The following is a 72,089-nucleotide window of genomic DNA, read 5'->3' as shown; positions in this document are numbered from 1 at the left end:
AATTAATTGTCTTAAACACGTGATAGTCAACCAAGTCAACCATTTTAGTAGCTATGTTTGCCAAGTGTACTAATAAATTGTGTATTATGTTAAGTTAAACAGGAAACCACAACCTAACCCTTGACTTATTTCTTTTAGTCACGTCTGTTATTATTTGGTATTTTTTTGTTGAGCTACGAAATAGATAGGAGATTTTACTATTGTCATTTTTAATGTAGTCATCTTAATCCAAATCGTCTTAAGTCCGCTAAATGTCTCATACATGAAACGGAAATAATACCATTGTTTTCTTGGTATCAAAAGAGTTAATCTTTTCTTCCATGTCACAATATTGCGGTGCTTCATTAAAAACGGACTCCAGCTATAAGACAATGACAGTAGGCAATGCCAAGCACTCGGGGCCTCACCCTGTCACTATGAGACGACTGTCGATGCCGCAGCGTTCACCGTCTGCTGGAGCGCCCTGCAGCTTGCCGCTTGTCGCTGCGCCCACCGTCTCGCCATCCTCACCGTCGCAGACATGTTCCACGACGCCTACTGTGACACACGTGGTATCGACATCTACCTCGACGCCCGCCGCCCCGACGTCTGCCGTGGCACCCGATATGTCAACGCCTGTAGTGTCACTCTCCCCACATTATTCGATTCTGGACACCTCTTCTACGTCTACCCTACAGCCTGAGCTACCCACTATAGAGAATCTGGTAAAGGAAAACACCATTCTTCAGGAAAAGATTGCTGAACTGAAAGAACAACTACGTCATGTCATAGACCATACAATAGAAAACGATAAGCGACTGTTGCAGTACACAGACGAAATATTTGTTGTAAACTCGCCACAGTCTGTCATGACACCTCGTGCGTCGGTGGCTGACTTCGGGACGCAGTGTGATTTGCCAGCTATATGTATGGAAGAGCAGTGTGTAAATGGCCGTGCTGATATCAACAACCTGAGGACCACGGTGGAAGTGCTTGAGGCCGAGCTGCGGACTCTGAGGGGGACAAGGTGTGGCAAGTGTGGAGGGGAGGATGGTGGATCCGAGTGGACGGTGCAGCGTGGTAAAGGAAGACCACTCCAAATAAACAACAGGTTTGCTGCTCTAAAGACTGATATCCAGGAAAGCGGAAACAAAAATAAAAATTATAAAGGACCGAAACTCGAGCGGCGACCGAATACAGCTCCGAGGAAGAAGGCTCAGCAACCCGTTTTTTAAACAAAAGCATCACTGCCTTTCCATACGGTTTGGATCAACGGTGATAGCCATAGCCGAAATATTGCCGAAGTAGTTCAGAGCATGGTGACCAGGGATACTACATGGTGGAGGGATCCTGCAGGCCGGGAGCAAAGCTGCAGACCGTGAATTCTGATGCTACCCCTCCACCTGGCAGTTGCTATGTTCTCATAGCGGGAACCAACGATCTTGCAGCTGGGCAGCAGTACAATATTTATAGGCATTTGGAGCTCTGCATCACTGCCAAGCTGAAAACTGCTAAGGTGATTGTCTTAACTCTGCCCCACCGACACGACCTGCCAACTGACCATCCAATAAATAAGGAGACGAAACTAGTCAACGCCTATATTGAAGAACTGTGCGCTAGGCATAGTAGGGCAGTGGTGTTAGACTTCAACCTTATTAGAAGGGGGGCATTTACAAGACATGGGATGCATTTAAAAACCAAAAGTAAGCAACTCTTGGCAAGGCACCTGATACAATGTATGCAGGAGCTGGTTCACATTCCTGGTGCAGCGCAGTCTTCGCCTCCTACAGACACCCGAAGACAATCCTCTGCTGGCCGGAAGTCTTCGTCGGCTGGCGTAACCGAACCTCGCATGCTGCCATACGAGACTTTTGCTGACGCGGTCAAGACGACAAAGAATAGTGTGAAAAAAAACAAAAAACTTTCCACCTCTAATGACTATGACAGTAACCTAGGGATATCAGCACTGGATACTCAAAAACATTTTTCAAATTCCAAATCAAAATTTAACAACAAAAATCAAAATTCTTTACAAACACTTTCAGTGTTGCATCAAGATGCACAGATTGCATCCAACAAAATTGAAGAGCTATCGCTCATGGCAGATGAACTGCAACCTGATATTTTCATTATCTCTGAGCATGGTTTCACACCTGAAAATGCTGCTCTGTTCAGAATTGACAATTATCAATTGGCAACGATATTTAATCGAACGCAATACAAAGGGGGAGGTGTGGCAATTTTTGTCAAATCGAAACTGGTATTCCAACCCTTCAGAGTTGCTCGCACTAGTGAGTTGGACTTTGAAGCGGAAGGTATACAAATCAGTCTAAATTTGTCTGGAAAACTTGTAATAATTGGCGTATATAGATCCCCGAACGGATGCTTCATAACATTTTTTGAACAATTCGAGTCCCTTCTAAATTTGTTACGTTCCAAGGCATTGAAATTCATAATTACTGGTGATTTCAACATTGATGTATTAGACCACACCAACCCTCAAACCCAGCGGTTTCGCGATGTTCTCACTTCTTTTGACTTAGTCTGGTCCGTGAACACACCAACTCGAGTGACTGCCAGGTCGAGTACGGCCATCGACAACGTCATCACAAACTTTCCGGGCGTCTCTGTTACTGTTCTCGACGCGGCCATCTCTGACCATTTCGCACAGGAGACTGTAATCAAACAATTCAATCCTAAATACGAACCCTCTTCAGCAAAATTTAAAAGAGATTTAAAAATGAAAACATTAAAATTCTCAACAGATTCCTCCAAAGAGAATCTTGGTCATTTGTGGATGCTTTTGAAAACGTAGAGGAAGCATTCACTGCTTTCAATGACTGCCTTAATTATTACCTAAATATTACTTGCCCATATAGAATGATAAAGGAGCGATCTCATAGGAAGAGTAATGCCTGGATTACTCAGGATATTCTCTACTTGAGAGAAAGGCTCAAATTTTACCATTCAATTTATTTAAAATCAAATAACGAAAACTTCAAAAAATTTTTATAGAACATTTAAACAAAATTATCGCAAGGAAATAAAAACCGCTAAAGCACGAGATATTGAACAAAAATTGGAGAACGCAGAAAATTTTTCAAAAAGTGCGTGGGAAGTAATAAAAAGCGTTACATCACAAACAAATAACTCGAAACAATCAAATCCGAAACTAAAAATTAACGGTAAATTAACAGACGACCCACTTTTAGTGGCTAGCGAGTTTAATAATTTTTTTTTCGACTGTGGCTGTACCAAGCACATCTTTCAGTTGTGACAATCTTGTAGAAAATGTAGTAGTGAGACCGGTCTCTTCCATGGTTCTGTTTCCTGTGGGGGAGGTGGAGATGGCAGTCGTCTTGAGAGACCTCAAGCCGAAGAAGTCCAGCGACATCAACGGAATGTCCGTGTGGCTGATCAAGCGTTGCTTCAAGCACATTTTGACATTACTTACTAAATTGATAAATCTGTCCTTCGGCCAAGGCGTTTTCCCTTCAGCTTTGAAGACAGCAAGAGTGGTTCCGATCTTTAAAAAGGATGATCCTTGCATCGCAAGTAATTACCGTCCTGTATCCATTCTTCCTGTCATGAGCAAAATTTTCGAAAAGGTTTTCATTAGAAGGCTTGAAGGTTTTCTTGAACAGTTTGAAATTCTTAACCCTGAGCAGTACGGATTCAGGAAAAACAAATCGACGATTGATGCTGTAACAAAACTCATTGACTGTGTTGTTGAGGGCTTGGAGAGGCGAGAACAAGTGCTCAGCATATTTCTCGACCTTTCAAAGGCCTTTGACTGTGTGCATCATGGGACATTGTTGCATCAGTTATGGACATGTGGTGTTCGGGGTCAGCCGCATAAATGGCTTTCGTCATACCTCAGTGGCAGAGAGCAGTGTGTGCAGATCGCGAACACCCTGTCAGGCAAAGTAAAAATACAGTAGGGTGTTCCCCAGGGTTCAATTTTGGGGCCCATACTTTTTCTCATTTACGTCAACAGATTGAATTCATCAATTCAAAATGGAGAGGTGATTCAATATGCGGAAGATACGACTCTCTGCATCAGATCAAGTACGAAACAAGATCTTGAGATCAAAGCCTTTATTGAACTAAACGCATGCATCGAGCACTTTTCAAAGATAAATCTAAAAACTAACTATGCCAAAACTAACGTAATAAAATTTTGTCTCCGTCAACAAGAAGACGAATACAGACCAATTGTGATGGCGGATGAAGCTATCTTAGATGAAGCCGAATCCACTAAGTTTCTGGGGATGTACCTGGACAGGGGACTGACCTGGAGCGATCACATTGACAGAGTTTGCTCAAAGGTTGCCTCAGGCACTTATGTCTTACGCAATCTAGCAAAATTCTGCTCGTTTGATGTACTGAAAACTGCCTACTTTGGCATAGTACATCCACATTTGACCTACGGTTTGAGACTATGGGACAGCTGTTCTAAATACAAATTTGACAGAGTATTTAGAACACAAAAGAAAGCTGTTCGAATAATTTTGAAATTAAAACCCAGAGAGTCGTGTAAAATTGCCTTCAGGGAGCTTGGATTTCTAACCTTAACCAGCCTCTATATTCTCGACGTTGCCCTGTACTGCCGATTCAAATGTGAACTGGTTCAGGGCAGGGACGTCCATCAGTACGAGACCAGAGGCAGGAACAATTTCAGGACAGAACAGCATAGAACGGCTATGTTCGAACACTTGCCATCTCAAATGGGTGTCAAGTTAATCAATAAGCTCCCTGGAGATCTCAAACGAATAAATGAACACAAACAATTCAAATCTCGATTAAGACACTTTTTGTTGTCAAAGGCATTTTACTCCGTTGATGAGTTTACGATGGGCCGCTGGGATGAAAATTAATATTTTATTATTATTATTCTATTTATCCTTTTCTGATATTCAAAACATGCAAAATACAATATATTGTTAGGTTCGCACATGAGTATGTGGAATTAACTGTTCCTATGATAAGATAGGTTTTAGTTTATAGATTTTTAAATCAAAATGTTGAAATGACGCTTGCAATGCAATTTTGTTAATTGTTTTACTGCAATAAAGAATTATTATTATTATTATTGAAAACTTAATAAATAATATTAATTGTATAATGTTACATATTGATTATAGTAATGAACATGAAGTGAATGTCATTAAATTTAAATTAACACAAACAACAATTTTATTAAAGTTACATGCAATTATTTTATTACACTCTATTATTGTTTTTAAGAAATATTTTCAGGTAAAAAACAAGTCTCTGTAAAAAATAAAATACTGATAAAATATAAAAAGAGTAATAATTCTTTTAACTTCCTAATTTATAGTTTAAATACTAAATAAAAGTACACGAAATGAGGGCCAACACGTATTTGGGCAGATTAAATAGAGGTAATGAAGAGTTGTTGTTGTGTCTCTTGTCTGCATGATTAGTCGCTACAACACCGGGCTAAGTCCATTGTTAGTAATATACAGTAATATAATAGGTGCGCTTTCTTACTTTATCATCAAAATGTAGCAGATTTAACAGAGGTAATGAAGAGTTGTTGTTGTGTCCCTTGTCTGCATGACTAGTCGTTAGGTAATGTGTCTCTTGTCTGCATGATTAGTTGCTACAGCACCGGGCTAAGTCCATTGCCAGTAATATACAAGGTTTCTTTCATTCTCGAAAATCACATTTCATTCTTTATTCGCCGAACATGAGCTCATCAGGTTTAACAGAGGTAATGAAGAGTTGTTGTTGTGTCCCTTGTCTGCATGATTAGTTGCTACAAACACCACTTGGGTATTCTAGCAAGATAAAACAGCTAATCTATTCATTGTGGTGCTGTACGCAGCAAACTACCAGATCTGTACGCAGCAAACACCAGTTGGGTGTTCTAGCAAGATAACGCAGCTAATATATTCATTGCGGTGCTGTACTCAGAAAACTACCAGATCTGTACGCAGCAAACACCAGTTGAGTGTTCTAGCAAGATAACGCAGCTAATCTATTCATTGTGGTGCTGTACGCAGCAAACTACCAGATCTGTACGCAGCAAACACCACTTGGGTATTCTAGCAAGATAAAACAGCTAATCTATTCATTGTGGTGCTGTACGCAGCAAACTACCAGATCTGTACGCAGCAAACACCAGTTGGGTGTTCTAGCAAGATAACGCAGCTAATATATTCATTGCGGTGCTGTACTCAACAAACTACCAGATCTGTACGCAGCAAACAGCAATTGGGTATTCTAGCAAGATAACGCAGCTAATATATTCATTGCGGTGCTGTACTCAGCAAACTACCAGATCTGTACGCAGCAAACAGCAATTGGGTATTCTAGCAAGATAACGCAGCTAATATATTCATTGCGGTGCTGTACTCAGCAAACTACCAGATCTGTACGCAGCAAACACCAGTTGGGTGTTCTAGCAAGATAACGCAGCTAATATATTCATTGTGGTGCTGTACGCAGCAAACTACCAGATCTGTACGCAGCAAACACCAGTTGGGTGTTCTAGCAAGATAACGCAGCTAATATATTCATTGCGGTGCTGTACTCAGCAAACTACCAGATCTGTACGCAGCAAACTGCAGTTGTGTGTTCTAGCAAGATAACGCAGCTAATATATTCATTGTGGTGCTGTACGCAGCAAACTACCAGATCTGTACGCAGCAAACACCAGTTGGGTGTTCTAGCAAGATAACGCAGCTAATCTATTCATTGTGGTGCTGTACGCAGCAAACTACCAGATCTGTACGCAGCAAACACCAGTTGGGTGTTCTAGCAAGATAACGCAGCTAATATATTCATTGCGGTGCTGTACTCAGAAAACTACCAGATATGTACGCAGCAAACTGCAGTTGTGTGTTCTAGCAAGATAACGCAGCTAATATATTCATTGCGGTGCTGTACTCAGAAAACTACCAGATATGTACGCAGCAAACTGCAGTTGTGTGTTCTAGCAAGATAACGCAGCTAATATATTCATTGTGGTGCTGTACTCAGAAAACTACCAGATATGTACGCAGCAAACTGCAGTTGTGTGTTCTAGCAAGATAACGCAGCTAATATATATTCATTGTGGTGCTGTACGCATGTACGCAGCTGCAAGATAACGCAGCTAATATATTCAACTCAGAAAACTACCAGATATGTACGCAGCAAACTGCAGTTGTGTTTCTAGCAAGATAACGCAGCTAATCTATTCATTGTGGTATTCTGTACGCAGCAGATTCTAGCAAGATAAAACAGCTAATCTATTCATTGTGGTGCTGTACGCAGCAAACTACCAGATCTGTACGCAGCAAACACCAGTTGGGTGTTCTAGCAAGATAACGCAGCTAATATATTCATTGCGGTGCTGTACTCAGCAAACTACCAGATCTGTACGCAGCAAACAGCAATTGGGTATTCTAGCAAGATAACGCAGCTAATATATTCATTGCGGTGCTGTACTCAGCAAACTACCAGATCTGTACGCAGCAAACTGCAGTTGTGTGTTCTAGCAAGATAACGCAGCTAATATATTCATTGTGGTGCTGTACTCAGAAAACTACCAGATATGTACGCAGCAAACTGCAGTTGTGTGTTCTAGCAAGATAACGCAGCTAATATATTCATTGCGGTGCTGTACTCAGAAAACTACCAGATATGTACGCAGCAAACTGTAGTTGTGTGTTCTAGCAAGATAACGCAGCTAATATATTCATTGTGGTGCTGTACTCAGAAAACTACCAGATATGTACGCAGCAAACTGCAGTTGTGTGTTCTAGCAAGATAACGCAGCTAATATATTCATTGCGGTGCTGTACTCAGAAAACTACCAGATATGTACGCAGCAAACTGCAGTTGTGTGTTCTAGCAAGATAACGCAGCTAATCTATTCATTGTGGTGCTGTACGCAGCAAACTACCAGATCTGTACGTAGCAAACACCACTTGGGTATTCTAGCAAGATAAAACAGCTAATCTATTCATTGTGGTGCTGTACGCAGCAAACTACCAGATCTGTACGCAGCAAACACCAGTTGGGTGTTCTAGCAAGATAACGCAGCTAATATATTCATTGCGGTGCTGTACTCAGAAAACTTACCAGAATATGTACGCAGAAAACTGCAGTTAGTGTGTTCTAGCAAGATAACGCAGCTAATATAGTTCCTTTGTGGTGCTTCAGTACGCAGCAAACTACCAGATCTGTACGCAGCAAACACCAGTTGGGTTCTAGCAAGATAACGCAGCTAATATATTCATTGCGTCTGTACTCAGAAACTACCAGATATGTACGCCAGCAAACTGCAGTTGTGTGGTTCTAGCAAGTAACGCAGCTAATATATCATTGTGGTGCTGTACGCAGCAAACTACCAGATCCTGTACGCAGCAAAACACCAGTTGGGTGTTCTAGCAAGATAACGCAAGCTAATCTATTCATTGTTGGTGCTGTACGCAGCAAACAAACCAGATCTGTACGCAGCAAACACCAGATGGGTGTTCTAGCAAGATAACGCAGCGTAATATAATCATTGCGGTGCTGTACTCAGAAAACTACCAGATATGTACGCAGCAAACTGCAGTTTGACGTGGTTTCTATTAAATAACGCAGCTAATATTATTCATTGCGGTGCTGTACTCCAGAAAACAACCAGATATGTACGCATCAAACTGCAGTTGTGTGTTCTAGCAAGATTAAACCAGCTAATATATTCATTGTGGTGCTGTACTCAGAAAACTAACCAGATATTTACTGCAGCAAACTTGCATTTGTGTGTTCAGCAAGATAACGCAGCTAATAAATTCATTGCGGTGCTGTACACAGAAAACTACCAGCTATGTACGCAGACAAACTGTAGTTGTGTGTTCTAGCAAGATACGCCAGCTAATATAGTCATTGTGGTGCTGTACTCAGAAAACTACCAGAATGTACGCAGCGAAACTGCAGTTGTGTGTTCTAGCAAGATAACGCAGCTAAATATTCACATGCGTGCTGTACTCAAGAAAACCTACCAGATATGTACGCAGCCAAACTGCAGTGTGAGTTCTAGCAAGATAACGCATCTAATATATTCATTGGCGGTGCTGTACGCAAGCAAACAACCAGATCTGTACGCAGCAAACACCAGTTGGGTGTTCAACGCAAGATAACGCAGCTAAGTATATTGCATTGCGGTGCGTGTAACCAGAAACTACCAGATATGTACGCTGCAAACTGCAGTGTGTGTTTCTAGCAAGATAACCGCAGCTAATATATTCACGGCGGTGCTGTACTCAGAAAACTACCAGATATGTACGCAGCAAACTGCAGTTGTGTGTTCTATCAAGATAACGCAGCTAATATATTTCATTGTGGTGGCTGTACTCAGAAAAACTACAGAATATATTACGCAGGCAAACTGCGGTTGTGTGGTTCTAGCAAGATAACGCAGCTAATATATTCCATTGCCGGTGCTGTACTCAGAAAACTACCAATATTGTACGCAGCAACTGCATTTGTGTTGTTCTACGCAAGATAACGCAGGCAAATCTATTCATTGTGGTTGCTGTACGCAGCAAACTTACCAGATCTTACGTAGCAAACACCACCTTGGGTATTCTACAAGATAAAACAGCTAATCTATCCATTGTGGTGCTGTACGCAGCAAACTTCAGATTCTGTACGCAGCAAACACGCGAGTTTGGGTGTTCTAGCAAGATAACGCAGCTTATATATTCCATTGCGGTGAGTCTGTACTCAAGCAACTACCAGATCTGTAACGCAGCAAACACCAGTTGTGTGTTCTAGGCAAGATAACGCAGTCTAATATATTCATTGCGTGTGCTGTACTCAGCAAACTACCAATCTGTAACGCATCAAACAGCAATTGGGTATTCTAGGCAATATTAACGCAGCCCTAATATATTCATTGCGGTGCTGTACTCAGAAAACTACCAGATATGTACGCACAAACTGCAGTTTGTGGTGTGTTCTAGCAAGAATAACGCAGGCTAATGTTATTCTTGCAAGATAGCGCAGCTAATATCTTCATTGCGGTGCCTGTACTCGCAGACAAACTACCAGATACTGTACGCAGCAAACACCACTTGGGGGTATTCTAGCTAATGATAAAACGCAGCTAATCTAATTTCATTGTGGTGCTGTAAACGCAGAAAACTACCATAGTCTGTACGCAGCAAACACCAGTTGGGTGTTCTAAGTCAAGATAACGCAGCTAATAATATTCATTGCGGTGCTGTACTCAGAAAACTACCAGAAATGTAACGCAGCAAAACTGCCAAGTTGTGTGTTTCTAGCAAGATAACTCAGCTAATATAGTTCATTGTGGAGTTCTGTACGCAGCCAAAACTACCAGATCTGTACGCAGCAAATCAAACTGCAGTTGGGTGGTTCTAAGCAAGATAACGCAGTTTTTTCCGTCTAATATATGCATTGCGGTGCTGTACTCACAAACACTAGACCAGATATGTACGTAGCAAACTGCAAGTTTGTGTGTTCTAGCAAGATAACGCAGCTAATATATTCAATTGTGGTGCTGTACGCAGCAAAACTACCAGATCTGTACGCAGCAAACACCAGTTTTGGGTGTTCTAGCAAGATAACGCAGCTAATCTATTCATTTGTGGTGCTGTACGCAGCAAAGTCTAACCAGAATCTGTACGCCAGCAAACCACCAGTTTGGTGTTCCTAGCAAGAAAACGCAGCTAATATATTCATTGCGGTGCTGTACTACTCCCCCAAGACAACTACCCAGGAATAGGTACGCCAGTCAAACAGCAGTTTGTGTGTGTTCTTAAGCAAGATAACTCAGCTAATATATTCATTTGCGGTTGCTTGTACACAGCAAAAACTACCAGATAGTTACGTCATCAACACTCAGTTGGGTGTGTCTAACAAGATAACGCAGCTAATATTATTCATTGTGGTGCTGTAACTCAGGAAAACTACCAAGATAATGTACGCAGCAATCTGCAGTTTGTGTGTTTTCTAGCAAGGATAAAACGCAGCTAATATAATTCATTGCGGTGCTGTACTCAGAAAACACTAACCAGATATGTACGCATGCAGAAATGTAGTTTTGTGTGTTCTACGCAAGATAACGCAGCTAAATATATTGCATTGTGGTGCTGTAACTCAAGAAAACTACCAGATATGTACGCAGCCAAACTGCAGGTTGTGAGTTCTTCTAGCAAGATAACGCAGCTAATATTATTCATTGCGGTGCTGTACTCAGAAAACTACCAGATATGTACGCAGCAAACTGCAGTTGTGTGTTCTAGCAAGATAACGCAGCTAATATATTCATTGTGGTGCTGTACTCAGAAAACTACCAGATATGTACGCAGCAAACTGCAGTTGTGTGTTCTAGCAAGATAACGCAGCTAATATATTCATTGTGCTGTACTCAGTATGTACGCATAACTGCAGCTAATCTATTCATTGTTGTGGTGCTGTACTCAGCTACTCAGCAAACTGCAGTTGTGTGTTCTAGCAAGATAACGCAGCTAATATATTCATTGTGGTGCTGTACTCAGAAAACTACCAGATATGTACGCAGCAAACTGCAGTTGTGTGTTCTAGCAAGATAACGCAGCTAATATATTCATTGCGGTGCTGTACTCAGAAAACTACCAGATATGTACGCAGCAAACTGCAGTTGTGTGTTCTAGCAAGATAACGCAGCTAATATATTCATTGTGGTGCTGTACTCAGAAAACTACCAGATATGTACGCAGCAAACTGCAGTTGTGTGTTCTAGCAAGATAACGCAGCTAATATATTCATTGCGGTGCTGTACTCAGAAAACTACCAGATATGTACGCAGCAAACTGCAGTTGTTTGTTCTAGCAAGATAACGCAGCTAATATATTCATTGTGGTGCTGTACTCAGAAAACTACCAGATATGTACGCAGCAAACTGCAGTTGTGTGTTCTAGCAAGATAACGCAGCTAATATATTCATTGCGGTGCTGTACTCAGAAAACTACCAGATATGTACGCAGCAAACTGCAGTTGTGTGTTCTAGCAAGATAACGCAGCTAATATATTCATTGCGGTGCTGTACTCAGAAAACTACCAGATATGTACGCAGCAAACTGCAGTTGTGTGTTCTAGCAAGATAACGCAGCTAATATATTCATTGTGGTGCTGTACTCAGAAAACTACCAGATATGTACGCAGCAAACTGCAGTTGTGTGTTCTAGCAAGATAACGCAGCTAATATATTCATTGCGGTGCTGTACTCAGAAAACTACCAGATATGTACGCAGCAAACTGTAGTTGTGTGTTCTAGCAAGATAACGCAGCTAATATATTCATTGTGGTGCTGTACTCAGAAAACTACCAGATATGTACGCAGCAAACTGCAGTTGTGTGTTCTAGCAAGATAACGCAGCTAATATATTCATTGCGGTGCTGTACTCAGAAAACTACCAGATATGTACGCAGCAAACTGCAGTTGTGTGTTCTAGCAAGATAACGCAGCTAATATATTCATTGTGGTGCTGTACTCAGAAAACTACCAGATATGTACGCAGCAAACTGCAGTTGTGTGTTCTAGCAAGATAACGCAGCTAATCTATTCATTGTGGTGCTGTACGCAGCAAACTACCAGATCTGTACGCAGCAAACACCACTTGGGTATTCTAGCAAGATAAAACAGCTAATCTATTCATTGTGGTGCTGTACGCAGCAAACTACCAGATCTGTACGCAGCAAACACCAGTTGGGTGTTCTAGCAAGATAACGCAGCTAATATATTCATTGCGGTGCTGTACTCAGCAAACTACCAGATCTGTACGCAGCAAACAGCAATTGGGTATTCTAGCAAGATAACGCAGCTAATATATTCATTGCGGTGCTGTACTCAGCAAACTACCAAATCTGTACGCAGCAAACAGCAATTGGGTATTCTTGCAAGATAACGCAGCTAATATATTCATTGCGGTGCTGTACTCAGCAAACTACCAGATCTGTACGCAGCAAACACCACTTGGGAATTCTAGCAAGATAAAACAGCTAATCTATTCATTGTGGTGCTGTACGCAGCAAACTACCAGATCTGTACGCAGCAAACACCAGTTGGGTGTTCTAGCAAGATAACGCAGCTAATATATTCATTGCGGTGCTGTACTCAGAAAACTACCAGATATGTACGCAGCAAACTGCAGTTGTGTGTTCTAGCAAGATAACGCAGCTAATATATTCATTGTGGTGCTGTACGCAGCAAACTACCAGATCTGTACGCAGCAAACACCAGTAGGGTGTTCTAGCAAGATAACGCAGCTAATATATTCATTGCGGTGCTGTACTCAGAAAACTACCAGATATGTACGCAGCAAACTGCAGTTGTGTGTTCTAGCAAGATAACGCAGCTAATATATTCATTGTGGTGCTGTACGCAGCAAACTACCAGATCTGTACGCAGCAAACACCAGTTGGGTGTTCTAGCAAGATAACGCAGCTAATCTATTCATTGTGGTGCTGTACGCAGCAAACTACCAGATCTGTACGCAGCAAACACCAGTTGGGTGTTCTAGCAAGATAACGCAGCTAATATATTCATTGCGGTGCTGTACTCAGAAAACTACCAGATATGTACGCAGCAAACTGCAGTTGTGTGTTCTAGCAAGATAACGCAGCTAATATATTCATTGCGGTGCTGTACTCAGAAAACTACCAGATATGTACGCAGCAAACTGCAGTTGTGTGTTCTAGCAAGATAACGCAGCTAATATATTCATTGTGGTGCTGTACTCAGAAAACTACCAGATATGTACGCAGCAAACTGCAGTTGTGTGTTCTAGCAAGATAACGCAGCTAATATATTCATTGCGGTGCTGTACTCAGAAAACTACCAGATATGTACGCAGCAAACTGCAGTTGTGTGTTCTAGCAAGATAACGCAGCTAATATATTCATTGCGGTGCTGTACTCAGAAAACTACCAGATATGTATATTATTTCTGTACTGCACTCAGAAAACTACCAGATATGTACGCAGCAAACTGCAGTTGTGTGTTCTAGCAAGATAACGCAGCTAATATATTCATTGTGGTGCTGTACTCAGAAAACTACCAGATATGTACGCAGCAAACACCAGTTGTGTGTTCTAGCAAGATAACGCAGCTAATATATTCATTGCGGTGCTGTACTCAGAAAACTACCAGATATGTACGCAGCAAACTGCAGTTGTGTGTTCTAACAAGATAACGCAGCTAATATATTCATTGCGGTGCTGTACTCAGAAAACTACCAGATATGTACGCAGCAAACTGCAGTTGTGTGTTCTAGCAAGATAACGCAGCTAATATATTCATTGCGGTGCTGTACTCAGAAAACTACCAGATATGTACGCAGCAAACTGCAGTTGTGTGTTCTAGCAAGATAACGCAGCTAATATATTTATTGTGGTGCTGTACTCAGAAAACTACCAGATATGTACGCAGCAAACTGCAGTTGTGTGTTCTAGCAAGATAACGCAGCTAATCTATTCATTGTGGTGCTGTACGCAGCAAACTACCAGATCTGTACGCAGCAAACCCCACTTGGGTATTCTAGCAAGATAAAACAGCTAATCTATTCATTGTGGTGCTGTACGCAGCAAACTACCAGATCTGTACGCAGCAAACACCAGTTGGGTGTTCTAGCAAGATAACGCAGCTAATATATTCATTGCGGTGCTGTACTCAGCAAACTACCAGATCTGTACGCAGCAAACAGCAATTGGGTATTCTAGCAAGATAACGCAGCTAATATATTCATTGCGGTGCTGTACTCAGCAAACTACCAGATCTGTACGCAGCAAACAGCAATTGGGTATTCTAGCAAGATAACGCAGCTAATATATTCATTGCGGTGCTGTACTCAGCAAACTACCAGATCTGTACGCAGCAAACACCACTTGGGAATTCTAGCAAGATAAAACAGCTAATCTATTCATTGTGGTGCTGTACGCAGCAAACTACCAGATCTGTACGCAGCAAACACCAGTTGGGTGTTCTAGCAAGATAACGCAGCTAATATATTCATTGCGGTGCTGTACTCAGAAAACTACCAGATATGTACGCAGCAAACTGCAGTTGTGTGTTCTAGCAAGATAACGCAGCTAATATATTCATTGTGGTGCTGTACGCAGCAAACTACCAGATCTGTACGCAGCAAACACCAGTTGGGTGTTCTAGCAAGATAACGCAGCTAATCTATTCATTGTGGTGCTGTACGCAGCAAACTACCAGATCTGTACGCAGCAAACACCAGTTGGGTGTTCTAGCAAGATAACGCAGCTAATATATTCATTGCGGTGCTGTACTCAGAAAACTACCAGATATGTACGCAGCAAACTGCAGTTGTGTGTTCTAGCAAGATAACGCAGCTAATATATTCATTGCGGTGCTGTACTCAGAAAACTACCAGATATGTACGCAGCAAACTGCAGTTGTGTGTTCTAGCAAGATAACGCAGCTAATATATTCATTGTGGTGCTGTACTCAGAAAACTACCAGATATGTACGCAGCAAACTGCAGTTGTGTGTTCTAGCAAGATAACGCAGCTAATATATTCATTGCGGTGCTGTACTCAGAAAACTACCAGATATGTACGCAGCAAACTGCAGTTGTGTGTTCTAGCAAGATAACGCAGCTAATATATTCATTGTGGTGCTGTACTCAGAAAACTATTAGATATGTACGCAGCAAACTGCAGTTGTGTGTTCTAGCAAGATAACGCAGCTAATATATTCATTGCGGTGCTGTACTCAGAAAACTACCAGATATGTACGCAGTAAACTGCAGTTGTTTGTTCTAGCAAGATAACGCAGCTAATATATTCATTGCGGTGCTGTACTCAGAAAAATACCAGATATGTACGCAGCAAACTGCAGTTGTGTGTTCTAGCAAGATAACGCAGCTAATATATTCATTGTGGTGATGTACTCAGAAAACTACCAGATATGTACGCAGCAAACACCAGTTGTGTGTTCTAGCAAGATAACGCAGCTAATATATTCATTGTGGTGCTGTACTCAGAAAACTACCAGATATGTACGCAGCAAACTGCAGTTGTGTGTTCTAGCAAGATAACGCAGCTAATATATTCATTGCGGTGCTGTACTCAGAAAACTACCAGATATGTACTCAGCAAACTGCAGTTGTGTGTTCTAGCAAGATAACGCAGCTAATATATTCATTGTGGTGCTGTACTCAGAAAACTACCAGATATGTACGCAGCAAACTGCAGTTGTGTGTTCTAGCAAGATAACGCAGCTAATATATTCATTGCGGTGCTGTACTCAGAAAACTACCAGATATGTACGCAGCAAACTGCAGTTGTGTGTTCTAGCAAGATAACGCAGCTAATATATTCATTGTGGTGCTGTACTCAGAAAACTACCAGATATGTACGCAGCAAACTGCAGTTGTGTGTTCTAGCAAGATAACGCAGCTAATATATTCATTGCGGTGCTGTACTCAGAAAACTACCAGATATGTACGCAGCAAACTGCAGTTGTGTGTTCTAGCAAGATAACGCAGCTAATATATTCATTGTGGTGCTGTACTCAGAAAACTACCAGATATGTACGCAGCAAACTGCAGTTGTGTGTTCTAGCAAGATAACGCAGCTAATATATTCATTGCGGTGCTGTACTCAGAAAACTACCAGATCTGTACGCAGCAAACACCAGTTGGGTGTTCTAGCAAGATAACGCAGCTAATATATTAAATTCTTCTTATCTGATCTAGAATTTGTTAGGCAAACATATGCCAAGGTTCGACAGGGTCACTACTTCCCCGAAATAGATCCGTTAAACTTTGGGTTGATTCTGAAACTGAAAATGTGTCTGAGAGTAACCCGATTTGAATTAATAAAAGACATTCCGTATGGCTCATATAACATTGTTCCAAAAGACACGTTACAGATATATTTCCAATAGTTATATCGGTGGGTGCGTGCACTAACTGCAGACCTGGCAAATAGTCTATTTTTTCTAGAAAAGGCTTAATGCTTTTTGGACATTGTGACAAGAAAGCGTGTCAGGGCGGAGCTTGTTTATTATGTATTGAAATTTAACTCACTCACCAAGGTATTCTATATTATTTCTTATGTTATTCCTATCGGTTAATTTTTATTTCCTCCCCACAGGCCAAATAATGTCCCATAAATATATCACAGGCAACAGCAATTTCAAACAGGTCTATATTTCTACTAACGTTGTAGTTTTAATTTTTAAATATGGAGTTATGAAGTCACGGTTTGATGAAGTATTGAACATTAAATTTTTGTTACTGGAATACAAGTTACATGAAGGTAGTGTGGTTGGTAATGAGAGAGGATTATGGGTTTGCTTAAATTGATTGGTTATTAGCTTATTTCAAGCTAACAGTTTTACTTATATTTAGCCATTTTAATAAAAAAATAAATCTATGGTATACGCATGTTTTATTCATTTTCCTCATATTTTATTGTAAGGTTTAAACTTTATAACAATATCCTATATTTTATTGTTCACATTTAACCTGTAAATTGTGTAGTGCTTACAGTCATTTCTCATATGATTTCAACACAAAATATAATCAATTTCCTTACAGTTATTTTAAATTCTGCTCGTATTTCACAAATAATACTATAAAATAAAAATGTATTAGAACCAGAAGATGAGAGCTGTTCCAGCTACGTAATGTTCAGCAGCTGCTCCGTCACTTCTCAATATCTGCACTGCTGACTCACAATCCGCTTCGCAGTTCTACTTATTTGCTGTTCCACTTACGTGGTATTGGTATGGTTTATAAAAGAAGACACGTGAATTATCACAGTTGAATAATTGAACATTCATAAGATGAGGTTTAGAACTAACTCTTTTCATAGATTATTATACTACCGATAAACAAAAATAAATACATCTAACACTAAGGTATTGAATGTTTTCATATATCTACTTGTAATTTTGAATCAATATGCTTATAAAAATCTCGTTCGCTTATTATGAAAAAATTCAAATGTCGTGGTAGCGACAAATAAATAATATGAGTATTTAGAATACTGAGAAGTAAAATATAATGTAGATGCCGAACACTATCTCATTAAAAGATTGTTTGGTAAAAATTACTACAACTATTACCAGATAGTTGTCATCTGCTCCTAGCCGCAATTTAAATGTAAAGTAATGTAGTCTTATTTTACCAGGCATTTTTTAAGTAATGTTATATTTAAAGTTGCACGATATCCTAAAGTACAGTAAAAATCATTTTCAAAAATCAAAACTTAACCTATTAACCTATATCCTAATTATAGGAAACACCTGTTTTGGAATTTCATTGCAGGATTGTTGAAGAATTGTGTGTGTGTGTGTGTGTGTGTGTGTGTGTGTGTTTTAAACAAAAATAATTTTGGAAATTTACTTTTTTTCAAAATTATTTTGTCGTTTTACTTTGTATTAGTTCCCTAATTTGCTTATAATCACGTGTTTCTGAGAACGGATTGTGTAAAGACACCTGCTCCTAATCCTATAGTGACGTATTGCTTATGTGATCGTCCACACAAACCCAGTTTTAATATTCCTATACATTCTTGTTTCTTTGGTTACTAACAATTTAAATGTTCATCTTAAAATTGATAAATGGATATTGTATAAGTACATAATAATTAAAAACATTATTTGAAAATATTATAAAAGTTCTAATAGATTGAAAGAGCCATTTTGTGGCGTGGCGTTTACCGAGGACACTTAGAAAACATAGGTTTTGATCATTACTAACTTTATAGAAATTAAGAAATTGAAACATGTTAATGTCATAAAAATAGTATAGAAAGATATTTATGTTTGAATACGGTGCTACCTACAAAAGAGTTTAGTCTATTAAGAACTCACAGGGTTGAATTTTGCATGGTAATGCCAATATGGGGCGATGATAAGAAATATAAAGAGCATTTAGGTATTTAAAAAGTCTGATTCTAAATAAAAGCACCATTTTTTGTTATTATAATACCAAATTTGTTATTTATTCATTTAACTTAGTTTCGCGGTTCTCCTTGGATCTCCGTGCTTATACATGGTAGAGTTCAAAATTAATTTTCTTGAAGTTATAACTAAAGGATGAGCAATATTTTTACAAGTTTTAAGTTTAATAATCAAAATGGTTCAAGTTATTTAACAGATATTTCAATAAGGTTTGTGTTTACAAAATATACGATATCGAAAGTCATAGGAGAAAATCAAGCGACTTAACAACATTTCATGAAGAACATTTCACCAGTATTGAGGTACCAAAGATAGAGTGTTCAAGCAGTTCTCAGCAATATCTGCTGCTGACCTCATTTCGGTTCTGACACCAGCTGAATATGTATCAGGGCTGCTGACCCACCCATACAACTGACGTGTGTTTCAGGTGGACATGTTATAGAGAATGTGATAAATAATACGTAACCGACTTGATAGATAAAACTTATTTCAAGTTTAATGTGTAGTAATATGTATTAAGCCGTTTTTGAAAAGGCAAAAAATAAACTACGAAGGTTTATTTATAAAAATTAAAATAGTTGGCATATATATGGTGTGAAAACTATAATTAATGGAACTTTCCGTTTGTATTAGTTATGATTCTAATCTGATTACGTTTAGCACAATAGTTTTTCGCCTTTTCGAAAATGCTTTCTCAAAATACTTCATCAAATCGTGAACCGAACAAACGTTACTCCACATTTCCTAACTAAATAGAAGGAAGTCGGAAGGCCGTTAAGATTACAATATGTTAGCACAGATACTCATGTTTATTACATTTCATGTGCAATAGTTGCCACATTGAAATTCGTAACCCGTTAAAAAGTCGCTACTCTCTTGATCTTTTAAATTTAACCTATTAGGAGATACCAGTAAAACATGGCTGCCCTCACAAAATCATTGGCCTAGACATTATGTAAAATCACTTTATTCTAGAGTAAATATTTTACAGATAACAGTTTCAAAATGCATTTATATTACCAATCTAGAGCATTTGGGATTGTATTTATTGGTCCCTGTAGTTTTTTCTTTCTTGAGCTAATGAAAAGATTGCCCTTGTATTTTGAACAACTTACATCTTGAAGCATTGTTACTATTTATCTAGGGTTTTGGTTGAGAATTCAAACCCCCTGGACCTTTTATCTACGCCACTGGGTAAACTAATTTATTTTTAAACACGATAAGGCTCATGAGAAATTGTAATTACTAAAAGATATTCTTACTCGAATTTTCTTGCAAAATTTCAAGATATTTCATCGAATAGCTGAAAAGATTTCAGTAGGACTATCGTAGGCCAGAGGGAGAAATCACAAGATAGAAAACTGTTTCTTAAAAATAGTAGGCTAGTCCTTACAGTTTATATTAAAATATGGAGTTCTACGATCATTTTGAAAAGAATTAGGTATATTTAAGGAAAATATTATTTCTGCGTTTATGCGAAATTTTAACACATCATTACACAGTAGTTTTTGTGAATAAGATAAATCCATAAACCAAATATCTGCTTATTTCGCGGGTCATTTAATCGCTGTGCTCGTTTATATCCTCGTTCTTCATTCTTGCTGAATGTAAAGGAAATATCTGTAAACCTGTACAGTACAATTTCTTGCTATCTCTGTTCACCTCCCTATTTCCTTAATATTCAGTCTAGAAACAATATAAACTTGTCAGTGTCGTATCCCTCATCCATCGGAATCACTCCCACTTCTCCCTCGATGTTTTTCATCCCATATATGATAATTGATAATCTCCAGAACGGACTAAATAGGTTTCACTTTATCACTGGTGCGATGCATATTAAACACGTTATAGTCACAGATGGCTCATTAGGTTTCGCTATTGTTTGTGCCTTTTATATTGTTATATTATTGTTTGTTGGGAACCTCGTATTGAGAATATAACGTACACATATAATGTTAACCATATATGATAATTGATAGTCTCCAGAATGGACTAAATAAGTTTGACTTTGTCACTGGTGCGATATATTAAACAAGTTATAGTCACAGATGGCTCATTAGGTTTCGCTATTGTTTGTGCCTTTTATATTGTTATATTATTGTTTGTTGGGAACCTCGTATTGAGAATATAACGTACACATATAATGTTAACCATATATGATAATTGATAGTCTCCAGAATGGACTAAATAAGTTTGACTTTGTCACTGGTGCGATATATTAAACAAGTTATAGTCACAGATGGCTCATTAGGTTTCGTTACTGTTTGTGCCTTTTATATTGTTATATTATTGTTTGTTGGGAACCTCGTATTGAGAATATAACGTACACATATAATGTTAACCATATACGATAATTGATAGTCTCCAGAATGGACTAAATAAGTTTGACTTTGTCACTGGTGCGATATATTAAACAAGTTATAGTCACGGAGAGAATTGCTCATTTAGTTTCGTTATTGTTTGTTCATTTTATATTGTTATATTATTGTTTGTTGGGAACCTCGTATTGAGAATATAACGTACACATATAATGTTAACATATACAATAGTTTTATAGTCTCCAGAATTGACTAAATAGGTTTTATTTAGGCACTGATGCGATATATATAAAACAAGTTACATAATATCATTGCTGTTTGCAGGAAAGTCCCATTCTGCAAATGCTACAAATATCTCGTTTCATATGGATATCTGCGGTATATACAGTACATATCAAGTTGATATTCATATTTTAAGCCTTTCTTTTGTTTTCATTCCTTATTTTGTAGTAAACTATTTAGAAAATATTGGTAATGTAATCGTGTGAAAAGCACAGTTTCAGAGCTGTCGTTGCCTTGATTCCGCTATGTATTCATGTGGAAAAATATTGGAATCGGTTTGTAAAGAACAGCTGATCACATCTTCTATTAATAACATGTGTTGCAGTAATACATTTCTTATGAGGAAGTTTCGCAACTTTAGAGGCCAGTGGGGTGGAGCCCTTAAAACCTGAGACAAAAATTGTTCCTTTGTGTGTCTTCTAAGACACAAGATAATCCTCTGTACGAAATGTCATACCTTTATATATTATTGTTTTGCCGAGCGTTGATAATTCAATCAGGACATATCATTGTATCATATGATGCCCTGTGATTGTTTTCAGTTTGTTTACAAATGTATTTACTTGTTCCCTATTTTCCCGTTGTCCTCATGATTACCTATGAGATCAATATACAAATACATTTTACCAGCTTCTTCTTTTTGGAAACCAAATGCTTAATTTATGAACAAACACTCCAATAATTGAGAAATTTTTAATTTTTGTAAAGCCTTTCGTGTTTAACGAACACATCATCAGACCCACACAACTGAAATAAAAGTAAAGTAATAATGTACTTTACTTTTATTTCAAATGTTTGCTAACAGACATTCAAACAAAGATGCTATTGTTCTAACTCCAACAATAAGCGATAAGCTTTGCTAACGCTCAGCTAATTATATGCTAAACCATGTGTTAGACAAGGTTAATATTTAATTTAATTGACCTAAGATTCTCGAAATATGATTGTGCATGTTACTCTGTACGACTTGACTGAGCGCTAGTGAACATTTTTACATTAATCCTATGTAAAACTATGATTGGATCGGAAAAATTACAAAATAAATAAAACTGTGAACTAACTGATTAAGGCTGTCAGATGTGATTTTAACATGTGACAGTAACACATATTGTAATAAATAATATGTGCAATAACTGATCCTTAAGGATTTGTATTTATACACAGATAAGAATGAGCTCTGTGATAGTTTATTTCTTCCATGTGATTTGGCTGAGCGTCATTGAAGCTTGTTATACAGTATCTGGCACAAAAACTCTTTTATCTGGTGGGGAAATGTAAAAAATTGTTTTCTGCGCCATATCCTGTCTGTCTGTCCGTAATTTTGGTTTCCAAGCGGTACAACCATTGACGCCAGATTCAGCAGAGCGCAGCACATTCAGCTCTGATAGTGATGTGTTATAAAGCTTGTTTCATTATTTATATTAGCCCATTGTTGTTAACAAGCCAACACTGGTTCGGAGTTAATCCAAAATTTGCCCTATACTACGAGTATATTATTAATATCAGAAGATATGAATCGTATTCCAAAATTATGCACGCACAATGCATTTATATTTGAAATATATATAAAACTAGGTACTTTTTGTTCCACAACAGGTGTTATTTGGCTTTTTTTAATTTGTAGGAATCGATAAAATATACGTGCGAATACGAGAAATATACCGCTGTACAATTATTCAAAACACAAAACAGTAAAGTTATAAATTAATTTTGATGATTGTAATATACATAGCAGCCATATATTTTAGAAATGTGAGTTACCTCTGGAGATTAGCTTATTCTTTGAAGAAACCATTCTGTATGATACAAGGGAGCAATCGAATTCCTCATCTTAATAATACGGGATTATTATTTTTAGTCCTTGTGATGTCTTTATGTCTGATATTGCTATTGACTAATTACTTAAAACTTGAACGTGCTTACTGCGTCATATGCAGTGAGCCACGGGGGTTTTAGGTCACAAGTTCGATAGACGAGGCGCCAGGTATGGCATTGGAGGTCTCCCAAACAAACCAATAAATTATTGTTGGCTATTTAGGTTGGCAAGATATGTGATCGAAGAGAGGAGGGGAGTTATTGCCATAGCAACGCTTCGTAACCAGGCTTCACGTCCATCACTAATTTGTCGTTGTTTTCCATGTACTACTAGTTTTTGTACATTTAAACCTGTTACCGGACTGATAACGGTTTGAGTTTTATTATAAGTAAGCATGAAATAAGATTCAGTAGCCATAACACATTGAAAGGGCTATTTATAAGAAGGAGAATGGTCTAGAAAATATGCTTTATTCGGTCCTAAAGAGGAAAGGAAACTTCTCTAGAGTGCATAAATCTTTCTTATGTGAATATTCTCTCGTGCCTATGCTGAACAAAATGAGGGGCCTGCAGTTATCATATGTCTCATATGCGGTTGCACTTTGCATTGCTAATTAGACAACAAAGTCTGTCTAGGTTGTCTTTTATACCTCACCTATTATACCGCCCTTCTTGTCAGAAGGGCCCAGCCTAATTACTGCCTCACTGTTGAGGTAGCAGAATAAAAGTTTAATTTATACTCTTTGTATTTTAGTTAATCAGCTGATAGTTGTTAACGGGTACAGATATGGTCCTTAAAGGAGAAAATTAGGAACTAAAATCTAATTAAGTAGTTAAACAAGTGAATTAAATAATATTGGAATATAGGATTATTATAGCAAGTAATATACATATCTTAAACTCAAACAACAGAACAGATACATGTACTCTTTAAATTTGGAATATTCCGGACATGATTTGGGTACAGCATAGTTCCCAACAAAATGTAAAATCTCTTTATAGCATCTATACGGTATAGTAGGTACTGTAGTTGCGTACGTAAGTTATAAATGCTATTACATATAAATAATATTTCAAAATACTAACAACAATTATTATTTTTACTTTAAGCATTTTGAATTGATTAGCCAAACTATAGTGTGTTAGTTGCGTATTTCATGTATGCAGCAGAACTTGGATGAAGGTCTAAGAAAGGCATGAATTTTTCCAAATATTTTTTGAGCAATAGTTCAAATTACTTTACAGTGTCAGTGATTACAATTAGATATCACGTACATATTATAATTTTTACTTTTGAATCCTAATATACGTAATAGTTCCTTTTATGTTCAAAGAAAGAGAATACATTATCTGATACAGTGATAAAACTGTTCGTATTAATGTATAAATTTGATGTTTTAATATTTCTCTGCATCTCTAACAGTTTTTAAATAGAGGAAAATATAGCCAACGTTCGGTTTGACAAGTTAAATATTGTTCTGTACACTCCTATTACGTTTTACATTCCTCTATGTAATAAAATTCGATTACTGCTATGTTGTAGCAACTCGTTACATGTAATATGATTGTAATACAGGAAAGATCAGCCAGACGTACCAGTATGTAAATTTGGCAGTAAACACTATTGGGGTCCGATTACCTTTTACATGGCGAGCTATCGGTTTCCAATACGGGTTAAGCTTGACGTATCGCCCTTCCCTGTCCGCCGCCCCGTGCTGTACGTGGCATCCTGCTGTACCAGCACAATCATTCTTGGGCGCATGCTGTACGAGATTTCTTATTTACATATCTCAGTTCTACCGGTCAGAACTCATATCTATTATTTCATACATAACTTCCCGTAATACATCTGATCAAGTTATTTTCCACATCCGCACGTTAAAAAGTGCATTTAAAATTTAATTACTTACTGCCATAAAACTTATCAAACCTTTGCTTATTTATAATGTTTGTATTTTTGCATTATTTCACTGGCATTATTTCAGGGCATTGTCCTCGTTTGAGCCTAGTAGTTAAATAAGCCTATTTATCTTTACTGCATTGAAATTGCAATGATTTTGGTGCACTCATGCATGTTTGGTTTAAATACGTATTTGTAAGTAAGTAAGATATACTTCTTTAGAATAGTTTTTAAAATTTTAAGTACACTCTTATTTGAACTCGCATTAGCTCGACAATGTTGCAAACTGTTATGATTTTTCACGAATAAAGAATAAGTTGTCCACTAGTTGTTTTGATGGTAAGAGGTCCAATGATCGAGAACTATGTTAGCAAATTTGTTGAATAAGTAACTATAGTTTTATTTAAATTTACTTATTCTTAAGATAACATTTCTTAGAATAGAAAGTTTAACACTTGAAAACATTATTGAAGAGTAAGCAAATTTTTGTTTGTTTTATTTTCTTAGGATAAGAAGCTTAGAAATTGCACCATTTTGCAATTGTCCTAAAAGGACCTTTGCGCTGCTTCCGGATTGACAGGATATTCTAGATGGGTAAGGTTCGAGGTAGGGGCTACCTCTTGTCAAGGTCCATGAGAAAGGATTTAAGGCATTAATCTCAGTCATATCCCCTCGGAAGAAGGGGAAGCCAGTTTTGAACCAGCCTGTTCAGTCAAAGTAGGCAGGGGGCGGCACGCTCTTGTGCCCTTAAGTCTAGACTAGCAACAGCCCTTAATACTTGGGGAGCCCCACCAACTCCAACAGTCATCTCCCGTAGTAGGCTGGACCTATTGTTCTACCCTTGCACCCCACTATCTCGACATTTTCGGTTAGAGATGTGCCGTTACTGGACATCCATATTGTTGTCCAAGTTCAAATGAAACATCGGATTTTGATATACCCAGTGTAGTGCCTTAAACTGGAAGGCATAAACCAGCCATAAGTGAAACCTCCTAGGGTTAGAGTAAGCAATAATATACAAACAAATAAGTTAGTACGTGCTATATTTTATTTGTAAATTTATGTGGTATATTTACATTAAACTGTATAAATGGCAATAGCCTTATTTAATTTCAATAAACATTGAATCACAAAAAGTACTTGCTCCGCCGGGAGTCGAACCCGGATCTCTACTTGCATATAGCATATACCATATAGCACTCTCTTATGTGGTATATTTTGTAGATTTGTGAATAAATTGTCCAAATATTGTAATAGGTACATATAACCCATATACTCATTTTTTGTACCTTCAACTATAAAATTATGAAGATAGATTAATAATGAGCAGTACACTGAATAATTTACTGTAAATCTGATATGTTGCTGCATACAAAGATTCCCTGCCTTCCAGGCACAATGATTGCTATCGTACGTGCATATTGGTGTGTTCATTCGTGCGTGAAATTAAGATCTATCTTCGACATTCGTATTGTGATACAAAATATATTCCAGATGTGTTTACTTCAATACAGTTGAAGTATATTGCGCTTATCCATACCCTACGAGATTTTGTTTCATATCTAATAAAAAATCTCGAAACTAAATTATAATTCAATTGTTAAATTATAGTCAATTTAATATTTAAATGAAATTAAAGTATAATAAAATCCTAATTTTTATTCTAATCAGGATATGAATTATTATTACAAAGGATTAATATTTACATTTAAAAATACATTAAAAAATATGGCAGAATAAAAGGAACATCAAATTTAGTCAGTGATGCACAAAATCACTTCAGCGGGGTTTATAATTAGAGGAAGAGTTTAACTAAAAACATTCGATTCCCGGCACTAGCATTTAGGACAAGTTACGGGTCAACCAAAAATCACAATGCAGTCACAAAAGTTAACCTCTCCATTGAAATACTTTTACTAAAAATAACCAAACCACATAAAAAATAATACTATTTATTTCTTGCGTTTTCTACCAAATTAATAAATAACAGCAATTTACGACTGCTATACCCTCCTTATACTGAAATATCTCTTAAAAATTACCCATTGAAATATTTTTGCTAAAAATAATCAAACCACATAAAAAATAATACTATTTATTTCTTGCGTTTTCTACCAAATTAATAAATAACAGCAGTTTACGACTGCTATACCCTCTTATAATGATATATCTCTTAAAAATTACCCTTCCCCTCTTTTAATCCCTCCAACAAAACTCCGACAATCGGTCGTGGGATTAGAACTCTGTATTATATTTATCAGATTGTGAGTTTCAGTCATTGTTAAAGCTTTTTAACTTTATTATTATTACTCTCGTATGTTGTTATATGGATCACTGCTTTATCTGGATTTATTATTCAACACGAGTTACGTACGTTTGGTATATCTTTCAACATGTTTAAGTTATATACTACACGTATCGTGTATTATACTTTTGAGATTGTAGGTGCTATTGATTGCGAGTCGAGATTGCAGCTTCACGTTTAGTAATTTATTATGTTTTTAGTACTTTATTGTTAAATATACATTATAGAAAGTGATGTTTTCAGAATTTTTTCTTCATATGTTTTAAGAGCCTGCAAGATCTATTGCTTATATTGAATACTAGCAGTTACCCGAGGCTTCGCACGCAATTTCGTAGGGCTTTCACCTGTATGAGCACTTCTGGTTTGAGTGAAATGGTAGTCGTACACATTACAGTTATAAAAGTATGAAACATATTTTCTAATCTTACCATTTCTTATTTCTATTAGATAAAGTTTTCTTGATAAAATATTTTCTTGGGTGATGTGTTTGCCTCATTTGTCTATTTTTCTTAAATTTCGTTTCTTTGATAATTTGGAACACTGTTTCACTGAACAGGTACAGTTTTCTGTTCTTAAGAATTGTTAGAGATTGTACAATACAGGAGGTATTATAAGTAATATGTACATGATCTAGAGTATTGTCAACCTACCCTAGAAATTTGAGCCTACAACGTTTTATTTAAGAACATGTTTTATAAATTTATTGTTTTGTAAACTTCTGTTTATTTATTAGGGGTTAATTGTACGAAAATATGTGGGGAAATAAATAGGCTACAAAATTTAAATTTCATTAAATGAATATAACAAGCAATTTTACAATCCAACAGTTTATCGTCATGTATTAAATTGAATAATAAACAACAATAGAACGAAATTGCTTTGTGCTGAACAAACAAGTATTTTGTGAGGATCGGTCGCGCGCAGGCAAACCTCACCTGATGCCGGCGAGATAGCGGGGACACAATACATTCGTCCGCCAACATTCCCAACTGCAAGGCCATGTTGTATACGACAGAGATTATTTTCAATTTAGCCAATGCAGTTTATCATGGATAGGAAAATGTAGGCCACCGTAATCCTGTATTTGAACGGTTAATACTCCGCCCAAAAATCCTAAATGTCGAGGATTGCTTTAAAATATAATTTAATGGCTATTTATGTTAGGCCAGCCAGACTAAAATATGTGGTATTATCTTGTGGCTTGTATGCTGCACAGCTTCGTCCTGACTATGATTCCGATTGCGATATGCAATAACTTTACTGTTTAGCCATCGTGGGCTGTGATCAACTAACTGGCACAAATAAAAAATGTACATCATTCACCACCAGGCAAGTCTGAGGAATATTTTCTTTCAATTATTGATCTATTTGGCTACCACGCTCTTTAGAGATCGTTGGAGCCGAATATTGATAGCTTGGAAGACAAAGATTTTGAGGAGATTTAATAGCACAAATGTTAAGTGCTCATAAATAAGTGATACATTTTTTTAGTAACCTGTAATTTGTAACTGGCTTGTTCCTGTATAGCAAAATGTTAAATGGAAATTAGAACAAGCACGTGAGCTGTAGAAGAGGTATTTGAGGTTAGGCGACACTAGTGCCAGAAAGCTACCCGTGGTTCATCGTCAGTGATATAATAAATAATACTTAGTGATGGATTTATTGTTCTAGAAGCTATAGCTCCTGCGCCTCGACCGTGCACCGACAGAGCGGTTTCTCCGGTAGCGCTACCACCGGTACCGACGCCCTCTCAATTACCCTCATCTCCAACGCCTTTTCTGACACCTTTGGTTTCAGCGTCTTCTTCGCTGCCTTCAACTCTAGCGTCTTCACCATCGTCTCCACCAACATTCTCTCCTCTCAATTTGTCACATAACACCTTTGCTGAAGCTGTCGCTGGGTCACCTAAACTCAATCCAATTGCAGCGATATCAAGGGATATTGACAAGTTGAACATAATGTACCCAAGCTTGGGGCCCCTAATTTTGAATGTGTATCGCTTACGGTTTACACAGAACTGTCACCAAACACGTTAGGAACATATCTCTAAGGTAAAACATACTCCAACACTTAATTAAATGAAGGATATTAGTTAAAACCCACATACCGATTTATGAAAGCAGCTAAATGAAAAAGAATTATTGAAATAAAATATGACCAAACGATGCGAAACTGAAGTATGGAAGATAATTTTATTCACTAAGACAAGTAAGTGACATTACATAGATTTGACATATATGTATGGTCAAGAAGAAGGTTGATTCTATCTGATTTCCGGGATGACGGAGTATTCAGGATGGGTGTGGAAGGGGGACCAAAAATTGCCATAAAGTCGGTACAGCTTCATTCTAATTTTAATACATAAAATATTGTATTAAATTCCAATCATTTTGTGATTTAGTAATGTGATGCATAGAAATGACAGCAGTATTATCTAACCCTGCTCTAAATAAAGGAAGTTCCTTATGCGTTTTAATACATAAAATATTGTATTAAATTCCAATCATTTTGTGATTTAGTAATGTGATGCATAGAAATGACAGCAGTATTATCTAACCCTGCTCTAAATAAAGGAAGTTCCTTATGCGTTTTTAATACATAAAATATTGTATTAAATTCCAATCATTTTGTGATTTAGTAATGTGATGCATAGAAATGACAGCAGTATTATCTAACCCTGCTCTAAATAAAGGAAGTTCCTTATGCGTTTTAATTCATAAAGTAAATAATTTTAAACTATAACTTCCATTTCGTATGTAACACGTTCAAGTGTAATGTTTTTGAGTATGAATCGGTTATTCTGTCCTTCATCATGGGTCACTGGCCTGTGCGAGGATACTATCAAACAGCGGAAGAAACAGAGTCGATACAGTAAAAGTACTGATAGATTGAAAGTGCAACGACGACAGGCAGGGTTTGAACTCGGATTCCAAGTCCGACATCCTAAACCACGTGGCATCGAGTTCTCCTGTACATACCCGTAAGTAAAGCACAGGATTACCAGGTTAGGGCGAGTGCGAGCAATCACAAACATTCCTAGCTATTGTCTACACTATTGGCTATTGGATATTGTCTGCTGCTATGTTTGAAATGAGTACTAAATTGTGGATGTTAGCTTTATCCCATTTCACGTGACAGTTTTACACAACCATTTTGCATTATCTTAATTTTAGAAATCCTGAAGAAGATCGTAGATTCCAGTACTTGAAACGTCGTTTCCTTTTTATTTCCTTTTTAATAGTAACTGTTCACAAACCAGTTATACTTCCAACATATTCAACATAAAACAACCAATATAAAAATATAACAACTGAGTTGTTTAAATAATTATTTAAGTAAGGGTTGCCGATGTATTAACTCCAAATATAATGAATAACTCCAATATTAAACTCCTGCCCTAAATATCTAGCTATAATGGATTCCTCTCGATGATGATATATGTGCCAACGCTGCGGAGAATTACAGTAACAAAAATTGATGACTGACGCAATACATCCAGTCAGACATATCCAATGATATTGTATAGAGCGAAGTAGGGGTTGCCGATGTAATGGAATAACTCCAATAATTAAACTGCTGCCCTAAATATCTAGCTATAATGGATTCCTCTCGATGATGATATATGTGCCAACGCTGCGGAGAATTACAGTAACAAAAATTGAATGACTGACGCAATACATCCAGTCAGACATATCCAATGATATTGTATAGAGCGAAGTAGGGGTTGCCGATGTAATGGAGTGACTCCAATATTAAACTCCTGCCCTAAATATCTAGCTATAAAGTTTTCCTCTCGACGATGATGTATGTGCCAGCGCTGCGGAGAATTACAGTAACAAGAATTGATGACTGACGCAATACATCCTGTCAGACGTATCCAATGATACTGTATAGAGCGAGGTAAGGGTTGCCGATGTAATGGAGTAACTCCAATATTAAACTCCTGCCCTAAATATCTAGCTATAATGGTTTCCTCTCGACGATGATGTATGTGCCAGCGCTGCGGAGAATTACAGTAACAAGAATTGATGACTGACGCAATACATCCAGTCAGACATCAACAATGATATTGTGTAGAACGTGCAACTGAGATATACCCCTTCATTGATCTTCCCTCATTTTACAATACATTTTATATAAATCTAAGACTTAGAGCACTTTATAACTTGCCGGAAACTTAAACGCACATTAATTATATATATATATATATATATATATATATATATATATATATATATATATATATATATATATATATATATATATATACTCTTTGAAGTACTTTAAGGTGTACACAAAAACAGAAACGAAAATTCAGTGCTCATGTTTAATTTTCGAGTTGACACAACCCTTCATCAGAACACACTGAATTAAAACATATAAACAGAACTCAAACCAAAACCAAAAGACATAACCAAAATAAAATTTTAACAAATAAATACCATAAACAACAAGATCCCAATCAGCTGTGTGTAGAATATTTGTAAATGTTTACATAGAACTAAAAATGTTTTTTGTTATAAAAAGGAAAAGAGAATCATCATAGGTTCAACCCATCTGGTTGCCTTGATTTTTAAATTAATTGATGTGCGATTTCAACATTTCTTAAATTTATCAGATTGGTATTTTGATTGGGGTTTGGCTCTAAATGGTAAATTCCTTTTAGGCTGAAGCAATTTTCTAATTTATTTTGATTGTGTTGAATCGCATGAGCAGATAATGGTCTCTCATAATTTTGATGAACAACATCAAATCGATGATTGGTCATTCTCACTCTTAATGGAGTGATGGTTTTTCCAATATAGTCTTTGGAACAGAATTTACAGGTTAGTTGATAAATTATGTTTTTTGTAGTGCAATCAATGTTACCTTTAATAGGATATTCTTTTTCAGTTGTGCTACTTTTAAACGATTTAGAATTTATTAACATCTTACAAATGCCGCATCTTGGCTTGTTACAAGGATTGCACACGTTACATTTGATGTTATTACTTTTTGTATTGCCTTCATACTTTAATTTCGGTCTAGAGAGAATGTTTTGTAAATTTGGAGGTTTTAAAAAAATTACTTTGGGGGGCTTAGAAAATAAATTTCTAGTTTCAGGGGAAGATTCCAAAATAGGAAAAGAAACCTTTAGAATTTTGTTGATTTTATGAAGGCCAGGAAAATATTGGGTGATAAATTTAGGATCATTAGGATTAATAGCACTGGAAATATTTTTAGGTGCTCTGATTTGTCTATCAACAAGATTTTTTGGATACCCCCTTTCAAAAAGTACATGGGACAGTCTGTTTATGAAGTTATGGAAGTCAGATTGATTGCTACAAAGATTTTTTGCTCTTATTGATAAACTCTTGGGTATAGATTTTTTAATGTGAACTGGATGGCAGCTGGTGAAATGCAAATATTGCATTTTGTTACTGTCCTTGACATGAATTTTTGTTTTCAAATTGTGATTTTCAATAAATACATCAGTATCCATGAATGTTACTGAATCTGGTGAGATAGACCATGTAAATTTTAAAATGCTAAATTTATTGAGGTTAAAAAAAAGTCCTTAAGTTCTTTGATACCATGCTGCCATATTATAAAAATATCATCTATGTACCTGAACCAAATTAGAGGTTTATAATTTTGACTGGTTAAAAAATTCTTTTCCAATAGTCCCATAAAAAGATTGGCATAAGAAGGAGCCATCCGTATGCCCATAGCAGTTCCTTTTGTTTGAAGGTAATTTTGGTCTTGAAATTTAAAATTATTTAAGGTTAAAATCATGGTCATAAGTTTGATTATATATATATATATATATATATATATATATATATATATATATAAAATACCTAACTATATCCGACAAATTTATTATATAGTTAAGTGGCTGAATCCAAAAACAAAAACCATGTTTTAAATATAGTTGAAAATATGCAAAATTTATAACTAAGTATCGTCCTGGATTACAAAAAATAAATGCATTTATGAAGACCGCCTACAAAATTTTGGATTTATCTCCAAAAATAAAGGAATTTTTAAATAGACATCTTAGAATTATTTTTAAAGCCAACTATATTTCAAAATTTATTTAGTTTTTTTTAGTTCATCCTAATTATAATTTAAAAATAACTACAACAATCAAAATTTTTAATCATATATGCCATCCATGCAATAAATAAACCACGCCGTTGCATATTCTACATGTACAATCCAAAAACTGTTACAAAAGCTGTACTACCAAGAAATATTATTCTATTTCACAGCATATAACTTGTATCTGCGATAGAGTAGTTAATAATTTATGTTGTCAATGGAGAAACATAATTTTCAATAGGGCCTTCTTCATCGCTTATGAGTTTTTTTATTTCTGTTCATGTATAGTTTCCCAATCAGTTAAGTTCATTGGTTTTACATCTTTTATTAATTACAAATTTAATGAATAGGAAGAGTGGTTTTGATAGGTAGCCTATTTGGTCTTCCGTCAAATTTTAGTATAGTTATTTAAACACATGTGTGACAGAAACTGCCACAAACAAAATAAATTAAGTTTTAAATATAGAGAGCTTTTTGGTGTAGTGGCAGTAACATGCTTGCCCATCCGAGTTTAAGTACCGGCGGAACAAGTACTTTTTATTACTCGATCTTGTTTGATATTATGTACTTCATTTATATCACATGCGTTCATATGTCTTAGATTGAGTTGTTATTTAAATTATGCCCAAAAGGTATCGTACAAGTATAACGTAGTTTCCAGAATCGAAATTAAATAATATTTGTAAGAATGACAGGCATCAGGATATTAGCGCAGTGTTTGGGGCTCAGGCCAGAACTATCTGATGTGGTATCACCATGTATTCATGAAGATATCCATAAAACATATAAAAAATAAATAGAACATATGATGTAGTCAGTTATTTATGAAGTATTACAAACATTTACACAAAAACATTCGTTCACATGTCGGAGATTGGTTCCACATCGAGTTTCCCAACCACATTTTGTATCCATTTGGAAACAGGAGCGATGGTAACCACCATAACCGGAACGTCGGAGAAGGAGCATGTTCCTGAGCCAGCAGCGAGCATGCCATGGAACTCGTAATCCTTCACTACAGAGTCGCCCCACTCTCCCTAGACATCAAACAACATTTAATGTCACATGTATAAGTAGAAGTTTAACGAATTTATTGTGGTAAATAGGAGTAATTATATGACGTATTTTATTGAATATAGTGTTGGCATTACTTAATTTAATTGTGAGAGCATTATCCCGCTGTCTAAGGAAGAGTAAAAAATTATTCAAACCGATTAGGATGTCGATTGCCTCATTTATATTTATATTTTCCATTATTGTTATGGAAAAGACATTATGACATACCTACGTGTATGTACGATGATGATTAAGGTATGATTATTTTTGGTTTTGGACAATCTGATAATTCGAAGGAAATTCTTCCATTGCCAGTGCTATAGTAATGTTAAAGCTTCAAAAATGTTGTACAGGACATTTTTTTTTTTTTTATATTCATCAATAGTATTTTATAAAAGATGTCCTACATTCATCAGAATGATCGCCATTTACAAGAAAGTCATCAACATGCAATTGCGTTACAGTATACAGTATATCAATATTTGAGATTAATTATTATTGTAAGCAACAAAAAACAGCTTTATAGAACTGTGAGCCGACCATCACGAATCTTTCTAAAAGTTATATCATAATTTTGCCTTTTTTACCTTTTTGTACCAATTACTGAAAAAATGTATTAACCATTTTAAAGTCGGCTCACAGGTCTACGTTTTGAAAATAAAAATTTGTTGTAAATAAACTACACCATATGTTTGTACCAATGTTGTACCATTTTGAGCCTCCAATTTTTATTTTTGTACTAGTCAATAATAACGGCTCAGGAAAATATGTTTTGCTTACAATGACGGAAGAGATCTAGACATACCGTTGCCCATGCACTGCTGGGTTGCAGCTGATTAGATGCAGGCGCGTGATAGACTTACCGCACTGTCAAATTGTTAGCCGTGGCGAACCTTTATGTTTATTATTACTGATGATATTTTTGTGCAGATTAAGATTATTATTTTAATTTTGGTGCACGTGAATAATACTCTACCTTATCGCGTTGTGTAATATAAGGAAGTTTTTAATTAGACCATTATATTTTGGAAATTGGCTACGATTTGTTTTGAATATTTTACAGAAGACTGCTTTGTATTTTCTTAAACAATTTCTTACCCCAAAATCTTACAAAAACCGCACTCCTACAGTCCGGACTCGTAGAAATTCGAATAAATTATTAATAATTATAAATAAATTATTATAAATAAATAAATTATTCAGGTAATCTTTAAGAATTTAGAAATTTCACCATTTCTCTTAAGTAAAAAAAGTATTATCTTGGTATAAAACTTGTTTTTTTTACTTTATATTGAAATTGTTTCCATGTGATTGTAGGTAAGAGAGCTTTTTGTACGTTTACAAGATCAAGAAGGCTCTCTGAGTAAGTATAAATTAATGGATCATATATCATCCTCATATATATATATATATATATATATATATATATATATATATATATATATATATATATACCAATTGAGGTATCTTTTTAATTAAGATACGTGAAATGCCGTGCTTATGATTTACAATATTAATAGTTTTAAAGTTTGGGCAGATGTAACTTTGAGAGGATTTGTTACTGGTAAGAGACAAGTCAATAATAAGCATCACCTCTTTGAAATACATTCCAGAAGTTAGTTTGTCACATATTAAGAAAGATCCACTAATATAGGTGGTATAAAATGTTTGTTAATATTTAAATTTTTTGGTCCTTCACAGTTCCTTTGTGTGGTTACTTCATTACGGCAGTTTCGTCATAATCGTACATCTTCAGGGGGTATCAAAATATAAATTATGAGAAAAAACGAACACACTTAACACAAACACGTAGAGAATTTTGAAACAAATAGTAAACGACTCATAAACAGTTTTGAATAATTATCACAAAAAAACATTTACACCTAGGTATTCGATAACAGAATGTACGTGTTGGTTCCGCTGCAACAGAGCAACAAAATATATTAAGAAAAATTATATTATTTTATACACTTACGTTACAAAAGGAAGTTTTACTCTTGTCTAACACGCAAGCCATTCGATTGGTCCATTCAGGGATACCATACGCCTCCCATCCAGCTCTGCAATTCTTCCTGGATATCCACTTCAGACTGCCCTCCATCAATGGCAGCTCGTAATCCAGACTGCTCACATCGCCGATAGCCTGTGACCATTGTGACAATTGTGAGTAACATTAGAAATATTAGTAGCAATAAGGTAATCACATAGTAACCAATTAAAGGAGACGTCATAAAAGCTTACACTATAAGCCCATCCGGCAACACTCAGTATCGTGTTGACCGCGGGTGGCAACTTCGGCAGATTAAGAGGGTTCACTCTCTCTGACCATTGGAAGGTTCCGTTGATCCGAACACAAGCGTAGTTGTAGTCGTACGTGTAGCTGACGTAGTTGGGGTGAAGTGTGACACTGTCCACTTGGAACACAAAGCCCCCCGACATGCTGCTGCTGCTCCCGGCCCTAATATACATTCCAACTCTGAAAAAGCATTTAAGACATAAATTTAAACAAACAACTTGGAACTATAATTGATCTAGTATTATCTAGTTTGTCTTGACGAAAGTTCTAGATTAATTAACCTGAAATGAAATTAATGCTTGTTCCCTCAGAAGTTAAAAGAAATAACCGGTTTTCGTTTAGTTTAGTTTTTTATATTTAAAAACATAGTTACAATCCACAGAAAAGTAGGCATCAGTATTTTTGAAAATTCAAAGTCTAGTAATTGGGGATATTTCAAAACCAAACCCATAGAGAAACGACGAGTATACGGGTATTAATTTTAAAAGTATTTTATACGAAACCTGTGTAATTGAAACAAGCATGATTAATAATAATATTATGAACGCGAAAGTGGCTTTGTTTGTTAGTTGTGCTTTCACGTGTGATTACTAAACAGATAATACTGAAAATTTTACATGGATGTTATTAGGACCCTCAGATATGTATGTAGCCATATCACTATTAATAAAATACCTTCGGACTACGCCCCACAGGGCTAAAGTAGGGATAATCCCATCTTGGTATCTAAATTTGTGAAATATTAATTGAAAGGGTCTGTTAAATGTAATCAACTATTTTGTGTAAACATTGTTTTTCGACAGCACAGACGTTCGTTAAATTAATTTAACCTTTTGAGCACTTCTGACAGGTATAACCGTCAAACTACGTAGAGTTTACTAGAGTGAGCAAAATTAGCATTATTCTTGAATCATTAATTTCGAATCCAATCACACTACTAAAGTGTATATAGTGCAAAAGTGCTACTGAAATAGTGGAGGTTATTTAATAAAATCCATGGAGAGTTGCATAGAAATTACAGGTGAAGCCGTATGGGTTTTGGCCTAGTATTTTCATATTTCATAAAGACAACCTCTTAGAATAATTAAAACATTAATTCACTGAATTGGCCCAGCCGTGGGTGGGATCCCATGAAAGATATCGTAAAGATGGACAGACTAACCTTTGACCTTTTGATCCCAAAAGAAATACAGTTATTTCTTAAACAAAGATTATATTAAATTAAAAGTGGGGTATAAATTTCTCAGTTCCAAACGTGTCAATCCCAAGTTCCTCTAGTAGGGTCTCCTTACCCCCTGTATCTTCAACAGGATCCAAGAGTTTCTGCGGAATGCTGATGTCAAAATTTCGTCACCTGGCTGTGAGGTGGTATGTAAGGGTACAGGGTCATGCAGGGTGTCATGTATCATCTGCTAAATAGGGTTCTTCTTCAAACCTCAAGCCTCTCAAAATCCAAAATAATGTTTTTAATACTCTCTTCTGGCTGATTACATAGTCTACAACTGGGACTTTCTGTAGTGACATAGTCTACACCTAGGATCTTAAGTAGTGACATTCGCTACACCTTGGATCTTCAGTAGTAACATAATCTACACCTAGGATCTTCAGTAATGATACAGTCTACTCCTAGGACTTTTCATTAGTGAAATTGGATAAACCTAGGATCTTAAGTAGTGACATTTTCTACACCTAGGATCTTCAGTAGCGACATTGGCTACTCCTAGTCGTGAGTCCTAAGGTGACAATATCCATTGTTAAGGGAAATGATATGTGTTATAAGACCTTTGTTCTGGTTCATAAGCCAGTTTATAAACATAATTTTAGTGCCTCTAATGAGCCTCTTGCCATGGGACAATCTATTACTTTAACAATCTACACCTCAGGTTGAAGTACAGACAAAGGCAATATTTAAACTAGTAGTAAGCGGAAATCTTTACTCAGGCTCACAATCTGCTAGGGTGACAAGCCATCTCGCACTGACGATAGTTCCGACGCAAATAAATGAGTCGTCGCTATGGATGGACACCTGCAACATTTTCAGTTTTTTTCAGACAATTTTATGTTTGTTCACAATCTTGGGGTCATCAAAACAATTAATAAACGAATACATAAATTTCACCTGGAAATGTTAGTTGTATTACATAGAATAAAAACAGCTCCTGCTTTAATTTATTTTAAATTGACTATGGTTAATTTTGAAGGATAATATGAAATTTGCCACATTTTGTTGTAAACCATAACATTCCAATGACTCGTATCTACCATTTTATTTTGTGTTTTAACTATATAAATAATAAATATGTTTAGAAGTAGGAAATTAATGAAAATTACACCAGTTGTGAGATACGCCTTCGTCAAGATAAAATATAAATTATAATTTTACTCTACCTCAACAACAAATTCCAAATGTTGTAGTTGTCCAATACATATATGTCGGAATAAAGTTTCCTTCATCAGGTGATAAATCTCCACACCGCTAAACATTAAAAGTAAAGCACATTTGTCAAAATTAATAGGGCTAAAACGACGGTGTAATCCTTACACCGCATGTACAAGATCAAGAGTGTGAGAATGTTATCCACGTTTTAAAGGTGCGCTATTCGACTATGGGGGATTGTGCTGCAAGGGTTACACTATGTTTCATCCGAAATATCATGTCTATGTTGTCTGTAGGTCAGAAACTATGTATCATACATATCTATGTTTCCTATGTATCATCCGACATATCATATCTATGTTGTCTGTAGGTCAGAAACTATGTCACATCCGACACATCATATCTATGTTGTATTTAGTTCAGACACTATGTATCATCCGACATATCATATCTATGTTGTATGTAGGTCAGAAACTATGTATCATCCGACATATCATATCTATGTTGTATGTAGTTCAGACACTATGTATCATCCGACATATCATATCTATGTTGTTTGTAGGTCAGAAACTATGTGTCATCCGACATATCATATCTATGTTGTATGTAGTTCAGACACTATGTATCATCCGACATATCATATCTATGTTGTATGTAGGTTCAGAAACTATGTCACATCCGACATATCATATCTATGTTGTATGTAGTTCAGACACTATGTATCATCCGACATATCATATCTATGTTGTATGTAGTCAGACACTATGTCACATCCGACATATCATATCTATGTTGTATGTAGTTCAGACACTATGTATCATCCGACATATCATATCTATGTTGTATGTAGGTTCAGAAACTATGTCACATCCGACATATCATATCTATGTTGTATGTAGTTCAGACACTATGTCTCATCCGACATATCATATCTATGTTGTCTGTAGGTCAGAAACTATGTATCATCCGACATATCATATCTATGTTGTATTTAGTTTAGACACTATGTATCATCCGACATATCATATCTATGTTGTATGTAGGTCTGAAACTATGTATCATCCGACATATCATATCTATGTTGTTTGTAGGTCAGACACTATGTGTCATCCGACATATCATATCTATGTTGTATGTAGGTTCAGAAACTATGTATCATCCGACATATCATATCTATGTTGTATGTGTGTAATGTACTAATGTTGTATGAGAAACTATGTCACATCCGACATATCATATCTATGTTGTATGTAGTTCAGACACTATGTCTCATCCGACATATCATATCTATGTTGTATGTAGGTTCAGAAACTATGTCTCATCCGACATATCATATCTATGTTGTATGTAGTTCAGACACTATGTCTCATCCGACATATCATATCTATGTTGTATGTAGGTCAGAAACTATGTCTCATCCGACATATCATATCTATGTTGTATGTAGTTCAGACACTATGTCTCATCCGACATATCATATCTATGTTGTATGTAGTTCAGAAACTATGTATCATCCGACATATCATATCTATGTTGTATGTTCTGAAACTATGTCATCCGACATATCATATCTATGTTGTATGTAGTTCAGACACTATGTCTCATCCGACATATCATATCTATGTTGTATGTAGTTCAGACACTATGTCCTCATCCGACATATCATATCTATGTTGTATGTAGTTCAGACACTATGTCTCATCCGACATATCATATCTATGTTGTATGTAGTTCAGACACTATGTCTCATCCGACATATCATATCTATGTTGTATGTAGTTCAGACACTATGTCTCATCCGACATATCATATCTATGTTGTATGTAGTTCAGAAACTATGTCTCATCCGACATATCATATCTATGTTGTATGTAGTTCAGACACTATGTCTCATCCGACATATCATATCTATGTTGTATGTAGTTCAGACACTATGCCTTCATCCGACATATCATATCTATGTTGTATGTAGTTCAGACACTATGTCTCATCCGACATATCATATCTATGTTGTATGTAGTTCAGACACTATGTCTCATCCGACATATCATATCTATGTTGTATGTAGTTCAGACACTATGTCTCATCCGACATATCTATGTCGTGTGTAGTTCAGACACTATGTCTCATCCGACATATCATATCTATGTTGTATGTAGGTAAGAAACTATGTCACATCCTACATATGATGTTCCATTGTGGGTGCAAAATATATACTTTCACTGGGACTCTCAGGGATGGAGGTCTCACAGGACTTTTCGAGTCTTTGACTTAATTTGGAGTCTTCACATTATAAATATGAACTCAAGCTTTCTACTACAAGTTCTAGACGCCTGAAATGTTTATTGTTCCTGACTAAAAAGAAGAGTTTCTGTAGCCTGTAAGTTTCATTGCTAACAGGATGAATGTTAGTTACTCCTAGTTAAAAAAAATCATTGCTATTATTCTCTTTCAGAGACGCCGAATAAACAAAGATATTTCATCCCATCAAATTAAACAAAATGTAATTATGCTCTCATACATACCAAATAAGAATGCTGTATAATAGAAGTCGGGTAGCCATAGTAGATTCCCTTATGCTTGAGGCCCAACTCCGGTCGCTGTCCATGAGTCATTTTGTAGCTATTGAAACAGCCTACTGCATCTGTAATTGCAAAGGTTGTAGTGTAAAGTAAATTGAATTGTATAAAGTTTACACCATTTTTACATCATTAATATTAACAAATTATTAACCATGTTTCGTACAAACTAGGGTTTTAGATGGTTATTTTATTTTTGGAGATTGATTTATGATATTATTTACTGAGTTTTATGAAATTAATATAATTAACCTATTTATTAATAATTTTTCCTATATAGATTTACACAATAAAAATAACAGTAGCATTTGAAATTAATATAACTTATACCAAATATTAAACCTACACAAAATGTTATTATTTAATAAAAAACAATAAGCAGATATCTAATACTTCTAATTACATTTGGCCCACACAACCATAGTAAGATAAGTTTTGATTTGTAAATTGTATAAAAAGACACGTTCAACATAAATAAATTTCTAATGTATTGTTTGAACTTCAAACAGGCATTTTTAATTAGTATGAATACTATTTAATTGTTATTAGAACACAAAAATTGATACATGTTATATATTAATCCCCATTCATAGATAACTTAAAATACTATTGATTTATGGTATATTTAAAAAAATATGTTATCAATGCCTATCATATTTCCGTATTAACTTAACAGGATGGAAGGCTACATAGATGATGATTACGATGGCACTGACTTTTTATTGATAGAAGACCGGTATGAACTGATTATAATTGAGACATAATAAATTAACTAACTGCACTATATCTAGCCAGTTATTGAACAGTTTGTTGTCGCTTTACTGCGCAGAATAGTATAGTGAGTCTCACTCATAGAGCCGCAGTGAAGGTCAAACTGTATGTAAGAGAGTCCTATAAATAAATCAAGTTAAGTATTAAAGAACTATTACATAAAATAAAATAAAAATATACAGATTACCAATTTAGTAAAATCAGTGATTATAAAACGAGTTTTAATTAACAACATAATTTGATTAACAATATTATTTCGAAGGAATGTTTTCTGAAATATTTATAAGCTCTTATCTAATGCAGGAAATTGGTGGACAGATCAAGTGACTTCCAATGGAAATCATTATGGTGATATCCATTTACATCGTCACAAGATCATCAAATAATCCACCTAAGAAAGATGGGATAGGCCACATGAGAGGGATGGGATAGAACACCTAAGAGGGATGGGATAGGCCACCTAAGAGTGATGAGATTGGCCACTTAAGAATGATGGAATAGGCTACCTAAGAGGAATGGGATAGGCTTTCAAACAGTTTCATTCCTCAACATCATTGTTTCCATCCCAATGTTGTGAATTAAGTCAGCGTTTTGTGTTATATAATCTTTTTAAATTAAGTAAAAATATCTGCAGCATCGAAAAAGGAACAGAAAGGGCAAAGGAATGGAAGAAGTAAATGTAATTGGCGCTGATACCCGCATTGCTGATTTAAGCAAAATTTAGCCTGCTTGTTAATGTCAACTACGCTCTGCTCAGCTGGCGAAGTTTTGGTGGCCATTTTGTTCTATGTAGAGACATTGTAATTATTGACCAAGACGAAGAGACGATGTTGTCTCAGGCACTGAACTTCAGAGACAGAGAAATTCATAACGACTAAATGAAACGATCTAGTTTTGAACTTCTACGTGGCCGACTTTTTTAATATCTTCAGTCGAACATGACTCAAAATTCTAGGAGTCAAGCATGTGACCGCTTCTTATTACAGAGGCTACACTAAGAGGCAGGCGAACTGGAGTTAAAATAAATATTCACATTTTATCTACGATGTTTAAAAACATCTAAAAAATATTCACAATTGTTATTTACATGTACCTAGGGCATATAGAGTAAACCGGATAATCTTATTCAGCAATGCTAAAAAATACAGAACATAACTCGTAGTATCAATATTTTTAATTATTTGAGGGATCTTTCATGAATACTATCCTTGCCTTGTAATATTGTCTGTAAATTATTGGGTAATGATCTGATACAACAGTTGGCTTAACGAAGGTAGACACTATCCTGGCATGGTGAATTTCAGTGTCAATTTTGTCGATAAAAGTGCCTCTAAAATTAAATTACCCTGTGAACATCTAACTAAAGTCATCAATAGATTAAAAAATCTAGATCTATGAACATTATCTACCAAATAATCTGTTATTATAATGTCATACATATTATAATTTATACCTTTACTATAAACGTCTTAGAAGTGAACATATCAGCTGTTAATCACCCACGCGTGTTACAATCACGTCAACTTCCATTGAAAATGTTATATTAAATATTAAAGCAATTAATGAATTTATTTATATAAATAAAACAACTTGATCTGATCATAATAATAAATTTTCGTTGACAATTGGTGTAGAACATTTGGTATATAAAGATAATAATTTGACGAAAACTACATAAAAATATATACTAAAATTAAACTATGCCTTTCAGCAATACTATTGGGGTTTCTAGGAAGTTCTGGAAATATCAAAGTAATGTACAATGGTTCCAGGATTCGTTTATTACAACACGTTAATAAATGCTGCCCCTACCAAACTTATCCGGTTAGAAACATTGTTAAAGGAATTAATGGATTGATTATTAAAGACTTGATTTATATTATTAAGGAAAACCTTGATGTAAAATGTACCAAAGAGTTAAACAGTCCTATGATCAACGTTTAAAACGCTTGCTTTTACAAACAGATATGCCGTAAAGTGATTACAGCGGTAAAACAACAAGCAGTAAACAAAACATTTTGTTTTAGAGACAATCTCTCAATAAAGCTTGGAATATTATATTATTATCATAATAAATAATGAGAAAAGGGTTTTTAATATTTTATATATTTAACTTACATTTGATGAGACTGAACATAATGAGCCAAGCTTTTGTTAATATCGTAGAAAAATTGGTCCAATTATAATGTAAAATATGACAAGTACAGTTTCATGAATGTACGATAGCACTTTCAAAGCAAATTGTACTATTTAAAAACAACAAAAGTCTGGATATTTCCCATTTAAAAATAAACATATAGATAAGGAAAATTTGATCCATAAGTTCAATGAACTAATTGTGAAAGACAAGACCAATTATAGAAAGAGAATCAAAATTCTGGAAAAAACAATAGCAAATAATGTATGAGATTTAAGAGTAAATGGAATCCCCTTACAACCTCTACAAGTCAAAATAAAAAGTACGAATAGGAAAAAAGCATCATCTGTAACTGAAAACATGTTGAAATTACTAAAGAATCACTTAAGAGACAAACTGAAGAAGTAAAATCTTTAAATGCAGCATTAATGATGTAAATTTTCTACATTATTCTATGAAAACTCACAAGCTAACTCCAAAAATGATTTAGAACTGAAAACAATTTTGGACTTAAATTCATGTGCACAATATTTCTTGAATATTTCTTTAAAATATAATATACCAAAATCTAATTTCTAGTCACCTTTATAGTTGCCATGTTCTTGTTCAGGACAGAAACACAAATTTGTTTGACACACTATGTTTGATTTAACCTCAATTTAGGAAGGAAATTCTAAAACATTTTTACGAATGTATTGGAAAAAATTAAATTAAAATTTATTGATAAAAAATTAAATTTTAAAAAACACATGAACAATGCCTTCTCAAATGTTTCTTCTGGGTTATATACATTGAGAATTCTAAGTAAATATTGCACAACTGTGTTAAAATTGTCCCATTACGGTCTTTTATATCCTCAGTCGTACGGTGTTGTTATTTGGGGATGTTCATGAGTAATGTAAATAGGGATGTAATTTAAATGAGTTTCAGAGACCATTTGTCTTAAAAATAGTCATACGAAATATTTAATGAACTATTTTGAGAGTTACGTAGGTCTGCGTTTCAAGAATTATAGCTTCTGAGCTTGCTTTGTTGATAGGCTGTAGAAAATATTGCATTCATATTATAAATGTAAATCATTTGAAGATGTCATTGCAACAAAATGATTGCATCACAAGCAAAAGTCATATTACACAACAATCTCTCAGGATATATTAGATTATAAACCATTGACAAACAATTCAAAAGAAAACTGAAACCATTCGTTTCCTAAAGTACGAGGCATGTTCGAAAAGTAACGAACATTTGCACCAAGAAGTAGTTATTCGTTTATATTAAAATTTAATAGACAAAAATTATTTGGATAGGGAATTATTCTCAATGATTTAGTAAAACGGTGAGTTCCAAAGAATTTTTGACATGGTAGATAAAAGATCACTGGTCGTATTTGGGTCTTATTTAAACAATTTATTTTGTATTTCACTTCTCAAAACCCCGCCTGGTAATTTTTATTTATTGTATTTGAAATTCACAACTTGTAAGTGATTTGCTTTGCAGAATAATGACTATGCACAACTATTTTTTACATTTAATTTGCGGCAAGTTTAAAATAAAGTTTTGAAACTTTCCGCACTCTAAAAACATTCTACACTTTCAAAAGCCCTTAGTTATTATATTTTTGACTATTGTACAACAAATGTGATAACCCGCTCGTAAACTGTCTCAGTTGGTTTGAAAATAAGATTATATTTTTTTTGTGTTATATGCCTCGAGAACAGATTGATTTAAAATTCGTGGCAATAAAATCTATAGTTATTTGTACCACTTTAGGAAAACGCACGTTTTGTATACAGGAAACGAGCGAGTAAAACCTCTGCAGACAGTGTAATTTAAGGGAATGTAATGTGGTTGAAGTTGAAAGTCTCGGACCTCACATAAATCTGTTCAGTTGTTAAATAGCTCCCTCAACGATGGTCTGGAGCTCTAAACTGTTCCTTTCTTTTTTTCTACTTACAACTTATTTTTACAATCTGTTGTACACTAATGTTGAGTGTCTTAATGTTGTTATATTTATCCTTATTATTAAACTGTATAGTAGAAAGGTATGTTAGTTTACGTTAAAGTTTGTTTTGTTTATAGTATGTGAAACGATTGTTGATAAGTTAAAACTTAAAATAAAACACAAGACTTTAAGCGAGCGTTGAAATAAATAAAATGCTTACCTAAACATGACGGGTTGTACTGAAAGAAGATTGCAATAAGTGATTGCTTATAGTGAGTAGTTAGTTATACAATTGAATCGAGAATATCAAATAAATATCCTCTTTAAATAAAAAGAGTATTTGGTCAAAGTGCAGTAATTCTTGAACTACACACAATTAAGTATGTTAAGAAAAACTTTTACTTGTCTCATTTAACGTTGTGATTAATGCTAGTCCGTAGTGTTTTGTCTTGCTATTGCTACTAACCTCTATAAATTGTTAATGTGAAATTAAACTAATTAAAGCAACAACTTTTCCACCATTTTGTAAAGATTTTGAAGTGCGGTTTGCGGCATACTTCTTAGCTTGACTAGCCCTTAAAGTGATGCATATCAAACCATGCTTAAATTTTTCTATGACTCCTCGTAGACCTTTCCCATAGAATAATAGGACACTGAATATATATTATAACAAGTGTTTATGTACAGTAATCATGGTGTGTGAAGTTTTGTAGCTTCATCTGATACAGTTACAATAAAACAAAGCCATTATTGAAATTGCACATAAGATCAGTATTGAAACTTTTGAACCCAAAAATTTTCCATACTACAAATCTGCAAATCTACGTCTAGTCTATAGCGAACGTGTTCCAGCTGTACACTTTGACTGAGATTTAGAACTCCACTTATTAGATACAATATACCGTCTAACATATAAATATGGAGAAAGTTTGTGTTATATATTCGAGAATATATTTACAATAATTACAAAAGGAGTTGCTAAATTCAGTATAATCCCTTAACAACTTTGTTGGCACAATTCTGTTAGCTCTATTTATTACCACGTTAGGACCGTTAAATCACATTTTGAATGTGTTTACTAGAATCATACTGTGCAGGTCGTTAAGGAACGAACACGTAATTTCATTCTGTTTCTTGCAGCAGAGCAAAAGCCGTGCCACTTGTTGACCACAAGAACCGACCACTATCATTAATAATACTCGTGCCTGAACCATTGACCTGCCACTTCCGGGAACACTCCCAGCTGTGGCCTGTAATTAATCACTTCCTAGAGTATATTTTCATGAATTTTATTTATTCTATAAACTACTTGTTAAATATAAAACTGTTGACAGTCATAAAAGTTACATGTCATCAAATAAATGCGGTATTAAATCCTACTTAAGTATTCTAAACAGTTCATAAAAAATTGCAATTTTTGCATCATTATCGGCTGTAAAGTCTTCATAGTAACTAAAAAGAACGTATATTGTTTATTTGCAATTGTACTGATGTTAACAAGTCCCGATTGATTCAGAACTCAAAATTTGGAAAATCAAAATATTGGAACCCAGGCCTTTGCCAGCATGGCGTCTAAAATTGAACAATGTGCGACCGAGAAAGCTTTAGTTACTGTTATTGGAAAACATGTTTATTTACTTTTGATGGTTTGAAGACCTCAGGAGAAAAATATTTCATTTAGGTGTTTCTCCAGGAGGAGGACCATTTGAAACACATTTGTTTCCTAGCTAGATTAATATAATTTTCTTTCTTCAGTTCTCTTTGTGAATATTTTCAGGTACTAACAGGAAGGGCTAGGCATTATCAAGCTATACGATCAGCAAACTGCAATCAATTAGATAGTTGCTATTCAGCCAAATACTACTCACGACACAACAGAAAAGGCAGAGGGAACAGAATGTGTCTAGATGAATACCCACGTCCCATCTAATCAGACAGATATCAACAAATTTAGGTAACCGGCTTTCTTGAAGTCAACCACCGATTTTAAGCCTCACTGGTTTTTCTTTCTACCAACCAAAGAAACACCAAAGCAGCACTACAGTCCCGTTATCCTGTTACCAGGTACAGGAGTCCCCCCCCCGGAAGAGGAGCTGGAGGAACTAAAAGGAATTATTACCACTCTGGCAGCTCCAGCTCCTGACACTGTGTTGAACACAAAATTTTTATTATTTTTATATATATATATATATAATTTTCAATTTTAATGTACTAAATCATGCAAAGAAAATTGTGGTTGCCGAACAAGCGGGATGATCTATATTTTAACTTAGCTGATGTGAGAATGCGTGTATCAGTTATAGCATCTTATAGATCAAACCCGAATGTAGAATATGACAAAAATACAGATTTTGTTACCCGAAAATCTTTTTTTGTAATCTCTTTAGTGCCCTATTATAGTTTTAAACCAATAGAAATAGACAAATTAAAATACAAAGATGTTTACATTTTTTTACATTTAATCTTTAATAATTCTTCACATATAGATGGTACGAAAACAACGATCCATGTTTGGATACAATATTATTTTATTTTGTACAGAACAGATTTTACGCTAAACTTAATATTTTTTGAAATATTCGTGAAAAGCTGTAATATCTGCTGTACCCTACTGTACTTTTGAACTCCCCTCCCCTACTTCGATCACACCCTCTAACCGGAGGATTTTAAAATATTTTTTAGGACCCATTAAGGTACTAATGTAGCAGGTTTCAAAACTGGGCTATCTAAATTAGTCATTGAAAATGTGAGTAATGTATTAAATTCTAATAGTGTGAAATTCGCGAGGCTTTAATAATCATATTTAGCGAATGGACGATGAGTTTTCTGCATTTATCATGAATAATATTAGTTCTACCAAAAATATGCATATGACGTTTTTCGTATGTAATTTTATAATATTTTATGTAATACTGTGGTTTTGCACTAAATTTAGAATAAATATTTGTAGTTTTCGAAATATTTAGGGGAGAAACTGTAAAGCTCTAACTTTAAACCGTCTTCACCTTTTAGCTTCTAACTTCTCTTCTGTTTAAATTTTTCTCTAGTAAGAGTTTTCTCTTCTTTTGTAATATATCGATTTTCAAAATGAATCCTCATCTTTTTTACCCTTAGGTTTTAGCAGTTTCCAATCAACATTATAATAAAGTTATTCAGTCTTTTAAATAATTGAGAGAATGTTTTATGTTCGTGAAGCAGGTTTCAAATAGTTAACTCAAAATTCATATTGGGTGATGTCTCTCTATACGTTAAGAATACGAAATTGTTTCTTGAACAGGATGTAGTAGAGAAGAAGTCTGAAAGTACTATAAGTTATTATGTCTATTGTGTTACAAGTTGCCGATCTACATGGTACACCAGATAAGTGGCTGAGGATCTACATGGTACACCAGATAAGTGGCTGATGATCTACATGGTACACCAGATAAGTGGCTGAGGATCTAAATGGTACACCAGATAAGTGGCTGCAACAGTCCGCTCAACCGGGAGTAGTCAATATGCGCCGATGGCCACTTTTCAACCCGACCTTTTTGCTACCAACTATATTTTAATTTACATAGAGGCCCGTCTATTCTGTCTCACAAGCAAGTATTAAATAAATCGCAATAAATTTGTTTGTTTATAACTCTAGAGTTAACAGTATTAAGTTTCTTCCAATATTAAGACTGTTATAAGTGTATAACTCTATTAAATCCACAAATAATCCACCTAATTAATGACGTCGTGTAGTAAAATCACATTTCTATTTTAAATAAACGCACAAATTCCATTATTATTTATATTTAAGTTGCACTTCAACTGAAATAGTACTATGAGGATTTCAATTACCGTCTATATTGTTAACATAAGTATCTCATTTTCTATTTAATGTTAATTAATTTAGTTTGAAGACACTACTATGTACAGTCTCGACATTCCAGCCCTGAGCTATAATCGCGCGATAGTTTGTTTTTTATGATTCACTCCAGAGCTCGTCTAAAACTATACTGATCTGGGTCCCACCGCTTTAATTCATTTCAAATTTGCTTTGGTTTTCCTCAGGTAAACAAATGTAGTGGGAAATCGTATCTTATATACTAAGCAACTATGTAATATATTGATAATATACTGCAGGTATCGAATTAGTTATGTATTATGATATAAATTAATTAATTTTCGAATGGCAAAGTTGTCGTTTTAAAAGAAACAGTAATATTTTAGTAACTCTATTCAAATTGTGATTAGAGTAAATATAGGTTTAATTTGGATTTTGGTCGTATATTTAGGATTTTATTTCCGAGTTAGAGTAAATGTCTTGCTTGCTAAATATTAAAAGCAGGGCAAGCCTTTGATCAACTTAAATTACATGTTAAGGCATGTCGCTTAAAGCACACAGAATTGCTCCTTGGTTTAAACAGTTACAATAATCGGTGCACTTTCTATATCGGTTGGGTCAGCCATAAAGGACCTGAATTGAAACTGTGACCATCGGCGCACTTTCCTATATCGGTTGGGTCAACCATAAAGGACCTGCATTGAAACTGTGACCATCGGCGCACTTTGCTATATCGGTTGGGTCAGCCATAAAGGACCTGAATTGAAACTGTGACCATCGGCGCACTTTGCTATATCGATTGGGTCAGCCATCAAGGATCTGAATTGAAACTGTGACCATTGGCGCTCATGGTATACACCCTGTAAACCACTTTAGTACTATTTCGTTACTATTCAAAGAAATTGTTTCTGCTTAGACTCTTTAATTGTTGATTGTGACATTAATTTATAATATATAGGAATTAAATAAATGTATACTATCAAACATGAACAAGGAAAGGTTGCAAGAAAATGTTTACAACTTATGGATTCTATGAAAATATTAATAATAGTGTATTTTAATATTCTTTTATGTTTATACTGTATTACGAGCCTGTTTGTTTTCTCTATGAAGTAAATGTTTTAATAAGAGACAAATAGCAGCTTCTTTGCGTAATAATTATACTAAATACTGTAATTACATAGTTTAACTAAAGTATCATATCTTTTATGGCCTAGTAAAGTATAACCTAGATAAAGCAACAATCAAAACACTTACGGAGAATAGTGAAGCAGCAAAGCATTAGTTTGCACATACCAAATTCTTTACGCGAAATTTTTGAATCGTCCATTCCATTCTCAAATTTAAATTTCAATTAGAGTTCAATAGACTCAATGTGCTTTTGAGGAGTTATAAAATTTGAAGTAAATTGTTGCTACGGAAACTAATAATTTAATTCAGTTTTCGGTTGTATTTAGCACGTAAAACATAAAAATTAGAACTGGTTCACATTTTCCATAGCAAATGATTACGCTGGGTTCCAGATTGTTGTTGAAGTCAAATGACCACTGTCTTATTCAGTAGTCCGGACTTTAAGAACCTATAGTGTTACGTTTGTGTAAACAAATATTTATTTTTACTATCACTGTTACACAGGTAACATTTTGTTAACTGAGAGTATATAACAAGATGCTACTTGGAAATGTATAGGACACCCTGGAATAGTGTGTTAACTGTCTTTAGTCATCATGGTCGCATTCTAAGGCAGATGTGAGATAAGGTCAGTCAAACACATGGAGTTGGATTCTAAATGCCTTAACCGTTGTATTAAAAATCCCGTACTAGGTTGAATAAATTAAAAATCCAATCGGGATAGGAATTCTTCGGGACAAGTCAACCTAACATAATTCTTGGACTTCGTTTGAGCCAAAAGTGTGAAGTTCTATTGTCAATTTTTATTTGTAGAACACTATTTGTATCTTACAAGTTCGTGGAATTTAGACAAGATTAAAACTCACTTCTTGTAGAATACATGTTGAATAAAGTTGGGAGGCCTTAGAACCAAGAGTTTTTTTTTCATTCCTTACAATAGTTTTATTCCCTATTGTTCTATAACAGTGGGATAGATTACACAAACAAATTGTTCAATTTTAGTATTAAACCAAAACGAACAATTTTGGTCCCAAATGTGCAAATAGTTACCGTTGGAGCATAAATTAATATATTTATATTTTTTCTGTTTTATTTAATATCAAGTTATTCCTCCAGTGAGTAGATTTTATTTTTGTGATATGATAATAGCTTGAGAATTAATACTATAATCTAAGACAATATATTTGGTACGGATTAAGTATTGCAATAAGAATTCAGTATACAACTTTGCAAAACTGTAACATATTTAAACTACCTAGTTATATTTTATTCTAAGATGATAACTAGCGAGTTTGTGCATTCGATTTGTATACGATTGTTTGAGGCTGCACGATACAGGTGCATAATTTGCAGAACATAAAACACAAATATTATCCTACATTACACTGTATTATCACAGCAGTATTATCAGTAGTTTACCCGGAAAATAGTATTACATACATTCTCTGAAATGCGCTGTGAAACATTCCCGTGGTCGTTATGCGTCTTTTAAAGTAGAGTTATTGGAGTAAGGGTGAGCCAGCTATCCATCAAATTAACCGGTTGTATCGAATATCGCTCATGCGCTCGCTCCGTGTAAGCCTTACAACACATCCATCAATGGCTAATGGCATCGAATAAAGCCAGCTTACACATCACTGAACACCCGTTTAAAACGCTTCCTGCTTACATTCGAGTAATTGATCCTGAAGGGAATCTAAAACATTTTGTAAACCCTTATTCGATGTGATACTTTATAAGTGGCAAACTTATTATGTTTCGTCATATATTTACGAATAACAGTTGATAAACAAATAATTACAATTAAATTTCACTAAAATAAATGCATTTAGGGTTGGCTAATAGTACATTACCACTAATTGTATTTGTTTATGCACAGATGCAGCTCAATATATACATTACTGAGTTGCCTGGTTGGTCCAGAGGCGAAAAGAAACAAACAGTCTTTTATGATTAGTTGAAAAGCTTAATCAAGGCTATACCTTTTTGATGGTCACTTTTTAAAATGATCCTGAACTTACGTTGTTAAAAAAAAAAAAAAAAAAAAAAAACTGGTTGAGTATAACTTTGAGATTATGCAGGAAGTCTATCCACACAAACTTAAAAATGTATCAAAAGGAGAAGTACTAGCTGTGCACGGTGGAGCTGTTTAAATCTATAGTCAATAGTCAATTTTTTATTGCGGAGACAAAATACATTTGTATAGCAAACGTCAAATATGTTAAAATTTGGACATACATACCACATTGAGCTCTCATTCAGACATACATTTGATCTCGCATTCCACGTTCATCCATCACCAATAATTCCCACGTCTTGTTATTGTGTGGTCTCCCAGTCATATTCCAGAAACTCTTTTACATTGTAAAATGCATTTGACGCTAATCAGCGTTTTAAACGAGTTATAACGCCTTGAGCGTAGAGGCTTTTCTTAATTCATTAGGCAATCTGTTAATAAAATGAACCCCTGCCTGTGAAGGCAAGCGTTCATAAACCACCGTCCTGTGTCTCCCAGTTCGGTAGTTGTCTCTGCCTCTAGTCCCGTACGAATGAATGTCTCGGCCCGTAGTCAAGGCACATTTAGACATACAATACAACGTTGTTTCTAAAATATAGAGGCTAGGCAGAGTTAACAGTTGCAACCTTTTGAAAGTTGACCTGCACGACTCTCTAAACTTCAATTTTGCAATGGTGCGGATCGCTTGCTTCTGTAACTTAAACACTCTTGAAAATTGGTTACTTGCACAGGCACCCCACAGTACCAATCCGTAAGTGAGGTGTGGATAAATCAAGCTATAATACGCCGTTATCAGAACTTGACTTGGGCAGTATTTGGCTAGAGACCTCAGAACATAAATGCCTGAAGCTAATTTTGAGCAAACGTGATCGATGTGAACATTCCATGTGAAACCTTGATCAAGGTAAATTCCAAGGAATTTTGAGAAATAGACTTCTTCTAGTATTGTATCCGCTAACATAACGCTAGGTCCATACTCAAAGTCTACTGGGTTTAAAGTGAAATTTAAAACGTTAGATTTAGTTGAATTTGTATTTAGATTGAGGCTATGAAAATTTTGGACACAAATTGTTCATTCCAACAAATGCGTTTTGTTCCAAATCTGATTTCGAAGATTCGTTGAAACAAAGAGTCATATCATCAGCATACTGCACGATTTTCCCGTGTGGCAGTGATGATTTTATGTCATTAACATAAAGCAGGAAGAGAATTGGACTGAGAATGGATCCCTGAGGAACTCCATAACTCACATTCACAGAATTTGAAATATGATTAGAAATTTCGACAACTTGAGTTCTATGACCTAGGAATGAACTAAGCCATGTGAGAGGCACGCCTCGAATGCCATGCGATTCCAGTCTGTCAAGCAGTGTAATATGGTCAACACAATCGAATGCTTTACAATCATATCGACAAGACCCACAATTGCATCTATTGTCGATTTGCCCTTTTTGAAGCCAAATTGGTCATTCGAGAGCTGATTTTGTTTATTCAAAAATTGAAGCATTCGCACTAAAAACAACTTTTCAAATATTTTGCTTAAAATAGGCAAAATAGAGACAGGCCGATAGTTATTCATGAGTGTAGGGTCGTCTTTTTTAAAGATAGGGGTTACTTTTGACATCTTCAGGAGTGAGGGAAAAACTCCCAATTGAAATGAGGAATTTATCAGAGGCCAGAGGTCAGAGGCCTCACAATATGCTTTGAGCATTTTTTATGAGCCACATTGAGTTTGAATTAAGATCATTCGATTTTTTTGGCTGGGAGCTGCTGAATAATACTGACTGAATAATATTATATTATATATTATATCACTTATATATTACTGCTGAATAATAAAGAGGGTCCTTTCTCGTCGCCCGGTGCCAAGCCCATAGAGACTGATGGAATTTGTCTTCTCGTGGAGTTTGCTAGAGGAGCCGATGGCCGAGGGCCTTGGTCACAAGCCACAGTTGCAAAAAAATTGTTAAACTCGTTAGCCACCTTAGTTTCATCATCCAAAAGCCGATTCCCAATTTTGATCTGGGTTATTTTTGAAGGATTTGATTTATTGTTAATGATGCCCCAAATAGTTTTAGAAATGTTTTTTGAAGATATAATCGCTTTTGAGACATCATATGCTTTTGCTGCATGGATCACCTTTCTATAAATCGTTTTATATTTCCGGAAAAATGTTTTAAAATTGTCATCTTGTGTTTGTTTATAAATTTCGGAGTAAAACTTAAGTTTTTCTCTCGAGATCAGAATTCATTTAGTGATCTACTTATTGTTTGTAATTTTTTGACCAATTTTGATGGTTCTTTTTGGACAACATAGATCTAAATAAAAGTTTAAATAACTGTTAAAAGTTTCAAACTGTTGCTCAACTGGTTTGGATACATTTAGAAAGTCCCACTTTTCTTTCGAAAGGAGGAGAGCGAGATTTTCTGGCCTTGTGTCTCTTACGGTTTTGGAAATTTTGGGCTCCCTTATGAATTTTGTTCCACTAATTACGGCCTCTTGGCCATAGTGGTCAGAAATCGCTGTATTCACCACAGACACTGCGACATTAGGAAGGTTGGATATAACATTGTCAATAGCCGATTTTGTCGTTGCTGTCACTCTTGTTGGGGTCTTGACAAGCAACTCGAGGTCAAATGACCTTAATAAATCTGCTAATCTTTTTGTGGTTAGCTGGTTATTGTCCAAGACGTTTATATTAAAATCACCCATCAGGATGTAGTCAAGGTGATGATTCGTCAGGTCCGTTAGTAAGGATTCTAATTTTGTAAAAAAACATGTTTTCGTTTCCACTGGGAGACCTGTAGATGCCAATGACAATTAATTTTGAATTTTTAGTTTTAAGTGTAATTCCGACTGCTTCAAAATGTTTCTCGTCTGTTTCTTGAATAGGAAAGGTTTTTGAAATGAAATTTTGTTTAACAAATATTGCGACCCTGCCTCCTTTGGAGTGATTACGACAGTACGAGTTCGCCAAATTAAAATTTGGAATTTTACATTGCTCAATGTGTTTACTGTTGAACCCGTTTTCGGTTACAACAAGTACATCTGTGTTCAGATCTTCACACATGAGCTGAAGTGCATCCATTTTGTTTGTTGCGAATTGAGCGTTTTGGTGAAGCAGTCTCAATAAAATTTGGAATGGAACTTTTAGTTTTTTGTTTTTGTTTTGATATATTCAATTCTGCCTGTCGATCCGAAGTGGGGGCCCTAAAAAGTATGGTGTTCTGTCGATCGAGAGTCAGTCTGTCGTTGACTTGGTGTCGTTTGGAGGCTGGAAGTCTCTGGTTGATCGGAGGATCTGGCGGCGGCGGTATACGTCTCATGACGTAAGGTTATTGGTCCGGAGAGGTCCATACAGGTAGGCGGCGACTGCAGCTCGGCGACAGGTTTTGGACGTCACGTCGAGTGGAAACCAGGCGTAGTTTTCTCGCAGATACAGCGATCATACCAAAATGATCAGGGAGTACCGATGGCCGAGCGGTCTAAAGTCGTTGGATTTTGGGTCTGAAATAGAGATAGCGCAGGTTCAAATCCTGTCTTTGACCGTTGCACATTCTATCAGTACACTCAACCTCGTACTGTATAGACTATCCCGCTTATTCTGTTTGATAAGATCCTCGCACAAGTCAGTAGCCCATGAGGACGGACAGAATAAGGCTTAAAAGGGGACCGTCTCTCCTTAAAAAATTTAGCCTTATATCAATATTTCACAAAACTGAAATGGTACAAAATGTATAGTGCTTAATCTCATCAACAAATTATAAAAAAATAATGACAATATAAAATTCCTAAAAAAAGTATAAGGAATCTATGTACATTTGTTATTGATTAAGTACTAGGTAGTTTATTGTTAGGTTATAAAACTAATATACGGATGAAATTTACGAGTGAGTACTTCCTTTTTTGGTTTATAGATATGAATAGGAATTGCAAATTTTATGGAAGGTCCAATAAATTATTTTTTAAAAGACTGATAATAAGCTACCATGTTATGTAGTTTAAGAACTGTTATTCGTGTTTCTGTAAACATGTTGGCTGACCTGAAACACGTCCGAAAGGCAATATTTAGGTCATGATAGATACCGCTGCTACCACTGGATGATTCCAGAAAAGAAATGAATTTTGTTACCATAGTTTAAACCTCAAAACACTATTTATTCTACTGATTGATTTAAAAATACGTTATACTTTTTAGTTTAATAGTTTAAATATGAGAACACTTGCGATTAAAAGATGATGTATAACTACAGTATTTAAAGAATTTAGAAAATTATTATAATGGAGTAGCAGAGAACCATCTGTTACCGAGTCTGAGACCTGCACTAAACAGTTTTCAGCACTCGCAGGTGCTGACTCAGCATCAGACTTGTCAGCAGACTTTCTGCTGTCTACTCACTTACTTTCAACAGTCCTTTACACACAATAAATTAATATGTCTGTAGTAAAATATTAAAACAATGAGGATGAAATATTTATAAAAACAATCAAGCACAATTCCTATATAAATTATTTTATCTAAATGGAATTTAATGATCAATATTATTTGATTTTTATAGAAAATATTATCACTCGAGGGGCCGAAAAAGTTTAATTTCAGTATGTCTGTCTGTCCGCAAGATACTATTCAACAAAAAATTACTTAAAAAGTTGAAAACCTGGGAATAACTGTCAACAAAAACCTGTGCTGGGCTGAACAGGTGTCACTAATGTGTAACAGGGACTTTGCCTGCATACATGGTTTCCAGCTGTTTGCTTAATACTTGCCGATGGATGTCACAGCGATGCTAGTGAAGAATATAGTTTTGCCTCACTTCAGTTACTTTGACGTGATAATTTATGACACGGCTTTATACCTTTATAGTAAAATTCAGAGTGCAAAGAATGATTGTATTCGGTTTATTTTCAACTTACGAAGGAATGATCACGTAAATCCTTATTTTAAGCAATTATCCCTATAAATTTCATAGATTTTAGAGATATTCATTTAATTAGCCTATTGCATGCAATAATCCAGAGAAGGTGTGTGCTCACAGGTTATTTAGCCCTAAATTCGGTTTTTATATCTGATATTAGATCATGTAGAACTTGTAGGGGAGCATATTTATTATCAATTCAAATTTACTGGACAGCCTTATACAAGAACTGTTTCGCTGTTTCCGCATGTTAATTTTGGAACTCTATCCCAAATACGAGCAATATCATTGACAAGAATTATTGACAAGACCAATCGCTTAGATACCTAAGTCAGGGCCTTTCTGCTGCTGACCCTGCGGGAGTGACGGTTGGTGGTTCTTATAGTTGCAATCGGGATAACTGCATATAAGTTGAGTGAATGGTGAATGAAAAAGCTGATAAGGTTAGGATAATTTTAATATTTTAATCAAGACACGTTCTGGTAGACTTCTTAGTTTGAAATGTATAAAGATGTTCCCATTTTAAAAGGAAATATCGTATTGTCGGACATTTCTGTATCGTGTTTCTAGAGTAATTTAAATAACAACTGTTAATTGTTTACACATTTAAAAATTATTATAATATAAAAAAAATTGTTATATTATGTTTTGTGTTCGTCCAGAAGGGAAAGAACATCAGTAATGTTGTTAGCGTCTGTTCTACAAACTGCCATAAACTCTGTAAGAAATACATGATACATGAGACTTCACATATTGTAATGTTCAGAGTGTTTCCTAAGTCGTACAGTAACAGATAGCCGGTGTCCTAAACACTCATATCAATACCGCTGTCCATGAATATTCAACAGATGCTCCTAACTTTGGTGTCACGTCTCGTCACCTCACATGATGGTTGTGTTCACAGTGTTGCACAAGTCTTACAGTGACAGGTAGCCGGTGTCCTAAACACTCATATCAATACCGCTGTCCATGAATATTAAACAGATGCTCCATACTTTGGTGTCACGTCTCGTCACTTCACATGATGGTAGTGTTCACAGTGTTGCACAAGTCGTACAGTGACAGATAGCCGGTGTCCTAAACATTCATATCAATACCGCTGTCCATGTATATTAAACAGATGCTCCATACTTTGGTGTCACGTCTCGTCACTTCACACGATGGTAGTGTTCACAGTGTTGCACAAGTCGTACAGTAACAGATAGCCGGTGTCCTAAACACTCATATCAATACCGCTGTTCATGTATATTAAACAGATGCTCCATACTTTGGTGTCACGTCTCGTCACTTCACACGATGGTAGTGTTCACAGTGTTGCACAAGTCGTACAGTGACAGATAGCCGGTGTCCTAAACATTCATATCAATACCGCTGTCCATGTATATTAAACAGATGCTCCATACTTTGGTGTCACGTCTCGTCACTTCACATGATGGTAGTGTTCACAGTGTTGCACAAGTCGTACAGTAACAGATAGCCGGTGTCCTAAACACTCATATCAATACCGCTGTCCATGTATATTAAACAGATGCTCCATACTTTGGTGTCACGTCTCGTCACTTCACATGATGGTAGTGTTCACAGTGTTGCACAAGTCGTACAGTAACAGATAGCCGGTGTCCTAAACACTCATATCAATACCACTGTTCATGAATATTCAACAGATGCTCCTAACTTTGCTATCACGTCTCGTCACCTCACCGCCTGTATTTGCTGACGTCATGCTATGTAGGCGAAGTCCATTTACCAACTGTTATTATATATGTATATGGCATTAATCGCTGAAGTTGTAGTGTAATGTACACTAAATTTGAAAATATCGAATGATATAGACTAATGCTATAAATGTATTCTACTCACAAAAATCCTAAATGAAGCAGATATATCAGTTATATGTTGTTTAACTCTTACTGATTGTCATATTTTCAGCTGTTATGTGTTGTTTCTTTTTTGTACAACAATTGCCCATCATTGTCGTATCGAAGATCAAAGAATGATTAGGCGGAAGCCAACATACAGCTGGAACCTCATTTCTTCGAAAGAAACTTAAACGTAAAAATTTTAATTAATTAATTAATTAACCAATCAGTCAACCATAGATCGTCCACTAATTTAATGTACACGTGCCAATTCAGAAAAATGAAATTACGAGGAAACATAAATTATCAAACACATAAGAGATATCTAATAACCCAATGCAGAGTCAGAGTGTGGTTATAAGAATGTCATCTACTTTGCATCATTAATAAAAATATAAAATGGCCCATGAAGTTGACACACAACTTGTTTACTGCAATTCTTGACTTATGGATGTTACAGCGCTCAATTATTATTGGATTATCTTTACCTAGATTGCAGTTATGTGTTGTAGTTATACTTCTCATAATCCTGTTCTACGTGACCTCAGTCGGAGCCGTGATCCATCCTTCCTATCCTTAATATAATCTTACTCCCAAAAAATAGCAAATTGCATTTTAATCTTAAAATAAAGATTTTTGATTTCTCTACAAACAATAAGTAAACGCTTACGCAAGTGAAACAGCTCAGAAAAGCTTCGTCATCATAACACAACATAACATATCATCGATTTGTTTATGAGAATCAAGACAAAACTGAGGAGTATGTTTGAAAAGTCCTAAAAATAGACAATCCATATGACAATAAAAATAAATGAACATTGAACCTTTCAAATTGTCATTCGAAAATATCAAAACAAAAGGATATCCTTCAGTAAAAATATAAAGTTAATATTATATATTAAACTACGTTAAGATTAAGAATCGCACACATACTCCAAGTACATGTAACTTAGAAATATAATAATATAGATCACTGTATATAATTTCTTGTTAATGTTGAAATAATTTGTTGGTTGTTTTTTATCATTAATTAATTTTTTATGGCAAATTAACTTTGTGTTCATCCACTTTATCATCACATTCGTAATTTTAATCCAATTTAAAATCTAATAGTTAATTAAGCCACATTTATTCCCTCTCACAATGTCGACAGTTATTCAAACAAAATTACTAATTCGTTTAAATATTTTACTTTCAATTTTCCCTTCAGCTAATATAGCGCTGAGTGTTAAGAAGATGAGAAAACCAAGTAAGAAGGCTGTGAACAAACAACTCTGATGATAACTACTACTTTACTACTGTTTCCTGCCAACTAATGTTTTCTTCTCTATTTCACTGGACTAGTGAACAGACTTAAAATTGGGCACTGACCCAAAATTTGTTTTGTTCATGTGAAAACCAATAGTTGGACACCCAAAGTCCAACTTTGTATTATCCTGTAAGAGCCACAGAGTTTGATAAAAGGGAGGATCAAAGTCTTTTTGATAAAATCTATGTGGCAAAGAGTATATATTTTTGGTAAGACACAACCTGTTCTTCTTTTTCTGACTTTCATGCCCATATAATTTCAACTTCCAGCTGTTTAGCTAAAATTTGACTTTTAAAGAGATAATTTTTTATTAATAAATTTTATAACTTATCACAATTATAAGGATTTCCCATTTTTCAACTTTAATAAATTGCTAATCATATCTAAAAATAATCGACGCAAACATCAACCCGCTGAGTGAAGATCTTACTGTAGTACTTACTATAGGACACCACTGAGTGAAGATCTTACTGTGGTACTTACTATCGGACACCAGTAGTGAAAATCTTATGTAGTACTTACTCTCGGATACCATCGAGTGAAGATCTTACTGTAGTACTTACTATCGGACACCAATGAGTGAAGGTATTACTGCAGTACTTGCTATCGGACACCACTGAGTGAAGATATTACTGTAGTACTTACTATCGGACACCACTGAGTGAAGATCTTACTGTAGTACATACTATCGGACACCACTGAGTGAATATCTTACTGTAGTACTTACTATCGGACACCGCTGAGTGAAGATCTTACTGTAGTACTTACTATTGGACACCACTGAGTGAAGATCTTACTGTAGTACTTACTATCGGACACCTCTGAGTGAAGACCTTACTGTAGTACTTACTATCGGACACATTAATGCTTGAAAGAAGTTTAATTTAATTCTATATTTTTAACTTTACTGAAATATTAATTTCTCAATTCTGACGTTTTGGTATTGTACTACAACCCTGTCCCCAACATTATGATTTTTACTTTAATATTATCACTAAATTTATTATAATTAGATGTCAAAACCAAAATTACAAGAAAATCACTAACCTCTGTAAATAAAACAAAGGTAGGGAATCCATTTATTTATTTAGCTTAATTATTTGAGTAAAGTCGTGTAAATAAAAATATTACAATATAGGAGGTCAAAATTATGCGACCTCATATAAACTTAATTTTATAGTCCTTATTAAGGGTTAGCGTTCACAATTTCTACTATATTTGTATCTAAAGTACTTTAAAAGGTCGTCACCATTAATTTAGTACTTTTTCTGAAGTTTGAATATTAATTATGTACTTTTTAATACGTCAAATTTAAATTTCGAATTTGAATATATACATATTATAACTGCTCTGCACAACACCTTTTTGAATTTTAATACAATACTGGTTGTTTTGGAAAATGTATAGTTGGGATAAAATGGTTATATGAATGTATACTTACGAAAATACAATTTATAAAAAGAAGTATTTCCTAAAATCCGTTTCCTATTTCTATTTTCAGTTAAAAACTAGGGTTAGTAATCTTTCAGCTTGCTGTATAAATTTTGTTTTGGGTTTTCGTTTGAAATGTATGGATTATGATAGAAGTAAAAATAAAAAGACTACAGAATTTTATTATAAAATAATATACAACAATATTTATAAAATGTAAACAATTTAACAGTATAAGTTTTATTTATATGGTATATAACATTAGTAATAGTGTTCGTTGTCACCCAAAGTCTAGATAAAACGGTGTATAAAAATATTAAGTTATTGTGTATAATAAATATGAATTCAATATGGGTAACATTTATAAGCAAAAACTAAAATGTTATATGATAACATGTCGATGAATACATCAAATAGGTTAACCAACGAATATTTCCAAAATGAAACATTCTTGTAAAATAAACCGCACCTTCTTACGAGTTGTAACAACGTAGACGTGGAAATCCTGTAGCGATGCTCGCTTATAACCCAATAAATAATTAAATTTAAAAATCACGGAAAATAACAGTCTTGTTATTCAGACAGGAAGCTGGTGACGTATTTTAAAATAACAGACAACTTCTGTTTTAACTGAACACCAGCGCCACAGTTTTGAAGGTTGTCCAACTTTAGTGTTTTCATGTAATTGGCGCTCTCTATGACGGTTACAGTTTTGGTACTGCCGCACAATATCAGTTTGGTGTGGTCGCTGGAGAAGTTAACCTGGATACTCCCATTTGTCAGCATCATTACCATCTCCGCCTCTCCTTTTGTCCACTTGAACACCTCCACTATAGGCTTGTCTTCATCTGCCGCCAAGTCAGGTGGATTCCCTTCGTGTGCTTGAATTAGAGATTCTTTCATGTATTTCCCACAGTGTATCAAGATTTTTAACTTCTTGCTCAAGGCAGCAGGAATGCTACTCTTCTGGCAAATAATATCGGAACCGTCGGAATGGACGTAGTGAACGTACTGTTCTTTGTTCTGAAGAAGCATTCTCGTCTCGTCGTTGAATATGATGCCGTAGTCTGAACTGCTCAAGGTGTAAGCGAAACCGTAAGAGTTAGAAAAATCCATCCAAGAGTTCACCCAATCTAACGGTTTCAGTGATGAAGCCTCGGACAAAAACTCGCCAAAGTCTGATTCCGGCCATTTCTTGATATTTACCAGGCACTTTGCAATTTTGAAAAAACAACTTTTAGGAAATTCCTTGGAATCAAGTTGATTTGGATCGAATGGATTCGTGGGTATTGCTGCAGTCGCAACTCTACCTTTTCGAATTGTTGACATTCTTCTAGCATTTCCAAAATCAAACTGTGGAGGTTTCGGGGAAATATCTCTTGAAATTAGAAATTCAAAGTTTTTCATCTCGTAAATAGTAGGTCTCAACTTAGGATTCACCTGAAGGCTACTCATAATGAGCGTCTGTGCAGAGTAATTAATGCGGGAAGATGGACGATATTGGCACCTGATTATGTTGTTGTAGGTGGTAGTAGTGTTCGGCCCCTGGAATGGTGGTGTGCCCTCCAGCATCGTGTGTAATATGCAGCCCAGAGCCCACACGTCCACCTCGTAACTGTATCCTATTCCGTTAATCACTTCAGGAGCAATATAGTTTGGAGTTCCACATCGAGAAAAGCGTTTCTGACCCTCGTACTCTATCGCTATGGCCAAACCGAAGTCACCCAACTTCACTGCAAACTGCTTATCCACAAACAGATTCCCCAGTTTTAGATCTCTGTGCACTATTTTGTTACTGTGCAGGTATTCCACTGCAGAAACTACTTGTATCATGAAGTGCTTTGCCTCACTTGCGGTCAGTGTTTTTAAAGCGTGAATAATATGCACCATAGAGTACCTTGAGCAGTACTCGAGAACTATAATGATGTGACTGCCCAATTCGATATACGTGAGGAACTGTACTATATTTTTGTGACGAAGCCTTCGGTGGATACCTATTTCATTCCAAACAGCATTGCTAATGCCGTGCCTTTGTAGTTTTTCTTTGCTAATAAACTTACCAGCTAATCGTCTTCTCGTCAGACAACATTCTAAAGCGTAAACTTTACTAAAGCTTCCTTTATCAATGTATTCTCCGATGATAAAAGAGCATCCGTTTTCATCCTGAATCTTCATCATCAGTTAGTAGTCACGATATATTTTTGTTAATTTAAGGTTAGGATTGAGTTTTTACATTTTTATGAACGTAAAGTGTTATTAAATTTACATATGGTGTTAAATATATTATAAACCAGCTGTTTCTGGCTAACAAGTCGGGGAAACTATTCAGTTTAGGAGAACCATTTTTATATAAAACTAACTTACTCAATTACACCTAGGACTTCATAGAATAAGTCAGTGTATTTATTTTGCATTTTCCCTAGCCTTGCGTTTACAGTTTACTGTTCTAAACTACTTCTTTCGTTTTTAAATAATATTTATACATACAAATCTTAAGTTTCATCACAAATTAATACAACTAGACAATGAAAAGCAATTGGACGTCACAAACAATCGTGGGCCATACCAAATTATTATAACTAGGTTTACGCTCATTCTTACCGTACGATAATCGTGGGCCATTCAAGGTTATCATAATAACTAGGTTTACGCTCATTCTTACCGTACGATAATCGTGGGCCATACAAAGTTATCATAATAACTAGGTTTACGCTCATTCTTACCGTACGAACAATCGTGGACCATACCAATTTATCATAACTAGGTTTTACGCTCATTCTTACCGTACGATAATCGTGGGCCATACAAAGTTATCATAATAACTAGGTTTTACGCTCATTCTTAGCGTACGAACAATCATGGGTCGTACCAAGTTACCATAACAACATGTATGCCCATTATTTTCGTACGTACAATTGTACGTAATACAAATACCACTAATATAAAAAAGTATCAACATTTTATAAATTCCAACCGAGTCAGAAAAAGTAATTTTAGTATTCAACTGCCTTTGCGCATTTCTAGATGATGAAGATAACACAGAACAGAGTCTTGAAGGCTACAAGTACAAAATATTTTGCTGTAAAAATTCGTAAACACCTTTTACTATAGCAACAAGCTTTGAAACGTGTGGATATTTTGAAAAAAAAAATGTTCGGAGTGTGTTTCTCATTTCCATTACGTCATTTATGTTGAATGAAAAAAGTTAAAAATTAAAATTAATTAATTCTCTTTCCCTAAATATATCGCCATGTTAAAACTTGAACCACGACATATTAGGGTGGATGGCATTAAAAATATTATTGACAATAATATTTTGTACACATTAAGGATTTCAAAACCTTTAAACATTTTATGTTCATTTTATTATTTGCAGCTTTAACAGGCAGCCAACCTTTTGTAGCCTGCCAAAACTTCTTTGTATTAAAAGAAACAAATAATTGCTGGGAAATATTCCTATAATGTTTATTTTTCATTCTACACTTATTCATTGTAGAAATACAGCTTTTTTAAAAATTTTGAAGACCAAAATCAAAAATATACTAACCGGATTGAAGTAGGCTTATAATCATCATACCAAACTTGAAGCTGACGTCTATGAAATTTAATTAAAGTAGGGTACAAAATTTGTTAAGTTCATCATTTGTATAAAAGAATGTAGATACATTTACCAATAATTGATATTTCGCACATTCATTCTAAGTGGAGTCGTTACGAAACTGATAAATGAGAGGCGTAACTGTTTATAACTTCTTGTGATCGATCGGAAGGCTCCTTTGGATGTTCTATCACGATACTGAATGTTGTTTATTGCCTATCGATCTAACTTAGGGCGAACTCAATTTAACTTTAGCTAGCTCCTAATATTAAGATGAAGTTGCAAGTAGAGTAATCACGGCGAGTAACGCAATACTGGAACTAAAACTGAACTGTTTGATTTAATTTTTGAACCACTTCTCTTAATAGAGCAGTAATATATAACGATATAATCAATCGTAATTTCGAAATGCCTCCGGAAAAATTTAAAGCTTTGAGTGGGTGTTAACTAAATTTGAACAAACTCAATTAAACTTTCTTGTTATAGAATGAAACTAGTAGATCGCAAGCAATCTAAGGTAGGCTACTTAGTTGGATCCATGCGGGGGAACTAATAGTTTTGTTGCAGTAACATTAGTAACGGTTTCATGAAGTAACAATGACCGGACCAAGATTTGGAAATACTTGTATTTTAAGCTATATGTATAATAATAAGTTTATTATTATTATACATATAATTCGAGTATTTTACGAGTAGTAGTGTGCGAGTAGCTTAGTATACCTATATTATTATTATTACTATATACACATATTTCACATCGTAAGTATGTGAAAAGTATCATCATTATAGCACGAACTTTGTTTGAATCCATTCATCATAAATTAAAGGGAGGTGTTTGATAATAAATTGAGAAGCACAGTTTCGACCCTTTGGAAAGTGAAGAGTTTTGGACTGAGCTCTTATTGTACAAGTGGTACCTACGTTCCACCTGGACAATACTTCATCTTCACTTCACAATCGCAGATTCCTATATATATATATATATATATATATATATATATATATATATATATATATATATATATATATATATATATTAATGTAATGAAAGTAACTATATTTAATATTTTAATTTTTTCAAAAATTTGATTTGTCTTATTTTTCAGATTACTATTTAAAATGTTATGAGGATCTTTATTATAATTTAGAGATATATTTAATTCTTCTTATGTGTTTCATTTCTCTCTTTTCCTTTCGATATCTAAAATGTCCATGTTCTTTTCAATATTTGTGTAGTTATGGTCAGTCTCCAATAAGTGTTCAGCAAAATTTTATTTTATTGTAGAAATGTTATTTGTTTTCAAAGCTTGTATGTGATCTTTAAACCTTTTATTAAAACTTCTTCCAGTTTGCACAATATAATAGCTTTCACAGTCATTACAGTTAATTTTGTATACTCCAGATTGTTTGTATAATTCTTGTTTGTCATCATTTTGGTTCACTTTGTTTTCAATAAGTTTAAATGTATTATTTCTTGTTTGGTGACTGATGGAGAATTTTGAATTTTGAAATGTTTTTCGAACAGCTTTGTTTAATTTAGTATTGAATGGTACACACATATATTTCTGAATTTCTGTAGTATTAGGATTAGGTAGTATTTTGTTGGTTTAATTGATTTTTTCTTGTTTTCTTCTTAATCATTTTGTCTAACATTTGGGGTAGATATCCATTTTTGACAGCTAGGTATTGTATTATTTTAATTTCTTTAATTAAAATTATATATATATATATAGTTTTCAATCAACATTGAATCGCAAAAAAGGTTCAGCTCCAACGGACTCGCATCCTTACTCTTTACGATTTAATTATTTTGTATTTTACCGTTTCTGTCACATGTGTGTAATAAGCAAACAAACATATCGAAAGGTCAAATACCTGTCAAATTACTGTTAAGAATGATTCAATTTGTATAAGTTGCAATCACCTGATTTATTCAATAAACATTGAATCGCAAAAAAATCGGTACTCGAACCCGGGTCTTTTACGGTTGCAAGGTTTTTAGACCTTTAGAAATGTTACATTTGTAGCATAAGCATAAGGTCGCAAAGGTACCCCTGCCCGCTTTCACTGGAGTGGCTGATACAGAGATAGCTTCCACTTCTTCCATGGAGTCATGACAGATTAATGCCCAAAATCCTTCCTCATTCATCTTGACAGGAATCGGCCCCTACCCCTAACTTTCTCCATCCAGAATATCCTATCACTTGGGATGCAGCGCGAAGGTCCTTTTAGGACTAAGTGCAATTTCTCAGCTTTTTGTCTTAAGAGAACAAAAAAATCACAGTGTATTCAGGAAATTTGTTCTTCATAGGACAAATGTTGGTTTGTAAATTGCTTGATTGTTCAAAATGTTGTAAAATATACTAGACACCAAATATTTTAAGTATTTGATTAAAATTCCACTGGTACTAATTCTCAACTAAATCAGTCAATGGATAAGTGAGCACGACCACCTTAAAGGTATGCTTGAACAATCCGGGAGCAGCATAAATTTTGTGATTTGATAGGCATCACATAGGATATCACATTTTAAAAAGATAAAGACTATTTTACAGAATCCGGCGCCAAACATGTAACAGTTGGAGAGGTATTAGTTGTTTGTTGCTCCTGGCTTGTGCAAGCGTACCTTTAAGTGGTCGTGTTGGTTTACATTTTGCATTTCAACACATGCAATTATCTTAATATTACATAAAATAACACAATTATTTTTGAAAGTTTCCTCTAAATCCATTAAAACCTATCTGAAAAATTTGGTTTCATTACCTTAGTTAACTAGTTTTGGACATAACAATGGTGGCTAGCGGCTAAATGAGACATTTCTTTTCCATGTGAAACACCTATATTCATGTAATTTTTTTTTTAATGAGTACTATCAGCCACAGAAGTTTGTTACACCCTTTTGAGAACACCCTATATATATATATATATATATATATATATATATATATATATATATATATATATATATATATACATTAAATTGTATAAATGGCAATAGCCTTATTTAATTTCAATAAACATTGAATCACAAAAAGTACTTGCTCCGCCGGGAGTCGAATCCGGATCTCTCACTTGCCGGGTGAATGTGCTACCATTACACCACAGAGCGCTTACTTTTTATGATTCAATTATTTTGTAATTGGCCGTATCTGTCACATATGCGTTTAAATAAGCAAACTAACATATGATCGGAAGACCGAATACCTGTCAAACGACTTTTTATTTACATTAAATTGTATAAATGGCAATAGCCTTATTTAATTTCAATAAACATTGAATCACAATATATATAATATTGTAGCGTTTTTAAAGCTACATTGGTTTATATTTTTTTTATTAAAACTTAAATGAAATGAAAATTTTGGGAACGAAATATTGGGATTTAATTTTAAATTATATTGTGAAAAGTCAGGGTAAAAACGAAGATATAATCCTTTGGCAAGTTAGTACTGGTAGTTTTAAATTGTTAGGAAGGCGGTTGACTGCCTTGAATTGATTAGAACTTGCCTGGTTAAGGCTATTGTTCTCCTTGTTTGATACAGCTGGACTAATGAGAGAACACCGCGGATGTCCAGCAGAATTGATTAGAGGAGGGAGTATATAAGCGCCAACTCATAATTTTCGCCCTTCTTTTGGTAATTTTCGTGAATTAAGTGTACTCGTATTACAGTGCGCCGTGTTTCTTAATTTTTTAAGACCTTAAGGTCTGATTGCAATCCATGCTTTGCATACTCTCTACATTCTTCTAGTTGCTTATTTAATAATAAATATCAGAGTTATTAATTTATATTTGTCATTAATTAATAACCTAGCAACCAATGAAATCTAAGGTTGCACACCATACGTTCTTTGGATCAAAACGATGGTGATCCAAATCTAGCAAACTACTGTATATAGACTACTGGAATCCAAAATTTTAAATTTCTAACTTGATTAGCCTGGATCTGTATTGATTACAAGAGTAATTGATAATAATAATTGATATTAAGTGTACTAGTACAATAGCTGAAACTCATACATTAGTTATAAGATTAATTTAAAAATACACCCTCAAAATACTATTACACCCTCACAAGTATTACGATATATACTTTGAGATTGTTAAGCAGCTGAATAATTAGGTATTACTTATCCTTTCTTTGTTTGAAGTCTATTTGTGACGATGGAAGGATTGTGAAGGAAACAGGATTTTTCCAGACATTTGCCATCGCATTCTGTCTGTAGTTCAGTTTTAATAATTAGTGTTGTGATTAGTTTTTTTTTATTAAGTGCATGTTTCAGAGTTAGTGAAGTTGACACACAACATGGTGGATGTGATTCCTGACATGGGCGTGTCACAACGCTCTGGTATGAATTGTTTATTTTAACCTAGTTTGTAATTAATTATGTGTTAGGTTAGTTATTTACCTGAAGAGGAGATAAAATTGCAGATCTCGAAACGTTGTGTTAACGATGGCAAATGAGCTCTATGATGGCTATATGAGGTCTTTCCGCATTGTTATTGCGGTGGCTTCCGGACCACTGAAGTGTGTTAATCAGCTGGAAGCCTCTCTCTATATGCTAATCGACCAATGTATATTTAGTGCGTTAAAAAGGTCTACCAAAAATAGCTTCTAGGATCAAAGATGTATTAAATGCTGGAATTATATTTTTGTGGAACCGTAGGGATTGAGGCAACACATAACATAACATAACTTGGTGAGTATTTAATAGGCATATTCATTGTGTAGTTGTGCTCAGAGATCATAGTTGTCTCTGTCACAATGCTATCTTGCATTGAAACACATTATTTTGTCTAAAACATACTACAAATGGACGGTCTTCCAGTCTAAATTACACCAAAAAGTAAGTGCAGCTCCTTTAGCTATAATGATTGAAAAGTACTTCATTAGTTGTTTGACTTGTCCCTTTTATTACACAAATAAAATGGTCTAATCTTATTTGTCCACGACGAAATATTGTTTTACTTGTTTTAAGATAATTGACATTGTTTATATAAAAAACATAAATAATTAGTCCATCTGAAAGATGTACAATGTATTATTTGGTGCATAAACATCAATTTTAGAAAAGACAATAAATTATGCACCCAGCCTAGCATATGGCCCACACTGTTGGTTAATACGATTAGATACATTTTATTTGGCTTTGTCATTAGTTTTGATGGTGACTAGTTAACTTTTTCAAAAGAGAAAGAGTGCAATTTAAAAATTTTAATGAAATGTAA

The 72,089-nt window shown here is 35.0% G+C and overlaps 2 protein-coding genes across 3 annotated transcripts; both read right to left on the bottom strand.

The window, feature by feature from the left end:
- Nucleotides 1-34,435: 34,435 nt before the first annotated feature.
- LOC124354465 (trypsin delta-like) lies at nt 34,436-51,996 on the bottom strand. 2 transcript variants are annotated; one of them, XM_046804976.1, is made up of 6 exons: nt 51,859-51,996; nt 41,884-42,002; nt 38,919-39,007; nt 36,927-37,161; nt 36,661-36,828; nt 34,436-34,666 (listed from the first exon to the last, which is right to left on the bottom strand). In XM_046804976.1, the coding sequence occupies exons 1-6, from the start codon at nt 51,929-51,931 to the stop codon at nt 34,490-34,492; spliced, it is 861 nt and encodes a 286-aa protein (XP_046660932.1). In that variant the 5' UTR covers nt 51,932-51,996; the 3' UTR covers nt 34,436-34,489. The 2 variants fall into 2 exon arrangements, with proteins under 2 accessions (XP_046660932.1, XP_046661005.1); XM_046805049.1 differs by lacking the exon at nt 51,859-51,996 and having other exon boundaries at nt 38,929-39,007.
- An 11,841-nt stretch (nt 51,997-63,837) lies between these two features.
- On the bottom strand, nt 63,838-65,097 carry LOC124356734 (serine/threonine-protein kinase PLK1-like). Its single transcript, XM_046807945.1, has one exon. The coding sequence runs from the start codon at nt 65,095-65,097 to the stop codon at nt 63,838-63,840; it is 1,260 nt and encodes a 419-aa protein (XP_046663901.1).
- Nucleotides 65,098-72,089: the final 6,992 nt, after the last annotated feature.

Source organism: Homalodisca vitripennis, chromosome 1, assembly GCF_021130785.1.
Source record: "Homalodisca vitripennis isolate AUS2020 chromosome 1, UT_GWSS_2.1, whole genome shotgun sequence".
Classification (NCBI taxonomy): Eukaryota; Metazoa; Arthropoda; class Insecta; order Hemiptera; family Cicadellidae; genus Homalodisca; species Homalodisca vitripennis.
This window is presented reverse-complemented; position numbering and strand designations above follow the sequence as displayed.

What these genes read in the sequence shown, in the direction of transcription:
- LOC124356734 (XM_046807945.1), bottom strand. Translation starts at nt 65,097, where the DNA reads ATGATACAAGTAGTTTCTGCAGTGGAATACCTGCACAGTAACAAAATA.
- LOC124354465 (XM_046804976.1), bottom strand. Translation starts at nt 51,931, where the DNA reads ATGGACGATTCAAAAATTTCGCGTAAAGAATTTGGTATGTGCAAACTA. An exon ending in CTAGCAGATTGTGAGCCTGA is followed by an intron (nt 37,162 to 38,918) that starts GTAAAGATTTCC and finishes ATGCTTTTTCAG; the next exon opens with AGTTGGAATGTATATTAGGG. An exon ending in GTAAAACTTCCTTTTGTAAC is followed by an intron (nt 34,667 to 36,660) that starts GTAAGTGTATAA and finishes TTTGATGTCTAG; the next exon opens with GGAGAGTGGGGCGACTCTGT.